The sequence below is a fragment of the Solanum stenotomum genome, chromosome 10 (genome assembly GCF_019186545.1).
Source record: "Solanum stenotomum isolate F172 chromosome 10, ASM1918654v1, whole genome shotgun sequence".
Lineage (NCBI taxonomy): Eukaryota > Viridiplantae > Streptophyta > Magnoliopsida > Solanales > Solanaceae > Solanum > Solanum stenotomum.
This window is the reverse complement of record NC_064291.1, coordinates 36,015,364-36,087,452: the sequence shown is the minus strand read 5'-3', so window position 1 is coordinate 36,087,452 and position 72,089 is coordinate 36,015,364. Positions and strand designations below refer to the sequence as shown.

The window sequence follows — 72,089 nt, the reverse complement described above, 5'->3', positions numbered from 1 at the left end:
ATATCCAAATAAGGTGGTAGTCTCACAACATGCCTAGTGTCAAAATGACATCATTTGGCCAATCATATGCAAATTTGTCCACTCTTACAACTATAAATAGGGATGGACATGAAATTCTAACGACATCAAGAAAACTCTTCAACAAGCATTCTGCAATTGGAGAAAGCTACAACATCAACTACATAGCTCTTCGAAGGAGTGATCAACTAAGTTCTTTCCGGAGATTGACTTGAAACGACGAAGCGCTTTCCGACGTTCCCGGAGATCAAGAACATCTCAAGGAAGTCTACATCATCCAACAATTCGAGAAGTATGCTACCGAAGGCCCTCGAATTTTGAGAATCTTAGGAAAGAAGAATCAAGAGAACAACATAATTGACTCACAACGATTCATCAATAAATATAACATTTTCTTTTATTTATTTTGCTTGAAGTTAATTTTCAACGCATAAGAAAATTTATTGCGAATTATCGCATGGCGGATGCTTTGGCTAACTTGGCAACAACAATGGCACTCGGAGAAAATGAGACAACAAAGGTGCACGTATATCATCGATGGGTTATTCCTAGTTGTATTCATCTTCAAATCAATGAAGGCCACCATATATCCATTCAAGTGGTTGAAAATGAAGATTGGAGAAAACCATTGATTTAGTATCTTGAACATAGAAGGCTGCTTGAGGATCCACGAGTAAGAGTAGACATAAAGAGAAGGGCACCGCAATTCATCTTTCACGAGGGAATACTATTTCGTCGTTCTTATGAAGGACTATTCTTGCGGTGTCTTAATAAAGAAGAAGCTCAACAAACAATGGAAGATGCACATTCTGGCACTGTAGAGCACACCAATCAGGGCCTAAACTTCATTTTTGTATCAAAATGATGGGCTACTATTAGCCAACAATGGTAATGAACTACTTAGAGCATGTAAAGAAGTGTCAAGCGTGATAATTCCATGCTAACCACATCCATTAATACCTAGAGGCTCTGCATCCAACTGTAGCCTCATGGCCTTTCGATGCATAGGGACTTGATGTTGTTGGACCTCTTCTAAAGTCGTCAAAAGGACAAATATATATCTTGGCTGCCACTGACTATTTCTCTAGATAGGCTGAAGTTGTGCCATTAAATAGGTAAAGAAGGAAAATGTTGTTGATTTCATCAAAGCAAACATGATTTTTAGATATGGCATACAAAGATGTATAGTTACTGATAATGGAACACCTTTCAACAATAAACTCATGAGTAGTTTGTGCGAGAAGTGCAATTTTAAGCAACATAAGCCTTCAATGTACAATGCACGTGCCAGTGGTCTTGCTGAAGCTTTTAATAAGACACTTGGTAACCTATTGAAGAAAGTAGTTACAAAGAATAAAAGGGACTGGTATGAGAGAATTGGTGAAGCTTTGTGGGCATATCGTACAACCTTTAGAACAGCTACGCAAGCGACTCTGTTTTTATTGGTGTATGGCGTAGAAGCAGTCCTTCCACTGGAGAAGCAAATTCCATCATTGTGAATAGCAATCCAAGAGGGACTTATAACTGCAAGTAACGCTCAACTTCGTCTAGCAGAGTTGGAAGCATTGGATGAGAAGAGATTGGAAGCACAACAAAGTTTGGAGTGTTATTAAGCTCGACTTGCGAGAACATTCAACAAGAAAGTGCGACCTCGATCATTTCAAGTGGGAGACTTGGTCTTAGCAGTCAGGAGACCCATAATCCTCAACAAACGCATCGGTGACAAGTTTACATCAAAATGGGATAGGGCGTATGTTGTGAAAGACGCAGGGGCGGATCTACGTAGAGCATGCCGGGTGCTCGAGCACCCACCCCGACAAATTTTTTGTATATTTATATAGAAAATCTGCAAAAATGAATATATAATAGATATAAGCACCCATTAAGATTTTGAACAAAAGCACTGATGGGTGCTTTGGCTCTGGGCCCGGTCTTAAAAGTCATGCGTGCGTGGCTGTTGGTCGAGGGATCGATTCTCCCCAGCAGCAACCCATTTTTTTCTCCATAAATTATACATTTTTCATAATTAGATCTCAACTTTTTACAACATTCATAAATGTTCTTCCATAGTCTTTTTTAGCTGGATTTGACCACACTACATAATTTAGGTTGGAAGTTAGATCTCATTCTTGAAAATTAATTAATGAAGCCTTAGTAATCTTTAGAAACATATCTCTCATTCACATCATGTATTTTCTTGTACATAAAATAAATTATTATTTATAATATCATATTAAAATGCATTTCAAATTGATTCATGAGAAATTATATTTGAATGTTTTGAAAAAGACATTTGTAATTTCTCATGAATCAATTTGAATTGCATTATATTAGCCCAAATTTAAATTGGGATGAAATAAACAGATCAAATGAGTCCATATAATAAAATAAGCGGATTATTAACTTATCCAAACATAAATGAATTAGATGAATCATGAATATTGGACTGATTTTGCCCACCCCTATCAAAGACTGATTTGCCTGACTCGTGAGTTAACAGTAGGTGATCAACATTTGATATAACATTTAAAATTTTATTTGCAAATTATGTATCAATATGTATAGATACAAAAACAAAAATAACCTTTAGCGACAATTAATTAACGATAATAGCTTAATTACTGCTAAATGTGTATTTTTAGCGGCAATTAGCAGTTCTTGATGTTACATTTTCATTAATGGTAGATACTTTCCAAGAAAGTCCAAGCGTAAATCTCTTGATGTTATATATTCTCATCATTTGCGTGTTGATATTTGTTATGTCTTTATTAATTTACATCTTCAAGAGCTTAATAACTGTTTTAATGTTGTGAGTAGTGACTTACTTCTTGGTATGACTAACTTGAATTCAGTTAGTTCATTTGGTGGTTTTGATAAGAACAGGATAATGATATTGACCGAATATTATAAAAATGAGTTTGATAGCAATAAGCTTCGAGATCTCAGTTGTTAGAGTGATAATTTTATAGTTTATGCTCGTAATTTTGATAAGAGGTTCTTCAACTTGAAGAGAATTAGTGACTTTGCTAAAGTATTGGTGAAGTCAAATCTGCATCAAACTTGGCTACATGTTTATTTGCTTATCAATTTGACTCTCATTCTTCGTGTTGCTACTGTTTCTGTGGAACGAGCTTTTTCATCCATGAAGTACATCAAAAATGAATTTCGTAATAGTATAGGTGATGAATTTTTTAATGGTTGTGCAATGCTCATTTCCTTAACATAAAAATAAACGAGGAAAGCTTGCAAGAGTAAATTATTAGTTATAGTTGGTAAGAGAAGCTAGGAAAATTTGGACTTCATTTCTTAGTTTTTCTAAGAAATGAAGAGTTTTTAACTATAACGTTTAAATAGTTATACACTTATACAGTTATACAATGCATTTATAATAACTTTATAATAAGAGAAGTGAGCACCCACAAGCCTAAGATCCTGGATCCGCCACTGGAAATACGAATATTCAAGTGACGCTTACAAAATTATAGACCAAGACGGTGTAAGAATTGGTCCAATTAACAACAAGTTTCTGAAGCAATACTTCCCATGAAGGTCGTCTACGCTCCTTAAGGTATGAGCATAAACTACATGTTAATCTTGGCCCGTAAGAGTATAAACTATGTACGGCAAAAAAAACTGAAATAAAATAAATAAAATTCATCATCTTAAACTACGATATGACTTTATCCTCTTCACGGAGGTACGTAGGCGCTTGGAGTAATCACTCTAAGCTCAGTCAAATGAGTAAAAAAAAGAAGGGGGTTTGGTGGCATTACATGATCCTCACACTAGCTCTTCAAAATTATGTAGCTAACACGTGAGTTCAAATGTGTCACTGATGAGCAAAAGAGAAGAGTTGAGCAAGGCATCTTGACTTCAAAGGCGAGTTTGTAAAAATTCATGAAGGTTTTGACCATGATTTTACATATATTGCAGTTCTTGGCGTCTACTTCGCAATGTAAAAATCAGCTTGTGATTTAGACGTTTCTTCGCTAAGTTATGAATTTTCTACCACTGCCACTCAAAGCTAAAAAAATATATCATATTTTGGAGTTGATCTGAGCACTTCAAAGGCCTATTTGTGAAAATTCATAAAGATTTTGATCTTCATTGTTACACACATTGAAGTTCTTGAATTCCTCTCCACAACAAAAGAAGAAACTCGTAATACTGGAACTCCTACATCGAGTTATGGATCTTCTACTATGATCGTTCAAAGTTGCATATCAAACATGCTAGATTTGAAAGTCAACTTCGAGTGGTATTAATCTAATCAATTCAAAATGAATTTTGATTTAAATTTTTTATATGCGATAGATTGATGAATTTCATTGGAATTGGATCAAGCGACTTGCGATTCAACTTGAGTTTTTTTTGCTTGCAATAGAGATAATTTTGTGTAATTCAATGATGCTTAAGTAAGTTACTCAAAATTAGGGGCATCTGTACCTACAACACCAAATTGGAATACCCTTCGGATCAAAGCCCTACTTATGTTGAAATGATGTACCCGCAAAGATCATGACGTGAACACCTCAAGCTCAAGAGACAAGTATTTTTTTTTGTTGTAAAGAGCGAACAAAGTTGAGTCAACTTGAAAAATTTATCCTCATCAATTTGGAATGAATTTTGTTGTAACTTCTATAAATAGTGTTGTTCTTGATGCACTCGTTACAATGAAATAAGAAACTCATAGTTTCACCACTCTTACATCGAATTTTGGATTTCACACCATAGACGCGCTCCTCACAATGAAACAATGATCTCGTAGTTTCAGAATTCAAGCTAACTTTGAAAATATATATGTATTAATCTAGATATCTTTTGGCTGTGATTTTTACATATGTTGTACGTCTATGAGTTATGCTTCCAACGGAACAAGAATCGCATCATTTCAAGGCTCCTACACCAAGTTATTGATTTTCTCCCAATGTTACTCAAAGCTGAAGAATTTAGCGAAGCAGAATTTGAGCTAACTTTGAAAATATATCTCTACTAATCTGGAAAGATTTTGGTCGTGATTTTTTTCATATGTTGTACGTCTCTGAGTTATGCTTCCAATAGAACAAGAATCATATCATTTCGAGGCTCATACGCTGAGTTATTGATTTTCTCCCAAAGTTGCTCAAAGCTAAAGAGTTGAGCAAGGCAGAATTTGAGCTAACTTTGAAAATATATATGTACTAATCTGGAAAGATTTTGGCCGTGATTTTTACATATGTTGTACTTTTATGAGTTATACTTCCAAGATGAACACATGAATCCCATAGTTGCATCAAAGCTAGCAGTGAACCATCATAATGGTTCGCTATGAGTGCACCAGGAACATCTTGACAATATCCAAATTGTCGACTGAATCAGTGAGGCCTATAAGGCTCCACAATCAGTTCATCATCCAGCCTCAAAATTACAAAACTTGAGCAAAGGCCTATAAGAAAATTGCTCCAGGAAGTGGACAATTTTCCATTATCATCAATATGTAGCTCTTTTCCTTGTAGCATGGCTAGATTGTGGAGGTTATGCACATTCACTTGTTGAAATAACTTGCAAGCGTCAACAAGGTCAAAATATTTTGCCATCTTTTCTCCAGAAATCTATCACATTCACACACCTCATTAAGGACGGGTAATACGGTAGTAGGTCTCAAAATACTCACCTATCCATCCATAAACATAATGAATGGGAAGTAATGTGTTGCAAGCACCCAAGTTTGAAGAAGTGGATATATCCCTGAGGCCATGATAAATGCTTGCAAGGATCGAAATCGCCAAAGAAAATATTTCTCCATGAGCCATCAAGCTTGAACCTTTGAAGACACTAGCACGAATAAAATCAACTTTCTTGTTAGGAAGAACAAACTTGCAAAGCCAACATGAAAGAAAAGCTGCCAGATAAGTCTCATCTCTAAATGATTCTTCTACGCCTAGCTCGACAAAAGGAGCATTCTCTTCTTCGGTTCCAGGCAGAAAGCTCATGTCAATATTTTCAGAAGGATCATGATTCATCCTTTGTTTTGTACGATTCTTAGACGTCCTTAGTGAAGGCTCAACATATTTTCTCGATCCCCTAAACCAAAACTTTGTCCATTCTCGTAAGGAGACTTCGTCAATGGCACCTTTGGTAAGTCGGTAGAATGCCGAAATCAAGAAGGAGCAGCTTCTTGGGAGAAAAGACTTCCCTTGATCATCTACTTGTGTCAACTCCTTAGCCGAGGATATAACTTCATCATAAAAGGAACCATGAACTAGAAGACCTCTAATGGTTCTCAAATCCCATAAAGAAATAGATAACTCTCAAACGAAGGTAGAGACCATGCTGGTGGATGGACGCCAATTCTCGCAAAAGGCCTGGAGATCATTTTCGTTATGGTCATATGTGAACATTGAAGCAAAGATAGCATCATAAGTCTTGATGTTATCCAAAGACTCCTTGCAATGGGAAAGCACATCTTCTACCCATTCCCAATAGCCAGACGTATAGCAAGCCTCACCAAACTCGAAAGAAGGAACACGCCAACTGCTAAGATTCTCATCACGACGAGGAGGGATGGCAACAACAACATTTTGATGAGTGGAAGACTTCAAGAGGAGAACTTTTTCAGTTGTGATATTGCCGGAGAAATTGTCTGTGACATCCTTCATTTTTGTTGACGACCACTCTGGGAGATGATGAGATGTGTCCAGCGTCTTTCGAACAAGTGGGAAAGTGCCGATCACCGGAGGATGAACTTTCAAGGTGAGAACTTTGGCGCGTGAATGTTGCTTGTTCTCCATAATCTCAAGGCAAGGGTATGGCGCATCTCAGTCACTAAAGTCCATTGTCGCTACTGGAAATGAAGATTGCACAACGTGACTTTGAAAAAAAAAAGAAAAAGGAGTTACATTAGCGAAAACACAATTGGAGTAATCAAAAGACAAAAAGATCTGACCATTAGAAATAAGTTCAACCTTGAAAATTAAAACTGTAGTAATTGAAGAGTAATTTAGCTACAAATATTTTATATGTTGTAGTTCCATGTTTCTAGTTTCGGAAAAATTAAACGGCTTGCGATTTTGATTTTTCTACAATTAGAAATGAATTTTACACTACGGATGCGCAAATCTGTCAATCAGAAACGGGTTCAACCTTGAAGGTCAAAACTGTAGCAATTGAAGAGGAATTTGGCTACAAATATTTTATATGTCGTAGTGCCATGCTTCTTGTTTTTGAAAAACCAAACGTCTTTGCGATTTCAATTTTTCTACAATTAGAAATGAATTTTACACTACGGATGCACAAATCTGTCAATCAGAAGCAGATTCAACATTGAAGATAAAAACTATAGCAATGGAATAGAAGTTTGGTAGCGATTTTTTTCTATGTTATAGCTCCGTGTTTCTAGTTTTGGAAAAATCAAACGGTTTGCAATTTCAATTTTTCTACAATTAGAAATGAATTTTACACTACAAGTGCGCAAAGCTGAACCATCAAAATGGGTTATTGTTAAACAAGATTCTAAGTTACCTGAGCAAGTAGCAAGAGTACTTTGCTTGAAGTTTCTTTTGAGATATGATGGAGGCTATGTCTCTCGATTTGATAAAAACAAGTGATGTCGCAACTGAACAGTTAAATACACTCGGATAACTTATTTTTTTGCAGCATCTAGAATTTTGTGTGATGAAATTCTTTATGCATTGGAGAGGATTATATAGGGATTCTTGTGAAAGATTTCTAATCCTTCTAAAAGGCATAATAAGGTGAATTTGGAAGAAGAAAATTTGATTTGGGTTGAGATATTCCATGTCCATTTTGAAGTCACACCAATATGGAAGGATGGACCAAAGAGTTAAGGAAAGAAGAATATCTTCATTGACTTGGATACCAAAGGAAAATTAATATTTTTTTTATTTGATTCAAAATCCAATCAATCTTCTTGTTTTTTTTACACCTTGCAAGGAAGATTTCACGGAAAAATAATGTTACTACTCACTAGACCCATCTATTTGAAATCAATATAGAGGGTCCACGTGGTTGTCGAGCAAGAATGTTTTAAAAAAAATTAAGATCACTACAAACAAATAATTTGTAGTGACCTAGTTAGAATGCGACGACAAGAAACAAATACTCTTGAAGTCTCAACAATGCATTCATAAAGACTTCAACTCTCGTCGTCAAATTCGACAAGCCTACACGTAGAGAAGTCTCAAAAAATGAAAATGCATTCATGAAGACTTCAACCCTCGTCGTCAAATTCGGCAAACCTACACGTAGAGAAGTCTCAAAAAATGAATACACATTCATGAAGACTTTAACTTTCGTCGTCAAATTCGGCAAGCCTACACGTCGACAAGTCTCAAAAAATGAAAACACATTCATGAATACTTCAAGTCTTGTCGCCAAACTTCGACAAGCCTACACGTCGACAAGTCTCAAAGTAAGGGGCATTTGTAGACACAAATTGTATTGGGTTAAATTCATATGAAAATTGAATTAAATCCATGTTCGTTTAGGCTGAATGATTAATTTGGGCTTTACAAATAAATAAGTCCATCTTATTAAATCCAAATACAAGGTTCATTTCACCTTGAAGCCCAAAATCATGCCACATGTCACAATGACTAGGCATCCAGGACCAATAAGGTGATGCCACGTATCCAAATGAGGTGGTAGTCTCATTCAAGTGTAAGAACCAATCACAACATGCCAAATGTCAAAATGGCATCCTTTGGCCAATCATATGCAACCTTGTCCACCCCCACAACTATAAATAGGGGATGGACATGACATTCTAACGGCATCAAGAAAACTCTTCAACAAGCATTCTGGAATTGGAGAAAGCTACAACATCAACTACATAGCTATTCGAAGGAGTGATCAACAGAGTTCTTTCGGAGATCGACTTGAACGATGAAGCGCTTTTCGACGTTCCCGGAGATCAACAACATCTAAAGGAAGTCTACATCATCCAACAATTCGAGAAGTACGCTATTGAAGGCCCTCGAATCTTGGAGAAGCTTAGGAGAGAAGATTCAAGAAAACAATAGAATTGTACTCACACCGATTCATCAATAAAAAAAACATTTTCTTTTATTTATTTTGCTTGCAGTTAATTTTTAGCGCATAAGGAAATTTGTTACGAACAATTATTAACCTAGGCGGCCTTTCATTAATGATTAGATTAAAACAACACACTTAATTTAACTAGAAGTCAAATGCATTTAGTTGAATAATAAAAAAATAAAAAGCCAAATAAGCTACATAACTTAAGGACTAAAATTGTCCTTTACCCAAATTAAAATGTTCAGTTTGAAAAAAGAGAAAAGTCTAGGGAGTATTTGCCATAAAATAAATTACACTACACAACAAATTAAGACTATATTTATCTGAAATAGCAATAGTTTTAAAAAATTATAAAATATTGTGATCGTTTAATAGTTAATAGTAGATACACACTAATATGTTTATCATTCGTGCAAATACAATTAAATAGATATATTGTATACGTGTGGATACACTTATCAAATATGAGATACAATATATTTCACTATTATAATGTGTGTTGATATAGTGTATTTCACTATTACTATGTGTATGATTGAAATATATTCCGCTACGTTTTGAAACCAGAATGCTACTACAATTCATAACAAATCAAAATCTCCCTATGTTTCATAATAAGGAACACGAAACTATAGCTATATACAACAATTTCTCAAAAAACTATCATCTCCAAAAGGCATTGTAATAGGAAAAATTACCTAACTACACATTCTTTTTTACCATATTTTCTATTATTCCCTACCATTCTAAAAATTTATAAAAATCCCTCTTTTCTACAATTTCTATCACTTTTCTGGATGCATCACTAAAAACTATCACCTTGCGATTTTTTTCCCTTTTTTCATGCCTAAAATCATTCCATGGTATTACCAATTATCCCCATCACTCTATTTTTGAATTTCAAATCTTTTCTCTTTCCAATTTATCGATTGCAAGTTATTGAAAAGACTATCTCATCCATTTTTTCAACTCTACCACAAATCTTCTTAGATCTCTCCCAAAACCTCTCCCTCTCCTCCTCCTCCACTACACCAATCACTATCCTCTGTCAACCTTCCTCCAGCCTCAACCTCCATTTCCACCCTCACCCATCCATCACCACGTGTTCCGTCTTCATTTGTGACGTTGACATCAAACTCAATACAAACTCAATAAACTTCGCTTTCAACATCTGGAAATCCAACCCAGATCGCTTAATTGGATTCTTCGTCGGATCTCATAACTACGACTTAACCCATAAATCTTGGATATACACAATGGAAACCTAAAAAACTCAATCATGTTAGCAAAATTCACGATCTTAAACATAGAAGGGTTTCTTCATCATTTTTTTGTTTCAACAGATCATATTGTTGATTTTTTCCTGACTTTTTGTTGTTCATCCTTTTCTGATACATACGGGTTCAATTTTTTTAATGTAACTAGGTACTTTTGTTTCTTAAATTAATGCATAATGCTTTCGTTTCATCATTATGATACATTACAATTTTATCAAGAGTTGGTGGTGGCTTTGGTAAGGACTTTGAGTCGAGATCCATGGGACATCGTCATCGTTGTAAGTGAAAAAAGTTACAAGAATTGATACAAAGCAAAGGAGAAAGTGTGGAAGGATTTCTTCATCATTCTTTTTTGCTTTTAGCAGATCAAATTGTTGATTTTTTTTTGAGTTTTTGTTGCTTTATCTTTTAATGTCTAAGTTGGTTTTGATTATTAAATTAATGTATAATTCGTTCATTTTTCATTTAAGATACATTATAATTTTATCTGTACAATATATCTTTTTCAAATATTAGTTTTGATACATAACCCTAATTTATTGAAATACAAATTTGTATGTATCATGTTCATAGTTATGTATTGGATACACAACTATTACAAATTTCATTATATTTTACTATCAGATACATACGCCCAACCTTATTCAACTAGAAGACTATATATATGTAGACACTATCAAATATTACCGTTGATACATTGACACTAATGTTTTATAACAAAATCAGTTTGTATCATATTCATATTCATAGTTGTGATGTATCGCATGTTGTTAAGTATCCGCAACACTGTTTTATAACTAAATCAGTGTATATCATTTTTCATATATTTTTTTAACCATATAAAATTGTCGACCTTTTTTTTTGAATCTGTTACGATTTGGGAGAGACTTGAGAGAAGAAAATTTGAAATTTGAATTGTTTGGACCTATTATTTGGGAGAGATTGACATCAATTTGATTTGTATGATTTGGGGAACTGACATTTAATTTTATATTTAATTTCCTTTTTAATGTCAAAAAAGTAGTTGTATAATGTATCAAATGTGATGTATCCAGAAGAATGGGATGTATCTGGATAGCAACATTTTTAGGGGGGGGGGGNGGGGGGGGAGACATAGATTCCCTCCTAAACTTGTCCCAAAAAGTCAGTTACACGCTTAAACTATCATGGTGACCTATTACACACCTTTACTACTCAAAAGTGGATTTATTACCACCCTGAGACGTGTAGCACCACTCTCACAGTATGTGGTGTATTACACTCGTTGTCACATCAGTGCTGCATCAACTTCATGTCAAAAATTATATATTTTTTGTTTTCTTTTCTTTATTAATTAACTTTTCTTTTGTTAACTATATTTTGCTCTAATTAATTCCTAGTTAATTATTTTAATTCTCTAATAATTATATCTTCTTCATCACTAAATCCACCCATTTCAATTCTCATCTCACCGGAAAATTCATATCCGGCCACCTTCACTATCGATTTGTTGTTCTTCACCACCACTATATCACCTTCAATTCTTCTTCTTCTTTGTCACCCACCATCAAATATCACCACCACCATTATCAATATCGATTTTTTTCTTCTTCACCACCTTCAATTACCTTTTTTAATTTTGGCCACCCGCCACCCATCACCACCCAACCCATAAAGCTGTCATCACCATCAAACCCAAAAATTGATTAACAACCAAAGTTTCTTTAACAAAGTAAAAAGAATAAAATGAAATAATAGAAACAATCAACTAATTATTCACTAATAGATCTATAGGAATCAACCTAATTGTGAATAAAAAAAAATTATGCTTTAAGATTGTGATTAAAAAATAAAGAAGTGTGATAAAAACAAAGAATGAAGAAGAAGACAATGGGTGGGATGTGAAGAAGAAAATGCGTGGGGGTGGGGGTGGGGGTGGAAAAAATGATTCTAATTATTTTTTTTTACTTTAATTTCAAACTGACACGCTTATGTTTTATTTTTGTTTTACATGCCAATTTTAAGGGGTAAAAAAATTCACTTTTGAGTTGTATACGTGTGTAATAGATTACTATAATAGTTTAAGCATGCAAGTGACTTTTTGGAACAAGTTTAAGAAGGAATTTGTAAATTGAAAAATAGTAGGGATATGATGTAAATTTTTTACTCGTTACACTATGAGATTCTTAAGTTTTTTTTTACAGTGTAATATGAAATACTCCCCCAACTGTTTGTCTGTAACAGTCGAACAAGGCCCATAAAGTATTAGGCCCCAATTAGTCCATCATTTCGGCCCATAGATGGAGTGTTAGAAAAATAAATACCCTTAGTAGCGTGAGGGCATAAAATTTAGTGTTGCAAAGAGAAGACCTCTCCTCGCCGCCTCCTTCTCTCTGCACTGTAAGTCCTTTCCTCTCATTTCCATTTCTCGCATGCTTTGATGTGTATAATCTCTGTTCATAGCAATCTTCATCTTCCGTTTTCATGTCCTTGTATGCGTAATAGCTAGTATTGACTCGTAAAAACTCTTTCTTCGTTCTATGTTGTTTACCAGTTATCAGTATCAAGTCATTTTCCTTAGATTATCTATTGAATAACATCACAGTAATCATCTTATTTTCTTTCTTTGTGAATGCTTCTAGCTTTACATCTTGAATTAAAAAGTCAGGTTACAAATAGCTATTAGAACGTTTTAGAATAGAGATCTATGGCTAAAACCTTCGAATAACGAAGACCTGGTGTTAACTAGTAGCAACTAAATCAGTGGCCACTCTTCTGATGATAGATATATTGTTCAAAATAAGATTGTTATGGTATATGTAAGGGTTTTATGAAGGGATATGCATAACCTAAACCTTGAGTGGACATCATATTGCGGATTGCCTTAATCTATTTAAGAATTATGTTTACGCCAGATGATAAATATCGTGAGAGCTTTTAGTATCTGGCTCATTAAATTGTCACTAATATTTCAATCTATTATTTTTGCTCTGGATATAACAGAGCTATAAATGATTAAGTTGCTTGATGTGATAGTTAGATGTCAATTTTTTCCAAGTTATTATTGCTTATTTATTTTCGTTAATTTGGAACATACAGGCATTTACTTGTATATTTGTTCTGCACATATCTTGTTTCACTAGCTTGTATTGTTGCTTTGTGTAATAAGCCTGACATGAAATGGTACTTTGATTTAGTTGTACACTATATTTTGTTTCAGAATTACTCCTTGTTTATAAGTCTAACAATTAGATATCTTTTGAATAAACTTCAACTTGTTAAGGGTGTTTTGGTTGATGTTTAATATTTGTTGGTGTGTCAAATGGCAGGAACAAAAAGTAATTTGTGGTTACATTAACAGCCATTCAAGATGGTGAAGTTCACGGCTGAAGAGCTTAGGAGGATTATGGACTTCAAGCATAACATTCGTAATATGTCTGTTATTGCTCATGTGGACCATGGTAAGCAACTTAACTACTATTGTCAACTCTAAATTCTTACTTGTGATATTGTTATCCATGTCAAATGAGAATGGAACTCTATTGTGATCACATGGAATCAATCTTGACACACCTTACATGCTTTTGGGGTGGTACAATTTGCTTAATATTGTTTCATTAGTTTTCTTCTCCTCTGCTGTTTCCATGGAACAGATACTTTGATAATAGTGTATCATCTATGGTTTAACTATCAGATGATGAGCTGGAGTTTCTAATCCTGCAATATATTCAACTTGACAGGAAAATCTACCCTTACTGATTCTCTGGTGGCGGCTGCTGGTATCATTGCTCAGGAAGTTGCAGGTGATGTCAGGATGACAGATACACGTGCTGATGAGGCTGAGCGTGGTATCACCATCAAGTCCACTGGTATTTCACTTTACTACGAGATGACTGATGAATCCTTGAGGAACTTCAAGGGAGAGAGAAATGGGAACGAGTACCTCATCAACCTCATCGATTCACCTGGGCACGTCGACTTCTCATCTGAAGTGACTGCTGCTCTTCGTATTACTGATGGTGCGCTTGTTGTGGTTGATTGTGTGGAAGGTGTCTGTGTCCAGACAGAGACTGTACTCCGTCAGGCCCTTGGTGAAAGGATTCGTCCTGTCTTGACAGTTAACAAGATGGACAGGTGTTTCCTTGAACTTCAGGTTGATGGAGAGGAGGCCTATCAGACATTCCAAAGAGTTATTGAGAATGCTAATGTTATCATGGCTACATATGAGGATCCCCTTCTTGGTGATGTTCAGGTTTATCCTGAGAAAGGTACCGTTGCTTTCTCCGCTGGGTTGCATGGGTGGGCTTTCACTCTCACCAATTTTGCCAAGATGTATGCTTCCAAATTTGGTGTTGATGAGTCTAAGATGATGGAAAGGCTGTGGGGTGAGAACTTTTTTGACCCTGCCACCAAAAAGTGGACCACCAAAAACTCCGGAACAGCTTCATGCAAGCGTGGGTTTGTTCAATTCTGCTATGAGCCAATCAAGCAGATTATCAACACTTGCATGAATGATCAGAAAGATAAGCTCTGGCCTATGTTGCAGAAGCTTGGTGTAACCATGAAATCTGATGAAAAAGATTTAATGGGCAAGGCACTGATGAAGCGTGTGATGCAGACCTGGCTTCCCGCAAGTACTGCTCTTCTGGAAATGATGATATATCATCTTCCATCTCCTTCCACAGCTCAAAGATACCGTGTGGAAAACCTGTACGAAGGACCCCTTGATGATGCTTATGCCAATGCCATCAGGAACTGTGACCCAGAAGGCCCACTTATGCTTTATGTATCCAAGATGATTCCAGCATCTGACAAGGGTAGGTTCTTTGCTTTTGGTCGTGTCTTTGCTGGGAAGGTTTGTACTGGTATGAAGGTTAGAATCATGGGTCCTAACTATGTTCCTGGTGAAAAGAAGGATCTATATGTTAAGAATATCCAGCGAACTGTTATTTGGATGGGTAAGAGGCAAGAAACTGTTGAGGATGTTCCCTGTGGTAACACTGTTGCCATGGTTGGTTTGGATCAATATATTACCAAGAATGCAACATTGACCAATGAAAAGGAAGTCGATGCCCACCCGATCAGAGCAATGAAGTTTTCTGTCTCACCAGTTGTGCGTGTTGCTGTTCAGTGCAAGGTTGCATCTGACCTTCCCAAGCTTGTTGAAGGGTTGAAACGTCTGGCTAAGTCTGATCCTATGGTTGTTTGTTCTATTGAAGAGTCTGGAGAGCATATTATTGCTGGTGCTGGAGAACTCCACCTTGAAATCTGTCTGAAGGATTTGCAGGATGACTTTATGGGCGGTGCTGAAATTATAAAATCTGATCCTGTTGTGTCATTCCGTGAGACAGTCCTTGAGAAGTCTACTCGAACTGTGATGAGCAAGTCTCCTAACAAGCATAACCGTTTGTACATGGAGGCTAGACCAATGGAGGAAGGGCTTGCTGAGGCTATTGATGATGGACGCATTGGCCCTAGGGATGACCCCAAGGTTCGTTCCAAGATCTTGGCTGAGGAGTTTGGTTGGGACAAAGATCTTGCAAAGAAGATTTGGTGCTTTGGTCCTGAGACAACTGGTCCCAATATGGTGGTGGATATGTGTAAGGGAGTTCAGTACCTGAATGAAATTAAGGATTCTGTTGTTGCTGGTTTCCAGTGGGCTTCCAAGGAAGGTGCATTGGCTGAAGAGAACATGAGAGGTATTTGCTTTGAAGTCTGTGATGTTGTTCTTCATTCTGATGCTATTCACAGGGGTGGTGGCCAAGTTATTCCCACTGCTAGGAGGGTTATCTATGCTTCTCAGCTTACTGCCAAACCCCGTCTGTTGGAGCCTGTTTACCTTGTGGAGATTCAGGCTCCAGAGCAAGCCCTCGGTGGTATCTATAGTGTTCTGAACCAGAAGCGTGGACACGTGTTTGAGGAGATGCAGAGGCCAGGAACCCCTCTTTACAACATCAAGGCTTACCTTCCTGTCGTTGAGTCTTTTGGATTTTCAGGTACCTTGAGAGCTGCTACTTCCGGTCAAGCTTTCCCACAATGTGTGTTTGATCATTGGGAAATGATGTCATCCGACCCATTGGAAGTTGGCTCACAAGCTAATCAACTCGTCCTTGATATCCGCAAGAGGAAGGGTTTGAAGGAACAGATGACCCCTCTATCCGAGTTTGAGGACAAGCTGTAAGACATGTTTGAGATGGCAGCAAATATTTAACCTGCTCAATTGGATCTGCGAAAGTTTTGTTTTGCATTTATCATCATCTGTTTGGATAATTACTTTGATCATTTTGTGTTGTTGATTAGGATACTAGCTCGTAAGTTTGTTGTTGCACAACTTATTATATCTATCTTTTCTTTTCCATGGACAACTGTTTCTGTCGTATTTAATTTGAAGATGTCTTCGTTCAAAAATTAGTTTCTTAACAAGTGCGATTTCAAATATAATGAAATAATTTCACTGTGTAATTAGATTAATTATGCAAGTGATTCATGTTGACAGGTATTAAATTTGCACGATTAATGTGTTTCACTTGTTATGCACGATAATCGCTACTGGTGGAACAAACATCCAATTCCACTTCTTTTTTGTGCTTAATTTTCAACATTAAATCCCGTTTAGCTTTCTCATTCTTTTTTTAAATTTTAAAAGCTATTTTGGCTTAACCAAAGTAAATCTATCTTATACCAATACAGATTCCAAACCAAGCATTCCGTTCATTTCCTTCTAGGATGCACAACAACGAGTATAAATATTTTACGTTGTTTGTTTGATGTTTTTCCTTAGTAAAAATTTCTGGGTATGTGGTATTTCTTTGGTGGCTGAGTTTGATGTTTTTCCTTGATAAAATTTTCTGGATATGTGATATTACTTTGGTGATTGAAAGCTTTTAAAGGTACAATTTTATTCTGAAATCATTAGAATTTTTTTTAAAATAATTAAAAATATGAATATCCTGCCGTTATAAAAATAACTCATGTATACCCTACTTTTACAAAAATGGTTCATATATATCCATTAATCTAACGAGTGATTTTTTTTTTTTAATGTAGGGGTATATATGATCTTTTTCACGAGTTTTTGGCCAAAATCATCCTTAAACTATATCCTAAGCTTAAACTACATCCTTAAAATATCATTTTTAGTAGAAAACATCCTTCAAATATTTAAAAGTGAACAATTTTCATCCTTCTGCTTGAATTTATCAGAAAACTAACAGATTCCACAAAAATCAAGTCATCCCTTCGTAATTATTATTCTAAGATACGCCTAAAATTCTATTGCGAACTTTTTTGGTAATTGAGTTTATCATTATGCAAAAAATTTTAATTTGATGGTTCTTTTTCATTTATTTTTCATGTAATTTGGTATTAAAAATATAATCAGTTGAAATATGCTTCTTCTCAATTGAATATGCTAGAAATAGCGTTTGTTGGAGGCTTCCGCTTCTCCAATGTGTTCTTATCCAGTTTCTTTCCGTTACTAAATGAGAAAAAGAGCAAATCATGTATCCTCACACCTTCAAAACATTTTTGTTTCCGTAAGCAATAGTGTCTAAGATTTTTAATATTTTTTGCAGGAACTATTTTTAGCAAGTAGTGAAATTATGCAGAAAATTTTTTGTTGATAGTCACGTGAACTGCTCATGCTTTTGTAGGTACCCTTAGTTTTTTGACGATATCTAACAGAAGGATGAAAATTGTTCACCTTTAAATACTTGAAGGATGTTTTCTGCTAAGAATAGTACTTTAAGGATGTAGTTTAAGTTTGAGGTATAGTTTAAGGATGTTTTTGGCCAAAAACTCTCTTTTTCACACATGATTATTTTTGACGTCTTTGATTATTATTCTTTTTTTTTTTTTTTCATTTTTTAGTGTAAAAATATGAGAAATAATAATTTAAAAAGTGTGAATGGAAAAAGAGAAAATAAAGTTAAACTAATTTTTTCGGCTATATAGTAATTATTATTTTTTTGAATTTTTTTTTGGGAATATTTGATAAATTATACAAGAAAGTTAGTGAAAAAAATTAATTTGACCAACAAAATAATAAATTCAAATTAATCGTTGAATCAAAGAAGTAAAAATTCATACGTGTGAGAAAGATTAAATTTAATACATCGCTTTTGAGTTCCATAACCCCATTATCCATTGACTCTGCCCTCTTTAACACACCACAATTTAGCATATCCTCAATCCTCGAGCATGTCAGATCACTCATACTTGGTTGGCTGGCTGGGTTTTAGTCTTTTGTGGAGGTACATACAGATTTGAGCTTTGATGATTTGTACCTCTCGTCCATTCTCGCATGGTAACTCTCACGTCACTCTCGATCTCTATATTGACCATCATGATCTCTCCAACCTTGATTCTTTTTCAAAGGAGGCCAAAGACCTTGATTAGTGCCTTGGTACTTCGGTCGAGAACATATTTATTGACTCGTCATATATCTTACCTCTTCATCAAATGAAGAATAAGCAGTCTCTTCTTCATTAGATAACACTGTGTGACCCAATGGCATTCACACTTTTTGTTCCGGTGCCCAACATGTGCTTGACCAAGAGTTTTACTTGTGTCATCATCTTTGCCATTTGTTGATCTTCTCTTTCTTTCTCTTTTCTTCTCATGTCATTCGTTATACTTGTGGCAGCTACACCCAAAGGCTGCTCGGTGTCTCTAGTATTCCATGTCCTATTTGTCTTGATCATTTGACCAAGGAGGACAGTGGCTAAGGCATAAGTGAGGTCCATGATAAAATCTCTATCTAAGTTGTTTGTTATGGACTTGATGACCTCATCCAAAGAAGGGTAAAAATATTTTGTAGCAGAACTTTATTTGATAGCCCATATTTTAGACATAACAAGACCTTTTTCTTGAATCTCAACCACACTTTATGAATTGCTTCTCTCGATGGTTGATGAAAATTGTTAATCTCATCCCTCAACTACAGTATGCGTAAGGGTGGAAAAATTATTTAAGAAAAGAAGTTGTAAGCTCAATCCATGAACTGATTGATCTTTGGGATAGCTCCTCAAGCCAAATAGTGACTTTCCCCATTCAGAGAAAATGGAAACAACCCCAACCTTCTGAATTCTCGAAAGATTTTTTTTATTTTAAGCAGTAAGCAAACGCTAATGAAAATTTGGAGGTGGTTGTTAGCATCCTCGCTCGCCTTTCCACTAAAAAGACCCTCCATCTAAATAAGGTGTAACATATTACTTGTAACATAAAAGACATGATTTGATACAGTAGATCGATGGTATGCGGATGACTCTTGTTACATCATACCCTAAGGGTTCCTCCTCATCGTTTGCAAATTTGACCATACTTTAATTGTCATCAACGTGGATCATCATTTCAGTTGTCTCAACACAACAAAAACAACATTAAAAAAATAATACCGTGCACAAAAATTTGAATAAAAATTCAACTAAAAGAAATCGCTAGCTAGTTCCCGATAGCGACACCACCTTTTAATATCGCTCAACTACACCTCACGATTGTGTTAAAATTTGGTAGAATCTTTTTTACTTTTTCTTTTTAGTCTAAAAATATTTTATAGTATTTAATTTCATTTCAAGTCTAGGGTTTACATTAATTGCAAAATATTTAGTTTTATTTTAGTTTAGTATCTAGAAGGATTCTTCTTTAAGAAGGATTCTCCTTAATTATTTATAAATAGGGATGTACTCTTCTATTTGAATCAATGCATGAATCAATGCAAAGAGCTATCATTCATTCTCTCTTTAATTTCTCTTTCTAGTTTCTTCCATTCTATAACAGATTGATCAGGTATAGGCGATCGTTTGCAAAATCAATATTCAATTTAGAAGTTGGTGTTTAACTACAAGGACCGGTAGAAAGAATTGCATTCTAATTGATTGTCCTTGAGATACTATCACAATGTCTTCAAATGAGATTGCAAAATTGAGAAAAATTTGGAAAACACAATCTTTGATTTGAATTTCAAGTAACAGGATCATGAGGTCAACACAATAAAGGTTTCAACAAGATGAAAACGTCTAAGGGTGTGTGCAATACTGATGGGGTTTCAATCTAATAAGCAATGACTAATCAAATTAATTGATACATAGATAGTCTTTGGTCTATACTATATATAATATTCCCTTGAACCCATGAATATGTATTTCTTTGGTTCTTTCAAATCCCAAGACTAAGCAAACAAAATGCCAAACTTGAGTGGATTGGACTATCCTACCTCTACCCTTAAATGATAAATCAATAAGATTAGACTATCTCTAGCTTTAATCTAATGACCAATTTCTCAAGTCGTCACTAATAACATCTTACCCAACCTTATTTTGCTGTCTTAAGTCAAAACAGAACCAGAGAATTCAACCAATGTTTGCAACCATTGACTTTTAGATTAAAGCTTTAAGACAATAATTGATCCATGTAATACAACTAATTTTAGAACTATTTAATCACTACCCATTGAGATTTATACCAATATCATGCACATACACCACTAGCTAAAAAATTAGCTACTCATAATAGGGAAATATAAGATATACCAACAAAGAAATACTTCATGAAATAAGAGTTGCATTTTATTGGGTGATAAAAGACCTATCTTCATTGTAACTACCACTTTTAAAAACATAAGACCATTGATACAAAGTTCCTCTTCAAAGCGCCGCCGCACCGACATTGACCTAATACCTTCATGTATGGGTGTACAAAACCGAACTGAAAATCGAATCAAACCGTAAACCGAGTCAAACCGAAAAAAAACCCGACTAGTGGTTTGGTTTGACTTGGTTTGGTATTGAAAAAAAAAACCCGACTATATTTGGGTTGGTTTGGTTTTAACTAAAAAAAACCAACCCGAGACTAAACCAACCTGACATTATATATGTAATTTTAAAATTTTATTTTATACATAAAAATTATAATTTTAAAATATTTATTATACTATTTCATAGTTTTTATCTTTTAATATATTTTTCAAGTTTAAAACTTAGAGTTTGGAATGGTCTAATAAATATTATAGTTCATAAATGTTGATAATTATAATAAAACTTAAATCAATATCAAATTAATACTGATGCTAAAAGAAAATCAATTCAACACTAAGAATGACAATAATATTGAATATTTGTTCTTTAGTTTTACATTGATTTAGACAATTAAAATACATAATCTAATTTTAATTTTCCTTGAATATTTAGTAATGTAACTAATACTTATTAAACTTATTTTAGCATGATTTAGTACTTTTAAATTATGATCATTTTCATTATGACTTTGCAATATTTATTTTATATGATGATTTCATTATTATTTTTTATTGAATATTTTTTGTGTCATTAGTACTCATCTCATATTTTGTGGTATTTTTTTAAGAAACACCTTAGATAATTGTATTTTGGTTGGACTAAAGAAATATTTGGAGCACAAGTTAATTATATGTTTGTATGCAAATTTTACCGAAAAAATCCAAAAATCTGCAAAAATTCGAGGTTTATTAGTTTGGTTTGATTTATAAATTAAAAAATTCGACACAATAGTTTGGTTCGGTATTTGAAAAATCCAAACCAACCTGAGGTTGAAAAACCCGAAAAAATTTGAATTTTATTAGTTTGGTTTGGTTTATAAATTTAAATTTTTTACACAAAAGGTTTGGTTTGATATTTGAAAAACCCGAACCAACCCGGTCATGTACACCCCTACCTTCACATATGGCCATTCCGGCCACTGGACGACCTACTCTTGGGCCTGGCCAGTTGAATCTGTTACAAGATAGTTGTTTTCCACCGCTTATACAGAATAACACTGGAAAGATTCTCAATTGAACAATTTGAATTTTCATATCTCGCATGAGTTGTTGACTAATGATAATCGTCCCTTAATTAATAATTATGCTAACGCACTCAAAAATCGTAGCAACAGTCAGGCCCAAAAGGCTTGAATTGAGCCTATCCGATTGAAGTAACTCCAATATAATAATGGGATTTCAAAAATTGTATGGACAGAAGAGGAAGTGGATAGAATGAATATTTTGGAGGACCATCAATACGTCGTGGTGGGAAAATTTTCTTATGGGTGGTCGTAGCTGGAAGTATTCCACACATGTATTCCATGTCAGTGTAATATTAAAGGGGAATGTAGAATAGGCCTATTGAGAAATAAACATGTGCTGATTAGGTTGGATCAACAAGAGGACTTCATAAACCTGATGTCAAAAGGCATATATTATATCCTGGCCAAGGACGGTCACTCATATACCATGAGACCACTTATATATGATGCCAAATTTAAGGTCGAGGAAGAGACGACACAGGTTATTGGGAAACCTCTTCATCTAGATATGACTACAATCAATAAAAGTAGGCCTAGTTGTGCGACGGTCAAGGTGCAAGTGGACCTACTAAGTGAGTTCCCAAAGCTTGTAGAGATGGAGATTATTAACGAAATAAAAAATGAGTCTAGGATGGAAAATGTTAAGATCCAATATGATATGTTACCCAAATATTGCAAACAAGGTCATGAAGATGAATCATGTAGAAAATTACATCCTGAACAGAGGCAGATTGAGGGATACACTAAAAAGGAGACAGAACAAGGGCCAAAAGGTAACAATAATGAGGAGCAGGGCAATGAATTTGCAACAAGAAGGAGAAGAGTTATTCGGAGATATTGGAAACCCATTAACATACAAGAGTCAAGAGACACGGAGGTTGAATAAGAAGCTGGAGTACAAAGAAAGTCAGACAAAAACGTTAATACTGATAATGTTTTTGTTGCACTAGATGAGAATAATGAAGAGAGGTAACCGTTGGAATCTACTGGGGGAATGATATTAATGATAAAACTAGTGAAGTCAAGAGTCAGAGGGAAGCTAACAAGGGTCATCATCACTGATCCATAAAAGAGTGGATAACTAATGCTTTTGCCAATTATCCAGTAAATGGAGGGGCTGACACTAGTAGCTTTAATAGCACCACAGAGCAGGACAATACCAATAATGCAGAAAAAACATAATGGGGAAATAAATGATGAACAGTTGGGACATAATGATTAGCAGTCACAAAGAATGATAGATACAAGGTTTGGACAAGGAGAAAAACAATTGATGATTGTTCTTGCAAAGAAAATTCAGAGGAGCTCAATCTTGATCAGATAAATATAAAAGAATCAGAGGTTGTTGCAGTAGTGAAGGCCACATATAAAGAAGAAGAAGACATGCTACTAATGGAAAAACTAGTTGAGGCAGATTACCAAACTCCCCTTCAAATTGCAGTTCTATTTGTTGGAGAAAGACTTTCTTGTAAAGCAATACTAGATCCAGATATACCAGCAACAACGAAGTATAATAGGTCAACAGTAATGATTTGTAGTGCCAAATCAGCCCCTATGGAGAAACTACACATATTAGTATCACATCAAAGTCAAGAGGATATGATGGTGGAGAGCAAGGATACCGGTGAGTTCATAGAAGATAATGATGAAGTTAATAGTGATCAAAATCTAGTGGTGGTATGTAAAGAGGCTGGACTCTCTCCTTTAGTTTTATCGAAAGCCAAAAAAGGTAAAAATAAAAAGGAGGCTGAAGTTCAACCAACAAGAATACAAGCCAAGATGGTGGTAAAGTCATCAATTAGATGATAATGAAAGCACTAATTTGGAACATAAGGTCTATGCGAACTCAAAATGCATTCCACAGAATTCAAATGCTACACAGACATTATAAATTCTTCTTAATTGCTTTGCTAGAGCCATTTCAAGGTACTAGGAAAATTAAAAAAAAAAAAGCTTTAAGAGGAGATTAGGGATGAATTATGTGAACTACAACTCAAATGGAAAGATATAGATATTTATAAGGGATCATATTCAGGTACGGGTGATCTCAGATATTGATCAACAAATCACTCTTCAGCTCACAATGGAAGATGGACAACAATTGCTTACTACTATGGTATATGCCAAATGTTCAACTGAGGAGATGATAGAAATTTGGAATGACATGTATTACATTAATGATCAATACTCAGAGCCTTGGATGGTAGGGGAGACTTTAATGTAATTCTGGGGGAAGATGAAAAGATAAGAGGTCTTTCTGTTTATATCCAAAAATATGATGACTTTGCTTTTTGTATCAATTCTTGTGGCATGTTTGATATAAATTTCTTTGGCAGCCCATTTACTTGGTGAAATGGAAGATCTGATGAAGAATGTATATTTAAAAGATTGGATAGAGTGTTAATCAATCAGAAGCTACATGATGTACTTGACAACATGGAACTGCAACACCTAGCTAGAACTGGATCTGACCAATCATCGTTATTACTAAAATATGGAAGTCAGAACCAGAATTTTATAAAACCATTAAGGTTTTTAAGATTTTGGACTAACAAGGCAAAATTTAAAGATGTGGTGAAGGCTAGCTGTAATGAAGTTCACTCTGATGTTTATCTACAATGGAAGTTTAGATTAAAAAGCACAAAAATGGCTTTATCCAAATGGAGTAGGGAACAGTTTGGTGATATCTTCAAACAACTATATATCAGAGAAGAAATAGCTAGGATGAAGGAGGATTTATATGAACAAAATCCTGCATCATCTAATAGAGCTATTCTACAACAAACTTATGCTGAATATAAGGTGTACTTACACTATGAGAAGGAGTTTTGGAGGCAGAAGGCAAGTATTCAATGGTATTTAGAGGGAGATAGAAACACAAAGTATTTTCATGGCTTGGTAAGAGGCAGGAGGAAATGATTGAATATTCAGAGAATACTGAAAGTTGATGGTCAGTGGGCTCAATGAGAGGATGAAGTGGCAGTTGAAGCAATAAGTTTTTGGAACCAACGTACAAAGTGACTTTTCCCTCTTACAGAACATTCGTCCTCTGGTGACTATAGAAGAAAATGATCTCCTACAGGCAATACCCGAGGAAAACGAGATTAAAAAAGTGGTCTTTGAGCTTAATGGGGAGAGTACATGTGGTCCAGATGGTTTTACAGGACACTTCTTTCAGGCTTGTTGGGAGATAGTTGGAGCAGAAATTGTGGATATTGTTCAATCATTTTTCCAAGGAAACACCCTTCCTAAATCTATTACTCACACTAATTTGGTTTTATTGCCTAAGAAGGAGATCATTCAAACTTTCTCAGACTTAAGACCAATTAGTCTAAGTAATTTCATAAATAAGGTGATCTCTAGAACATTACATGATAGACTTGAAGGCATATTACCAAGAATAATTTCTGTAAATTAGTCTGGATTTGTGAAGGGTAGAAGCGTCTAAAAAAATGTACTATTAGCACAAGAAATTATCACAGATATCAGAAAAAGAGGTATGCCAGCCAATGTTGTGATGAAGCTAGACATTGCTAAATCTTATGATAGGGTGAATTGGAATTTCCTAGTGAAAGTACTTGAACATATGGGCTTTAACTCAATGGTGGTTGGTATGATTTGGAGATTGATAGCCAACAACTGGTACTCTATTCAAATTAATGGCCAGACACGTGGTTTTTTTCATTCCTCTAGAGGGGTGAAGCAGGGGATCCTCTATCACCTACTTTATTTATTATCACTGCAGAAGTGCTCACCAGAGCACTAAACCAATTGTTTTATAATACTGAATTCAAAGAATATGGGATGCCAAAGTGGAGTGAGAGGTTAAATCATCTTGCTTATGCAAATGCTATAATCATATTTGCTGCCGTTGAGAAGAAATCTATTGATCTTATTATGAATACTTTGAAGGAGTAAGAAAACCAATCAAGGCAAAAGATCAATAAAGATAAGAGCCACTTCTACATGTTTAATAAAGCTGGTAATGCTCTTATACAGAAAGTGGAGGAAACTACTGGATTTGTTAGAGGTAATTTCCCCATAATTTATTTAGGATGACCTATTAGTCATGCAAAGATGAACAAATCTCATTTTAATGAACTGATTAAAAAAGTTTAAAACAAGTTGCAAGTCTGGAAAAGTAACGCATGTCCTTTGGTGGTAAGGCTGTACTGATCAATCATGCGTTGCAAAGTATTTTTGTTTACTTGTTATCAGTGTTAGTGCCCCCAAAATGTGTAGTTAAGAACCTTCATAGAATGTTTGCAAATTTTCTTTGGAACTTCAAAGAAATTGGCAAGGCAAAGCACTGGATAGCCTGGGATGACATTTGTCTACCTAAAAAGGAAGGGGGATGTCACGACCCGATTTATCAAGTCATGATGGCACCTACTATAACCCACCAGCAGGTAAGCCAACCCGTAACTCGGAACAACAAGTAATGGGTCTGAGGGTAGAAATTAAACAAGAGTAGGAAAATAACAATATAAACAGGCGAAAGCAACCCACAACATATATACAAATAAAGATCCCTCCCAGAACCTGGAAGTCACCAGTACAGAGCTACTACAAAATGAGTACAAGTCCTAAAACTGGACAACAGAGACTGGACTGTCTCGAAAGGAAAAAGACAAGTCTATATATACAGATGGAGACTGAAATAGTACAAAACGCAGTGTGCTCACCCCCGTCTCCGGATAAGTCTACTCCAAGCTTGATCAACGTTGGCTACTAGTGCTCGGACCTGCATCACAAAATAGATGCAGAGCGTAGCATGAGTACCAAACCAACAGGTACCCAGTAGGCATCATAGGCCGACTGAGCAAGATAAGCAAAAGTGAACTGAAATGCAAATAAAGGGTCACATCAAGTGCAAAGAGTAGTAAATGGGGGGGGTATGTACACGAGCGTACAGGCAACAAAGACAAGCAATCTAACTAACTCCGCCGGGCTCCCATAAACCCGACGGGTACGCTCGTGCACAATAAAAGAAACCACCTGCACGGACCCCCATAAGCCCGGCAGATGGACTGACAGTTGAAGTAAAATAATGGAGCTAGAAGGTCTATCACAATATTACCAATTTCCGGACTTGTAACTGAACCATTCCCAATCATATTCCAAGATCTCATTACGTCCCGGACTTTAACCGGAATCTCTCCAACCTCCAAAACCTCAACCTACAGATGAGAGTAATCAAGACTAAACTGAAGCTTTAGTGAGGAATTGGGAATACACCACGTGCAAGCTGGACCACGGACTCGAACCGGGTACTATAGCTAATGAGTCAACCTATATGGGCTGGACCACGGACTCGAACCGGGTGCTGTAGCCAAAGGTCGGGCACGGGTGGGCTGGACCACGGACTCGAACCGGGTGCTGTAGCTGAAATCAGATCACAGGTAAGCTGGACCACGGACTCGAACCGGGTACTGTAGCTAAGCCTGGACATAAGTGAGCTGGACCACGGACTCTAACCGGGTGCTGTAGCTAAAACCAGATCACAGGTAAGCTGGACCACGGACTCGAACCGGGTACTGTAGCTAAGCCTGGACATAAATGAGCTGGACCACGGACTCTAACCGGGTACTGTAGCTGAAACCAGATCACAGGTAAGCTGGACCACGGACTCGAACCGGGTACTGTAGCTAAGCCTGGACATAAATGAGCTGGACCACGGACTCTAACCGGGTACTGTAGCTGAAACCAGATCACAGGTAAGCTGGACCACGGACTCGAACCGGGTACTGTAGCTAAGCCTGGACATAAATGAGCTGGACCACGGACTCTAACCGGGTACTGTAGCTGAAACCAGATCACAGGTAAGCTGGACCACGGACTCGAACCGGGTACTGTAGCTAAGCCTGGACATAAATGAGCTGGACCACGGACTCTAACCGGGTACTGTAGCTGAAACCAGATCACAGGTAAGCTGGACCACGGACTCGAACCGGGTACTGTAGCTAAGCCTGGACATAAATGAGCTGGACCACGGACTCTAACCGGGTACTGTAGCTGAAACCAGATCACAGGTAAGCTGGACCACGGACTCGAACCGGGTACTGTAGCTAAGCCTGGACATAAATGAGCTGGACCACGGACTCTAACCGGGTACTGTAGCTGAAACCAGATCACAGGTAAGCTGGACCACGGACTCGAACCGGGTACTGTAGCTAAGCCTGGACATAAATGAGCTGGACCACGGACTCTAACCGGGTACTGTAGCTGAAACCAGATCACAGGTAAGCTGGACCACGGACTCGAACCGGGTACTGTAGCTAAACCTGGAATAAGTAAGCTGGACCACGGACTCTAACCGGGTACTGTAGCTAAGAATCAATATCCAACCATCCGTCGCGGGAAATATCACCAAACCGATTACCATAAATAATCCTTTTAGTCCGACCCTCATATACCCCAAATCGCCGAGGAAGTATCCAATAATGAGTAAGCTAGACCACGGACTTTAACCGGGTATTTGTAGCCGATATAAAAGCAGGGCATTATGGATACAAGGTCATAAGCTGAGTTACCGACTATCAGACTCAAGTCTGCTATATCAGTCTACAAGGAGCTAACCGTCCGAAACGACGTCGGAAAAAGTTCTACTGCCCAACGACATCCGAAATCTCGCAAGTCTATGGCAACACTAGTCTAAGCCTAGACTAAGGCCAAACATACTTCAAATCAATATTATCATATACACCACCAGATATGGCTATTCAATAATATCAAGAGACATGCTGTCATAATCCAACACTTTCCCGAAATAAGGTCTAAGGCAGGAATTATAGAAATTTAGCATGCTCGACACCCGAACCCCTCCATACTCAAGCAAATCAATAAACAATTGCCTAAACATGCTCAATCTCACGAGAGAAAACCATAGCCTACCTGAAAGCCGATCACGCGTGCTCCAACTCACGGTACCGGATCTTTTCCTCTCCGAACGGTCTCCAAATGCTTCCCCACTAACAAAAGGTTAATCACCTCGTCATTACGAATATATTGACACTAAAATTATATTTTTCGGAGACGGACCCAAAATCGGGTCTAAAACGGGATTGTGGGGCCCACACTTAGAATCTCAAAATCGAATCCGTGGAAACGTCCCAACTACCTTACTAAACTAATATCCCAAAATTTTAGCACAAACAGATGCCCACAACACCGCAAATCAGCCACAATAATTAAAAAGGACAGCCCTTTCATCATCAATTTCCGGAAAAACGAGACCCTTTCAACCCAAACAGATTATACCACGACGATCCTTGCGAAAAACTCTACAAGTTAGCCACAAGAATGACTCAAAACGGACTTACGATGATCAAGATCTCACATTTCAAAAATTCAACAACAAAACATCCGAAAATCACACTGGCAGTGGCTAAAAATTGATTTCTTACCTCAACGAAGCCTCCCCTCGCGTTTTCGAGATCACCGCTAGATTCCCCTCGAAATTCTCTTGAAGTTTGCCTTTTGAATCACTTAATTTGGATTAAAAATGAAGGAGCAATCTCAATTTGAAGTTGAACAAAAATTTGGACGAAATTCGTTCTTAAAAATCTGGAAATTTCCACCTCTGCCACGTGTCGTCACGTGGCTCTGCCACGTCACCGCCGCGTCAAAATTCTACAACCCTTCAAACTTAAATTTCGATGTTTCGGACTCGTTCGGAGTCGGAAAAATACAAACCTTATATGGAATCTGATTGGAAACGATATTTCAGACTCAACGGTGAAGGCGGAATTTCCATTTGGAGATCGCTTCGATGAAAAGTGGGTCCCACACCTAGTATCGTTTTGAGCCAGATTCCACAACTGCTATCTAAAGCCTCGGGAAGTGAACAAAGGGTCGTTCTAGACCAAAATCGATATTCCGAAGCTAACCTAGCTGTCAGAATTTTCATCTGAGCACGTCTTCCAAGAAGGTTGACCAAAGTCAACTTTTCAAGTTATAAAATCTCCAAAACAGGGAAACGGGCCTAAAACCCAAACGAACGACCAGGCGACCGAACAGTCAGTGCCAGCAAGTCATAAATGACTTGGGGTCGCTACAGGAATGCTCTATACGAGGGAAAGAATTCTTTAATTTAAAAATGACCTAGAGGGTCATTACAAGGGACTTGGGTTCAGATCTCTGTTTGATGTGTCCAAGGTTGTTTTTGCAAAACTATGGTGGATTTTTAGAACAAAAAAATTACTATGGTCCCAGTTTATATGGAATAAGTATTACAAGAGGTATAGACCCTAAGTGGTGGAATGGAAAGGTGGATCTCAAGTTTGGAAGATGATGTTAATGGCCAGAGATAGTTTTGATCAAGAAATATGGTGGGAACCTAGATGTGGTCATGCTAGCTTATGGTATGATAATTGGACACAACTTGGAGCTTTACACTATATTATGCCTATTGATCATATTATTCCTAAGAACCTGGAAGAAGTTAATCAACTCAGATTGGATGGAAGATGGAATATAAACCTGATGAATGAACTTTTTGATAAAGATATTTGTGATCATGTAAAAGCTATATTGGGCCATACTCAACATGCAGAGGAGATGGACAAGCAGTGGTGGATGCCTAACCGTAAAGGAAACTTCTCATAAAAGAGTGCATGTGATATTATCAGAAGCATGAAGTATCCTCAAAAAGATATATTATTTATAAATGAGAAGGGCTTACCTTTCAAAAGATCGTTTATGATGTGGAGGATATGGTTTAAGAGGATTCCAATAGGAGAAGTCCTAGTTAGGTGTAGGATTGTTAATTCCATTGAATGTTGTTTTTGTAACAGTCAGGAACGTGAATCTTTTAACCACCTATTTATAACATGTCCTTATGCTAATTATTTATGGAAGTTGTTTGCAGCAGCTATGGGCATGCAAGGTCCATTCCGTCAAATTAGACAAACTATCTACAAGTGGTGGACAAAGGACTGTGCAACTAAATTAACACCTATGTGCAGAGCCATGCCATCTTTCATCATTTGACAATGTGGAAAAGGAGAAATATGGTCTTACATGGGAAGTATCACTAGACATGCAATGGTGTTGGAGATCAATAGAAATGTATACTTCATTGCAAGAGCAAGGTACCCTTGGTTGGTACAAATGCCTAACACCTGGCCAGAGATTGTACAATTTTTGGAAAGTTATACACCTCTAATAAGCACCAAGGTGATACGGTGGAAGTGACCTGAGGGAAAGAGATACAAATGCAACTATGATGCTTTTTTTCAAGTCAACCATGGCCTGTGTTCCAAGGCATTTTGCATAAGAGATGGTCAAGGAGATTTGGTTTATGCTAGAGCTAGCAAGTTGGAGTTTTGTTCAGTATTAGGGGCTAAAGTTAAAGGATTTAAATATGGTTTATTGTATTGCTTAAGCCATAATCTTTTACCTCTGATAGTGGAAACAAATTCGTTAATCATTAAGAAGATCTTGGATGGGAATTGAGAAGTTCCATGGCTTATTTCAGCAGACATAAGGGAGATCAAGGAAGCTATGATCAATAAAGAAGTGGCAGTGGGTCATACATTTCGAGAAGGGAATTCACAGGTAGACTTCTTAACTAATTTTACTGTTGATTTTGCAGGTGAAGATATCCAGTTTAATCATACCAATGAACTACCAAATCAGGCAAAAACTTTACTACAGTTGGACAAGCAAGGAACACCAATTCTTAGACTCAAGAAAGGTCAAAGCAATCATTTTAAGCATTCATGATGAAGACAAATGTGCAAAATAAGTACTCAAAGACTGTAAGATTGAATGTGCAACACATGGAATCTCTGAACAAATAACAAGGCATGTTGTTTGAGGGTTATCTCGGTCTAATATCTTGAAGGATTGAGTTGATCTAAACCACGACTTGAGGCAGTGGTATCAGTTCTATGGAGCTCAGCCTGCACAAGTTATGGAAAAGGTTAACACAACTCTCTGAGGTAATTTCTTTGTCATAAGGGAAGGGGAATACCTGATTTGTTGGGTTTGAATCCAAGCTGGGAGTGGAAGAAATCTTTAATGGAGTCGAATTCATGGCAGTAGTGAGACTTGGTATTGCCGAAGTGAATCTCACCCAAGCTTGTGGATACATGCTTCGAAGCCGGCAAAAAGGGTAAGGCAAACTGAAGCTTCACTGAATTGAATTTGAAGATGAAAGGCGTGAGGATCTTGGTTCTTCTCTAGAGACTTCCCTTTTCTTTAGATCTGTTGTTTTCTTTGTCTGGAATTTGCTATTCTTTTTTGTTCGTTTGGGGCTGTCTGAACCAAGCTTGTATTTTTCTCCTTTATTAATAAATGGACCATTGGTCCAAGTTGAACAAAAAAAGAAGAAATACTTCATTTCATTCATCAATGATCACCAAATTCAGATCCAAGCTTGGAGAAGTACAATATTGATTTTGTTTTTGAGCAAGCAAATGCTCTCCAATGTCTATTTTCTATCTTCTACTTTGCAATAATTAATAATTCTTAGATTTATCCCAATTGGGTAGAAATAATAATACACAATTATACAACTCTCAATTTTGTCATTAAAACCTTCCAAAGGAAGTATCTTCAACATCAAGTTTGTTTTTGCCCTTAAACTTTCGTATTTCACTTGCATTGCATCAGTGGAATGCCGATGCAGAAACGTCCAGTGTTAATTGGGGTGTTGCTTCATCTTTTTCTATTACAATGATGTCTGCATTTGGATCGGTAGATCATCGAAGACACTGATGTTTCTAGACAATTTCTCCTTTTCTAGTCGGTGTTGAGCTAGCGGAACGCCTATGCATTTTTTTGGACGTCAATTCCTCACCGATGTATTTTAATAATGTTTTGTGTCAAATCATTCATTCTTCATTTTCCAAGAAATTCTTTCACACAACAAAACAATGACCTAAAATTTTCTTCATTAGCGATAAAACATAACACTAATTCATGAATAAGAGTCTAATATTGATAAAATACCAACTCATCACATGTTAGCGGACTTTTTTCTAACCCAATTTTCAATTTTGTAGGTACTCAAAGATTACCATATACTAATTCTATACAAGAGATCCCAAATGAAGGAAAAACTATAATAATCTCATGGACTAGAATCAAATTTCAGTCATACAGATGTAGTGAATTTGAACCATGCGAAATCCTCTCTTTGACCCTAGCCTAGCCACCTCTAATATCCACTGATATGGCCAGTCAGGCCACTGGTCAGCCCACTCTGGCGACTGGCCAGTTATACCTCTCGATCACCCTAGAGAACTTTCCTTCACTACCACTTAAGCCTTCAACAACCATGGAGAGTCTGCCTAAGAGTCGAGCTACATCACAACAAGGGACGTACGCAAACTTGTTGAAACCTTTGAATCTTAATACCACTAGGGAGAATACTAAACCCAATGTTGAACCCATCCCATTCAAGTCAGTCACTTACATTGATAGAATCCCAAGGGTTAAATGGCTAGAAGAAGTGGTAGATCGGATAAATATAATTGAGGATTTGACCTATGCTGTAGTAGGTAAATTCTGATATGGATGGCCAGATTTAGAAGATCTACAGATTCAAATACCAAAACAACTCAATGTGAAGGGTGATGTAAAGATTGGGTTATTACAGAATAGACATATTCTCATGAGATTTAATTTGATGGAGGATTTTGTTAATATTACCTCCAAAAATGTCTACTACATCACGGCTGAGGATGGGTATTCATACCAAATGCGACCTCTAATCTATGATGCAAGATTTAAGGCTGAAGAGGAGACAACCCAAGCAATGGCCTGGATTTCATTTATGAATCTAAAACCTACCTTTTCTGTTAAAGAATCCTTATTTTCATTAGCTACGGCGGTGGAAACCTATTCATCTTGACGGGGATACAGTAAATAAGACGAGACTTAGTTGCGCAAGGGTTAAGGTGCAAGTAGACTTATGTGCTAATCTGCCATCATATGTTGAAATGGAGATTGTCAATGAAGGAACTAATAAGTCATGGGTAGAGAAAGTGAAGGTTCAGTATGATGTCTTACCCAAATACTGTGTGGAATGCAAGCTACAAGGGCATAATGCTATGGAGTGTAGGGTGTTGCATCTAGAATTGCAGCAATTGTACATGGAGAACAGAGACAAAGAGATGAATAAGAGAGAAGATAAGGAGGAAGAGGAATTATATTATACAACAACAAGGGGTAGATGAGATCGAATGGGGTTCCCTCGACAAAATTGGAACCCAACAAATAGAAGGTTTATCAAGGAACCTAATAAAATTCAAACGCAAGTGACTGTTTTAGCAGAGAAAACTCTTTGTGCTAGAAACCAATTTGATATATTGGTAAGGGCGGAAGAAGGGGAAGAGCATAAAGATGAAGATTCAAACATTATTCCAACAATGGTGAATAATGAGGGCGAAAAAAAAGAAGATATCAACGAAGGACTGTATATCTAAGTCTTTTCCTCGACTTTCGGATGATGGTACGCATCGAGTCATATGGTGGAAACGAGTCCTGCAAAACACATACAAGAGGGACTGAATGTAAAGACACATGAACCTAATGCGAAAATGAACGAGAAGGATGCAACAATAGAGAAGGTTGTTACCTTGGCACAAGAGAATTCCAGAAATGCAAAAACTGATCATGCGACGCCTACTAAACAAGCGCAGTACAGGAATCAAGACCAGAACAATATGCTTCAACTAACTGTATATGCAGAAAATGTAGAAGAAACAGATGATAACATGTCGGAAGTGACACAAGTAAAAGGAATGCAAAAAGGCGAGCAGGATGCTATATACATTGTTCAAAGTCCTATATTGATGCAAACTGATGAAACACAATTGTGGCTAGGAAATACAGAGGATCCTAATACAGTATTGCACAATATTGTATCACATAATATTGAAGATGAGATTGAAAAGCAGGGCCTAATTGAGAAGGGTGAAAATGAGATTAGAGCAGGAGAGCAGTTACAAGATGATGGAGATTTATCTCCAAGAGTGCTCAAGTCTCTAAAGTCTGCTAAAAAGGGGAAGAAGCAAAACAAAAACAATCTTCCTGTAAGAATTCAACCAAAGAGGAGTGTGAGTGTGGGATCTCTGCAAAATAAATCATGATTAAAGCTCTTATCTGGAACATAAGATCTGTGAAGTCTCAAAGGGCTTTTCAAAGGGTTTAGATGCTTAACCATTTTCATAAAGTTGGTTTTATTGCTCTCCTTGAACCATTCCAACAAGTCAGGACAATTAATAAATACAGAAGGAGATTGAGTGCTCCAGAAGCCTTTCATAATAGAAATGGAAAAATTTGGGTGTTTGTAAATAATGGCTTTAATGCCACAGTTGTCAGCAATTCAGATCAACAATTGTCATTAATGGTACATAATCTAAATATGCATTTAAAGTTCATTGTCACCATTGTTTATGCCAAATGTGATAAGGGGCAGAGGAGGAATTTCTAGGATAATCTATACTCTTTATCCACTGGCATGACTACACCTTGGATAGTTGGAGGAGATTTTACTGTGGTGCTTAATGGGGAAGAAAAGATTGGAGGTACACCAGTGACTGCTGCAGATATTGAAGACTTTCGAAACTATATAGTGTTGACACCAAATTTTGATCCTCCCCGATAATAATTAATTTTTGAGCTTCTTGATTTTTCAAACGATTTAGAATAATTAGTTTTATATAATTCAAATTGGTTTCAAGGTTATTTTGAGTAACTTCACTCGATCTTTACAATATTTTGAATAATAACTATACTTCATGTAATTATATATGTATTTAGTATATCTTACAAATATTTTGAAAATCGTAGCAAAAGAGTTCTACATTTATTAAATTAAGCATTCTAAATTAGTTTGTATTTAAATCAATTATGTTATAAGTTAATTATTTTATTTCGTTAAGATTGAGAAGTTCGTTAGCTAATTATAGTGATTCGTCTTATTTAAATTACTAGCCGAATTTATCCCAATTGATTCGATTTGGCTACATCTTTAATCTCCGATAGGCTATAATTTAAATCATATGGTCAAAGCCTAATTTAATTCTCATAAATTTAATTTGCCTTCACCCTTGACCCATCTTAAAAGACCATTTTGGGTTGAATTCAAACTTCCAGCAACACCATTCCATTTTTTAGCCCACTACTCTTATTTCTCAATCAACCCAACACCTTTCCAATCCAGCAGCCCACCACCTCGACCCATTTCTCCCCAACCCGGCCCTATCTTGCTCAAACGAAACCCAGAACCCTTCCAACGTTCATACCAGTCAAAACAGCAACACACAACAGTGTTGTTCCGGTCCTGAGCTTCTGCAAAAATCGTCCTTGCAGCTGCGGGATCATGCCACGTCGAGCAGCAAGGAAGAGGGAGTCGATCCTAGCTGCCCATGTCCCCTTTCCTTTTTCGGAATGGGGAGACATCTAAGAAATGTTTGTCTCCCTTTAATGGTGAAAAGGTATTTGGAGTTTTGAATTTCGAATTGAGCCCTAGAATCAGACTTTTGATCCCTTTCCCCTAAAGTTCAGAACCCTAGCATCCATCTATATAACCCACTACTATTTCGGTATGAAGAGGGGACATATTTTTTTCAATTGCAAATTTTTGAGTCAAGGAAATAAAATTATACGGTGAAAAAACATAGAACTCTTTGAGAAAAAGTAGACTCCAGGATCAGAAAGTACTATAAAGAGTATTCAATTTCATCTTCTCCATTTCGAACGCGACTCTCCCGCTGCTCGTCAGAACTTTCGAAGCTTATGTATGGTGGTGGAAAAGCTCGTCTCTGCTTGTCGCTGCCCCAGTTTAGCAGCATGGAAGAAGGTACTGTCCCCTTTTCTGTAATACTCTCCTAGCCTATTCTTCTATTTTCAAAATAAAAAAAAAATGATTGTGTTCTGATGTCAAAAAGGTTTTGTTATGTGACTGCTTGTTGTTAGTCGTAGTCATTTTTGAGATGTTTCGAATTTAGTTTAATAACTCGTTTGTCGTGGCTAATATCTTAAATATTGCTCGTACTATGTTCTCGATTTGTTAGATGAATGTGGTTTGCTCTGCTGTTTGCTTTATGGTATCACTTATGCCTTTCACAACATGAATTCGTTCAAAGTCTTTTTCTGTTAGCATTTGGAAGGTCGGTACTTTTGTTTGTTTGATCTGCATCACTGGTTGTTAAAGTTTTCTTCAAGAAAGTGTATCTTTGATCTTTTCTGAAATTTGAGCCGGAGTCATATTTTGGCAACTTGAATGGATTTGTCTGTATTTGAAGATTAAATATCGTTATGACCCACTTGTTCATCCTAGTTAATAAAGCTTCTTACTAGCATGAAGATGGTCCCATAAGAGTGGCGATGTTCTTGTTATATTAGTCCGAGTTTTATGTCATGTTTCCGACTTGGAAGTAGTATGGATGTCCCCTGTTTTGTAGAGTATTAATTTAGCATGAGATTTCTTCAAATATGGTGCCTTTATTTGTTCCATCTTGTATCCTCGAGCGATAATATTTGTTTATAATCATCATGGCCACCTCCGAAATTTCTATAGTATTCGTATATTTGTCCTCCTGCTCTCTATTTGCAAAGTTATGAGAAGCATGTTTATTCCATTGGCTTTTTGTTAGTCATCACTAATATTTGGTCTTTGATGTTTATTTTGGCTCATTTTTGGTCTAAATCAGAGGGTCCATAAACAAATTTTATCATATCCTTTAGTTGTTAGAAAAAGGATTTTAAGTGGGGCACGCGTTCTTTTTTTTGGTAGCGTTGAATGGTCAAATTTAACAAACGGCTTGACCGACCGCTTCCTTCATTTGAGTTTGATTTCTATTTTTTTATTTATCCTAAGCTTGGTGATTGTTTATTTTGAATGTTTTGAGTTGAGTCTGTTATTAGTATTACTTTGTTCATATATGCTTTAACTTAGTTGGATGATAGCTTCATTCATTTTATTTTGGTTCGATATACCAATTTATTACTTGCTCAAGGTCCTTTTCCTTGATTAACTTGTTTTCTTTTTCTTGGTATCATGTGAGCTTGATTTGAGTCCATAGCAGACTTTTGCCCCCATCGCATTCCGAGAGGGAGCCATAAAGGCTCAAACCCTTTCTGTTGAGTCAATCGAGCCAACAAAATGGTGTACAGGTTGAGAGCGGCAGAATAATATCGGAAATTAAATTTTCGTGTTCTGGAAAAGCCGAAATTCGGCTAAAACGCAGCTGATACACAGTGATATACATGTTGCATGCGTCGACATACAACCAGAAAATATCATACACAGGGCAAAAACGAGAAAGTACATGTGGAAAATGTGAAAATACATAGTTGAACTAAAATCACAGGTTTGGGAGTCCGAGAATTAGCGGTATACATGGCGTATTCATCAAATATACACTTTGTCTATATCATGATTAGTGAGGATGGAAAAAGGGCCAAAAGCCCAATGGGTTATATTTTTGCAGATTTCGCAGATTTGGAAATTTGGGCCAAAGGCCAAAATTCAATATGTCTTCCCTTTGCCCCTATCTATTTGTTGTTGTATTTGACTAACACTTTGATTATTTTATGGTTTAATTTAATTAAATTTCGGAGAATGGTCATTTCATTTTATTTTTCAAATTAAGGTATATATTTTATAACTTACTTCTTATTTTATAACTTAATTTATTTCCCTTTAGGAAAACCCCCCTTAGTCCTATTCCACTAAGATAATTATAAATAAATAAATAAAAATAGTAAATAAATGTCCGCAAGTTAGAGGACATTCCGAGGGCCTAACACCTTCACGGAATGTACATTAAACTCGAACCCTTTTTTTTCAATCGATTTTACCTGTTTAAATCTTTTGAAAACCTTAAACTTTTTCTTGATTTTTTACTAAAAATTAAGTGATGACTCTGTTCTTTTGGAAATTCGATTTCTCTTAAACCATAAATTTAATAGATTTTTTGAGAACTCATTCATTTTTCTTTTATTTATATTTTTTGAGTAAAACACAAATGACGACTCTGTTGGAGACTTATTAAGTTCTAACCATAAGATTTGACTTATTTGACTGATTATTATTAATTGATGATTGTTTATTTGCGCTAAACGTATTTAAATTGATATAACTGTCATTGCATTCATGGCATTTCCTATCGTATGTATAATATATTAAGGACGGTTTCTGCATAATCGCGGCCGGACTTTTTATACTCAACCCTTTTCTGAAAAGATCAGTAATTTATTGGTACGTCATGCGTCCAATTGTTGTCGTGAATTCTAGCCTAAGTTGTCCACTTGGGTTCCCGGTCTTTCAAAACCACTCTTAGTCAACTAGCGTAGAACGAAACCAAATCCTTATTTTAGCGCATTTTGAACTAGGTTGACCCAACACCCAAGGCGTGTTGGGCCCATTAAAAGCCCACCTTGTGTCTATTTGGCCCATTTGCCAATAAAAAGACATTCATGCTTACATGTTTAATTGAAGGTTGTATATGTCGATTTAAACATATCAATTATTTATGGGGGTGGGGGTAACTTACCTTGTCTATTTTTCTTGAAGGATGAATCTGACATGTGAGCCGTTGAGGACCCTAATGGTGACCATACCCCATCCTTACATCCAAGTTTGGTGGAAGTTCATGAATGCGGAAGACAAGAAGAAAGTTCAAAGACACGTAGGCCATCTCCCGTCATTAATGGAAATGGTGGCTTATCCCGACTTGATTGGAACGATGGTGAAATTTTGGGACAGCGACAACATGGTATTTTAGTTTGAGAAAGTAGAGTTGACTCCGACTATTGATGAAGTTCTTGCAAGTTACGAGAGTGTCGGCATGTGCAACATGAGGAAACGCCAACCCGATACTGATCTTCTCTTTCCAAAGGTATGAGATTTTGCCGAAATTAAAGAAAAATTGTCATTAGTCAAAGCTGAATGGATGGACAGGCTTCCCGGGTCAAATATTCCACTTCGAAAGTTGTATTATCGATTTGGACGTGCAAGAGCTTACGAGAAGTTCAAAGAAGAGTTTGTTTCGGAAGAAAAGTGGAAGGAAACACGCCCTCTCGCTTTCGCGATATGCCTACTTGGGACAATGGTGTTTCCCCAAGGACCAAACTACACCATCCATCCAAGTGTAGTAATGGTCACTCATGTTATTTTTAATGGAGTAGGCTACAGATCTGCAAGAAAGTACTACAATTTGGCTCCTATGATCCTTGCTGACATTTACAGGGCATTGGATAGATGTAAAAGTGGCACACATTTCTTTCAAGGGTGCAACCTAATATTTCAATGGTGGATAATGAGACACTTGATCAAAGCTCATGATCCAACAAAATCAAATCCCTTGGAAAGACCGAACAGTCTCGAAAGTTACAATTGGTGGGTGCAAGTTTGAGAGAGGAAAATGTGCAGTGGTCGATACAATGCTTGGTAGTAACAAAACAACTGGTGATCCGAAGTGAAAAGGCCCCCTACTTGATATTTATTGGGTTGAGAGGAACTCGGCCATATGCTCCTTCTCGAGTACTTAGATAACTAGGAAGGAAACAAGAGCTTCCTCAAATCGAAGACATGACAAGATTTATGACGGAGCATGAAAATGGTGAAGTCACTTTTACTAAAAAGATGCTTCAATTATGGAAAACTCAAAAGGTATTGGGTGAGCCAGTGCCAAATAGGTTTCGTCCTGAATGTTCTAAGGATTACAAGGAATGGTTAAAGAGTCTCACCGGAACTATCGAACCCGATCCAAATGTTCCCCAGATTATTATAAATGTTGGAGCCAAACATCAAATTCGACTTTATCAACTCCAAGAGAAGTTTGATAGGAATGAGTTGGAGCATTAACGTCGGCATTTAGAAGACGCTAGGGTCATAGCCCAGTTGAAGCAAGAGTTACGAAAGGCAAGGCAATGCATGTCAGAATTGGATGATAGCGTGGAACAACAGATCTAGTCAGAGAGAGGTTCAGACACCAAGAAAGGGCTCGGTTGGCTAAAGATCACCTATGGGCAAACAAATATGCTATGTGGGAAGAGATCAGCATCGCCAAGAGAACCAGACTTGGTGAAAGTTCAGGAGGAGTTTGAAGTCTATTATCATCCCCTGCGTGGGACTGCTTTCATTTGTACTTTGTTTTGTTATTATTTCCTTTTTGAACTCTTTTCCCCATTCATATGTTGTCAAACATTATTTTGAATGATATTAATGAAATGTTTTTGGGATAATGAATTGGCTTAAAAAGACATATACATCCTTCAATTCGCTAGGTCTACCATTGGCACAAAAGGGTCACATGCATGTTTAGGACGCGATATTTGTTTGTTTTCTTGTGTGCTTTAACTGTTTATGTGATACGATGCTTTGAATGAGGATATTTTTAGCCCACTCCTTGTCAAAATTTTCTGAAAAAAATCTCTACAATACTGAATACAAGTCACTACCCCAAAATGTTTGACCAGAATTTCCTGAAGCTTGAGTTTCTCAGCCAAAAATAAAATCTAACTACCAAATCCTAAAACATTACTCTCTGATCTCAGGAAAGGTGAAATTGCTGCTAAGATGGAAAAATGCAAGAATGTCAAGGTGGAGACGACTGAGGAGAATTTAAGGATGAAACTGTGCCGATTCAAACAAGAGATTCGAGAAATAAGAGAAAGAAAAATAAAAGTGGAACTAGCCACCGCAGCTGTGCAAGCCAAAAGTACAGCACTAGACGTGGAGTTAGCGGCTAAGATGGCAAGATATGTTATCATAAACGAGGAGACGGTTGCTAGGCGGAAGAAACATGATGTCTTCAACAGTGATATAACCATGAGGCTTCAGAAAATACGCGAAAAATGCTCTTTCTTCAATCAAGAAGCCAACAGTGGTCCTGCAGACACTCACCCTGGAGCTACTGAAGAAGATACCGATGAGGAAATCATCTATATGCCTCCCTACCTGGGATGTCTGAAAGGAGGAGACAAAAATATCACTCTCCTAGCTTATGAGCGGACACATAGCGTGGGGTAAGAGTCGTGCCATGTGCTCTCATTTACGAGCACCTTAGGGCTTCACACACGTTGAAGCCTCTCGAAGGAACCACTTTTGGGTTTGGGCATGAAAGCTCTCAAAAGACGTGTACCTACCACCCGAACCAAAGAGGACACACTATAGAAGAATGTGCGGAGCTTAAGGCAGTAATCCGCAACCTGCTCAACGTTGGAGAGATTCCGTATATATGGGGTGAGAACACCGTCCTTACCTGTGACCAACCGGAGCCCAATATGCCGGTCACTTAGCACACTTTATTTTATTGTCACTACTTTACGCCTTTCAAGAAAACATTGTTAGAGATCTGCAGTCAATTGGTTCAAAAAGAGGTCTTGGCCTCTATCAGAAAGGATAACGAGGCAATCGATCCTGTTGGAATTGAAATCTGGAAACCCTGCCCTTATCACAGATCACAACATTGGAAGGTGCCTCGGGTTTCGCTATGACGTGGAATCCCTTATCAACATGGAAAAGATTCAAGTTGAGTTTGCCCTCCGTGGTTAATACGGTAATCAGAAGAAAAAGCTTTGATAAAGGCATCATCTATCTTTTAGGAGCTTTATTGCATGTTTTCTTTTCACTTTCCTTGTAATCAATCAAATGAATGAATGAAAATGAGAATTTCCTTTTGTATTTGAACTATGTAGGGCCTGAATTCTCCTTGGGAGATACGTAGGCAGCCTTTCAAGGCCCGACCCCTATCTTTTAAATAATTTTCTTTTCCCCCCTTCATCCTACAAGGAAATGTCGAGCTCAGATCAACAGATACAGAAGATGCAGTAAGAAGACCTTAGGTCAATGCATTTTAACCTTTCCGAGTCAATAGCCCTAAAATAAAATGAGCAAATTCCTGCTTGTTCAAAACATCCGTGCCTATTATTCGTGGGTTAATGAATCCTCAAACGAATCAACTTTTATGTGTTTACATGATTTCTATGTGATATTTTGCATTATTTGTCCTGAATCAAAACTAACATATTTGCCTTTGAGTTGTTTTCTTCTACAGGTAGTTAGAACTGATATGTATTGATAAGCTGGCTGAACAACCCTATTTAACAAGATCAAAAGGCCCTATAGATTTCTTCCCCAGTCAAAGTTCTCGGAAGGGAAAAGTAGCAATGAGTGATAACAATGAAGAGATTGACCTCACCGATGTTGTCGTGGCTCAGCCTGTCATTGCTGATCAGAACGAGCTAATCATGCAGTTGATGCAACAGATCGCTAAGATGCAGGTCGAAATGCAGAAAAGGCAAGATTTGCCTAATCCAACTTTTGCTTTCAATGCTCCAGCAGATGTGAGGCCTCCACTTCACTTTCTTCCTTCAAGTGCGGAACAGGCTCAAAACCCACCCTCCAGTCCTGCTCAGAATCCCTCAATCATCGACTTAACCACCCAAAATCCCCATTATGCCTCCGCTTCTTACCAGACACCACCCTCTTCTCAAAATACCAACCTTCAAGTGCAACTGCCTCCCCAAAATGCCAACCTCCAAATTGGTCCACCCCCTCAAAACCAAAATGTTAACAACCTGCAAACTCCCCTCCGTTACCAAAATCAGCATACCAACCCCCAGACTTTCCCTCAAAACTACCAAGCCACCCAAAATGCCCAAAGTCCCTCCATTGCTCCACCCCTACCCCAGAAAGCCACTTTCTAAATCCCAGTCCCCAATGAGCATGACGCCAATGGTTCTGAGCTCGACCACTATGAGGAGCGAGAGAGAGAGTGGAGGTCAAATGAAGAGATTTGAAAAGCCATGAAAGAATTGCAGTATATTCCTAAAGTCGCCGGTTTGAGTTATGAGGATTTATGCATTCATCCGAATTTGGACCTCCCGGAAGGGTTCAAGGTGCCAAAATTTGATGTTTTCGGAGGAATAGGGAACCCCTTAGCGCACCTGAGGGCCTACTATGATCAGCTTGTGGGAGTTGGAAGAGATGAAGCTTTACTGATGTGGCTTTTTAGCTGAAGTCTGAGTGTAGAGGCTTTAGAATGGTTTACATCGCATGAAATAACATAGTGGCCTAGCTGGAATGCTCTGGCTAAGGACTTCACCGAACGATTCGCCTACAATGTAGAGATTGTTTCTGATCGTTATTCCTTCGAAAAAGTGAAGCAGAAATCAAATGAAAGTTACAGAGAATTTGAATACAGATGGAGAAATGAGGCAGCTAGAGTTCGGCCTCCTATGTCTGAGAAGGATATTGCCAAAGTATTTGTACGGGTTCAAGAGCCCAAATATTATGATAGAATCATGTTGCTCGTAGGAGCAAAGTTTGCTGAGATAGTCAAATTAGGTGAGACTATCGAATATGGATTAAGAACCGAGAAGATTGCCCGTGTTGTCGTCTCGCCCGGATCCTCGGGTTTGTTGAAGAAGAAAAGAGAAGATGTGTCTTCTATCTCTTATGAGGGGAAGAAGACCCCAAGGAAATCCTCATCATACCAAGGTCGTTCTCGACCTTCACAGAGTTCGTACCCGGCTCTTTATGCACTAATGATTACCAAAGTACCCCTCCACCTAGTTATCAAAATACCCCTCCTCCCAATTATCAAAATACTCCCCATCCTAGCTACCAAACTCCCCCTACTATCTACCAAACTCCACCTCATCACTACCGGAACGTCGCCCCTAATTGTGCCAACGTTCAGACAAATTACCAAATGTCTCCCCCAATGTACCAAACTCTAGCTCCACAATCAAATTACCAAACCAACTAATACCCCAGATATCAAGCCCCCTGTCCAAATGCTCCAAATTATCGTTAAATGCCTCCTCCGCAACAAGGTAATTACGATCCCCCCATCCTAGATTTGAGAAGAAGCCTGCTAGATTTCTCACTCTGCTTATTGAAAGCCTAAGAAAGCTATTCGAGCGATTAACTACGGCATGATATACTCATCCAGTGGGGCCCAAGCTGGTTGACACTAGCTCAAAGTTTTACAGACCTGATCAGAGGTGTGCGTATCACTCCAACAATATTGGACATGATACCGAGGACTGTATCAACCTGAAGCATAAGATCCAAGACCTGATTGACCAGAACGTGGTCTCTCTTCAGAGAGTCGTGCCCAATGTCAACAGTAATCCTTTGCCAAATCATGGAAGCGTCACTATCAATACGATAAAGACAGATGATGATTGGTGCGTGACAAAGGCAATAGTTCTGATTGCTCCTGATGAGCTCGAAAGGGCTATAGCCTCGTTGAGCATTAGAGAGAAGAAAAAGCTTGTGATTCTGACACCCGAGAAGGCTGTTGCCTTGGTGCCACAAGAAACTCTTGCCCGACCAAAGTTTGTGATTGAAACGGTTGTTACCCAGGGTATGACCAGATCTGGCAGGTGCTACACTCCAGAAGAGCTGACCCAGGGTGTGCAGAAGAAGGACCAAACAAAAAGGCCGGTCAATGCAGCCAAGGCCAAGGAGTTCTGGAGAAAAATGCTGCCGAAAGATTATTCAATTGTGAAGCATTTGGAGAAGACCCCAACTCAGATTTTCGTGTGGGCCCTGCTGATGAGTTCACAGTTGTATAGGCAAGCTTTGATGAAAGCTTTGGATGACACTTACATACCTATGGGTACTAACAGTGATAATCTGGCAGCCATGATAAACCAAGTTGTACGAGGACACCGAATCAGCTTTTATGACGAAAAACTGCCCTTTGAAAGCAAGATGCACACCAAAGCTCTGCACGTCACTATTATCTGTCGAGACAAGATAATTAATCGTGTCTTGGTCGATGATGGATCCATTATTAATATTTGCCCACTTTCGACTCTGAGGCAGCTGAAATTTGACTTGGGAAAGCTTCACCAGAACCAAGTCAATCTGAGGGCTTTTGATGGAATGCAAAGAGATACATTGGGTGCGATAAACTTGGATATTCAGGTGGGTCCTGCAGAATTTAGCGTGGCACCAGTTACAATTTGCTTCTAGGAAGACCGTTTATCCATATAGCTGGAGCTGTGCCGTCTACCCTTCACCAACTAATGAAATTTGTTTGGAAGGACCAGGAATTGGTCATTTATGGTGAAGAGAGCCATTTCAATAGGTATGCACCGATTGTTGATGATGTCTCTCGAGGTTGTGATTTCTACACAGTGGAGCTAGTAAATGCCACCGGTGATGACTTGGCTCTACAACCTTTTATGCCTTCTGTGTACAAGATGATTGCTACTGTTATGCTCCGGAGCGATTTCGAACCAGGTTTCGGATTGGGGAAACACTTTCAAGGAATTGTCGAGCCTATCTAAATTACCGCCAAAAGAGTAAAGTTTGGTTTGGGGTATATCCCCACAGATGATGAAGCAGAGATGAAGAACAACAGTGTTGATCAAGAATTGGCCAGGCCAATTCCTCATATCTACCAGTCGTTCCTGGTGAGAGGATGTGTTAATGATGATAGTCTCGAGAAGGGTATCTGGGGCCTTTTTTAGGAGATTGATATGGTCATCGAGGAAGAGTCTGGGACATCGGGCATCCGTGATGCAGATCTTGAGGAGCATTTACAAAATTGGACCTCCAAACCGCTCCTGATTCACGTACAACTTGGTAGAAAAGATATGTGTCTTTGTTTGTTTTTAAAATCGGTGGTAGTCCAAAAGAGGCCCGAGACCCACCATTTATGCAATTTTTACTCGTTTGAAGTTTTTAAATTCCCTTGTGATGTTTAAAAAGGCAAAATGGCCCTTGGCCGTGGCCAAAGTTTGTTCTGGCTTTTTCAATTTAAATGAAAGCCTCTTTTATCAAAATTTGTTTACTTATTTGTTTATATTTTACTTTCCTAACTTTGTTTGTTGATGATTTCAGTAATATTAATTTAAAACCCGCTAATGTCATGTCATGTCATGAACCGAATGAACGAAATGAGGCAGGTGATGACGAGTGCGAGGAATACGAAAAAGAAAATGAGGTACCTGAACACGTTGCTGAAGAGTTTCGACAATTTGAGAATCAACACAAGCGAAATTTAGAAGAAACTGAAACTGTGAATCTCAAATATGATGAATGTGTTAAAGAAGTAAGAATTAGTGTCCATCTGACGGAAGCTCAAAGAAGAAACCTGATTCGCTTGCTCAGAGAATACATCGACGTATTTGCTTGGTCTTACAGGGATATGCCAGGGCTAAGTATGAATATGGTGTCCTACAAGTTGCCGATTAATCCAGATTTCAGTCCAGTAAAATAAAAGACTCAGAAGTTCAAGCTTGAGTTGAGTTTAAAGATCAAATAGGAGATTACTAAGCAGATCGATTCTCAAGTAGTGGAAGTGGCGCAATATCCGACTTGGTTAGCCAATGTTGTTCTGGTTGCCAAGAAAGACGGAAATATCAGAATTTGCGTTAACTATAGAGATCACAACAAAAGAAGCCCAAAAGATAATTTTCCATTATCAAACATCCACATTCTCATTGATAATTGTGCTAAGCATGAGATGCAGTCATTTGTGGATTGTTATGCGGGTTACCACCAGATCCTAATGGATGAAGAGGATGCAGAAAACATAGCTTTCATTACGCATTGGGGTGTATATCATTAACGAGTAATGTCGTTCGATCTCAATAATGCTGGTGTTACTTATATGAGGGCTATGACAACCATCTTTCATGATATGATTCACAAAGAGATCGAAGTATATGTAGACGATGTCATAATCAAGTCCCGCGAAAGTTCGGATCACTTGACTCACTTGAGAAAATTCTTTGATCGTCTACGCCGATACAATTTGAAGTTAAATCCCGCCAAATGTACTTTTGGAGTGCCAGCTGGTAAGTTGTTGGGATTTATAGTCAACAGGAGGGGTATTAAGCTTGACCCTTCCAAGATCAAAACGATTCAAGAGTTACCATCTCCGAAGACCAAGAAGGAGGTGATGATCTTTCTAGGAAGGTTGAACTATATCAATAGGTTCATAGCTCAATCCACTGTGGTGTGTGAGCCCATCTTCAAGTTGTTGAAAAAAGATGCCCTGACCAAGTGGACTGGAGAATGTTAAACTGTTTTTGATGCCATCAAGAATTATTTGTCCAATCCGTCGGTGTTGGTTCCTCCTCGAGAAGGAAGTCCTTTGTTACTATATCTATCTGTCTCGGATAATGCATTGGGATGCGTGCTTGGTCAACATGATGAGACTAGGAAGAAGGAGCGAGCAATTTATTGCTTGAGCAAAAAGTTCACTCCATATGAGGCTCGTTACACTCTTTTGAAGAGAACATGTTGTGCTTTGACTTGGATCGCTCAAAAGTTGAGACATTATTTGTCTTTTTATACCACATACCTTATTTCCAGGATGGACCCGTTGAAGTACATTTTCCAGAAAGCAATGCCGAACTGGAAGCTGGCTAAATGACAAATGCTTTTGAGTGAGTTTGACATTATATATGTGACATAAAAGGCGATAAAAGCACAAGCCTTGGCTGATCATCTTGCGGAGAATCCAATCGACGAGGAGTACGAACAGCGCAAGACTTATTTTCTCGACGAGGAAGTTTCATTTGTGGGTAAAGATATTTCTGAAGCGTACCCTGGTTGGAGAGTGTTTTTTGACAGAGTGGAGAATCATCAAGGGAAAGGTATCGGAGCAGTCTTAGTGTCGAAATCTGGTCAGCATTATCCTATGGCGGCTAAACTCCGATTTGATTGCACAAACAACATGGCTGAGTATGAAGCTTGCATCATCGGTCTGAAGATGACAATTGATATGAACGTTCATGAGCATTTAGTTATTGGAGACTCAGACTTGCTGATTCATCAAGTTCAAAGAGAATGGGCCGTAACATGAATGGACTTACTTTGGCGAGCAAAAATCCTTCGAGTCGATTATTTTTGGATGACTATGGAACATGATTGTTACAAGTTTGTGCAAAAATGTCATAAATGTCAGGTGCATGGATATTTGATTCGAGTCCCACCTCATGAACTCAATGCTACGAGTTCACCTTGGTCGTTTGTAGCTTGGAACATGGATGTCATCGATCCAATAGAGCTAGCCGCCTCTAACGGACATAGATTCATTTTGGTTGACATTGACTACTTCACCAAGTGAGTGGAAGAAGCTTCATATAAGTCAATGACTAAGAAGGTTATAGCTGATTTTGTTCGTAACAATTTGGTATGTAGGTTTGGAGTACCAGAGTCCATCATTACTGATAATGGAACAAATCTCAACAGTCACTTGATGAGAGAGAATATGTGAATAATTCAAGATTACCCACCAAAACTCAACCGCTTATCGTCCTCAAATGAATGGAGCCGTAGAAACTGCCAACAAGAACATAAAGAAGATTTTGAAGAAAGTGATTGATAAATGCAGAGGTTGGCACGAGATGTTGTCATATGCTTTGTTGGGTTACCAAATGACTATCAAAAACTCAGTTGGAGCTACTCCATATTTGCTAGTAGAAGGAACAGAAGCAGTTATACCTGCAGAGGTTGAAATACCTTCATTGAGAATCATCCAAGAAGCTGAATTGAGTGATACTGAATGGGTTCGCAAGCGGATTGATCAGTTGACATTGATTGATGAGAAAATAATGGTTGTTATTTGTCATGGACAACTGTATCGACAGAGAATGATTCGTGCTTTCCACAAGAGAGTAAGAGCCAGAATGTTCAAAATTGGTCAGTTGGTTCTCAAATGCATTTTCCCTCACTAGTATGAATATAAAGGGAAATTTGCACCAAATTGACAAGGACCCTACATGGTTCGCAAATTATTATCTGGAGGTACCTTGGTCCTGTCGGAGATGGATGGCACCGAATGGCCAAAACCGATTAACTCAAATGTTGTCAAGAGATACTATATATGAAAATTTAGTTTGTATTTCTATTATTTTCTTGTAATCAATCTATTCGCTTGTAATCGCTTTGTTTAAAATTTTATCCCTCTTGTAATGAACTACGTCTGACCTGAATTCTCAAGAATAAGATACGTAGGCGGCCTATGTCGGCCTCGGTCACCCCTTTATCCCTTTTTAATATTTTCTTTGCATTTGAACTACTTTCGACCTGAATTCTCAAGTCCATTCTTTGTAATTTTCTTATTTTGTTAATTCTCGAAAGAGGAAACTACGTTTGACTTGATTCCTGCGTCAACAGGATACGTAGGCGCCACAACGACTCGGTCATATCTCCCGTAAGATTTCTATTTTTTCTTTATAATAGAAATTGGGACAGAATTTTTTAGAGGGACTCAAAAATTCTCAAGAAGAAAATCTCTCCAACAAAGTCGAGACTAGAGTCACTTTGAAATTTGCAATTGGGACAAAATTTTTGAGAAGATCTCAAAAATTCCCTGATTGATTCATCAATAGTTCAAGATACGCCAAGACGATCAACTGGGACAAATTTTTTTGAGGATGGCCTTAAAATTTCAGCAGGGTTTATCGGCAATTTAGAGAAACTTTGAATACCTCCCAACAAGTAATCAGATAGATCTCGAAACATCAACTCCAAATGACGTTCATTAAGCTTGACGTGAATGACACTTGGCAGTGACCTTTTCCAAACATTATTTTTTAAAATCTATTTTTACTTAAAAACTTTTCCCTCATCTTTCAATTATTTTTGCATAAAAATGTTTTGTCTTATCTATCAAGAAGTTCGGTGAACCATTATCTTTGTTTGGTACCAGGGATGACATCATAGCAAGAGAACGAAATCATGCATTGCAAAAGAAGGAAATCATGCATTGCAAGAGAAAGAAGTCATGCGTAGCAAGAGAAAGAAGTCATGCGTAGCAATAGAAAGAAGTCATACATAGTAGGAAAAGTCATGCATCGCGGGAAATAAAGTCATGCATCGCGGGAAAAAATCCATGCATTGCAGGAAAAAAATCCATGCATCGCGGGAAAGAAAGTCATGCATCGTGGAAAAAATCCATGCATCGCGAAGAAAAAATCCATGCATCGCGGGAAAAAGATTCATGTATCGCGAGAAAGATTCACCCATCAAAAGAAGATCAACATCGGCTGCATCATTTTCTTAGCAAAAACGACATCAAGAGAACTATCAACATAATACATCAGCCTATTTTATTACTTCGACATCAAAGGAAGAGTACATTGAAGATTATATCTACAAGTTTTATTTGCTTTACGTTAGACTGGAGGAAGCCGATGTCAAACGTCCAAGGAAGACAATTAAGTGTTAACACGGTAAAAGACACTATCTCCCCAGTTGGATTGCATTTTATACTAATGCGTTTTATATCAGTCTTTTTGAGAGCATCCCAAGAGGATGAATTCTCAAAGCAAACCACAGGTGCGGACGACATAAAAAATGATGCAACACAATGTGGACTTTTTCTTAGCAGCGAACTGGGGCATAGTCCAAAGAGAAGTGCCAAACTCTTAGGACGTGAGCTGAGGAGCGACTTCCACCACAATCAAACCACACCCCTATCAGAAGGCATGTGGGTTTTTCTTTAGGTTTATCGGTTTTAGATTTTGCATTCAGAAATTTTTTGTCTCTACCAGAAGTAACTTTCCAATCTGAGTGACAATGCACCAAGAGCTTTGGAAATTATGTCCGTGTAAGTTCTTAATTATGGGTGTGAAGTGCACCGCATTCATGACTAAGAGGTTGCAAGCCTCTTTTTCATACTCGACTTATTTTGTCACTCTTCCTAACCAAAGGTTATCTTAGCATAAGAGATTTCCTTTTCAACCGATTGAGTCGAACTTCAAGCAGCCTGATTCCCTAAGTTGAGGGATATGTAGGTGGGATCAATGTTGAAAACTCGGTTATATTCCAATATTCACTCTCAAATCTTATTCCTGAGCATTCTGGTGCCTTCGTAATCCGATATCGGGATGACTTTTGAATTCTTTTAGAATCATGCATGAAATCAAGCGTATCAAACTACAGGTGGCCTGAATTCTCATGTAGCCTGAGATATGTAGGAGACCCAATTCTAGGGTTCGGCCACAGTTCCTAAAGTCCGTACCAAAATCCTTTTCCTAAAGATGAAGATGTGGTCGGTCAAAATTGGATTCGTCAATTTCATTTTCCTCGGATTTCTTGCATCAATCCAAGTAAAATGAGGGATAGTTGTTGACACCCAATTTTGACTCTCCCCCGATAATAATTAATTTTCGAGCTTCTTGATTTTTCGAACGATTTAGAATAATTAGCTTTATATAATTCAAATTGGTTTCAAGGTTATTTTGAGTAACTTCAATCGATCTTTACAGTATTTTGAATAATAACTATACTTCATGTAATTATATATATATTTAGCATATCTTACAAATATTTTGAAAATCATAGCAAAAATTTATTAAATTAAGCATTCTAAATTAGTTTGTATTTAAATCAATTATGTTATAAATAACTTAATTATTTTATTTCGTTAAGATTGAGAAGTTCGTTAGCTAATTATAGTGATTCGTCTTATTTAAATTACTAGTCGAATTTATCCCAATTGATTCGTTTTGGCTACATCTTTAATCTCCGATAGGCTATAATTTAAATCATATGGTCAAAGCCCAATCTAATTCTCACAAATTTAATTTCCCTTTACCCTTGACCCATCTTAAAGACCATTTTGGGTTGAATTCAAACTTCCAGCAGCCCCATTCCATTTTCCAGCCCACTATTCTTATTTCTCAATCAACCCAACACTTTTCCAATCCAACAGCACACCACCTCGACCCATCTCTCCCCCGACCCGGCCCAATCTTGCTCAAAAGAAACCCAGAACCCTCCAACGTTCATAGCAGTCAAAACAGCAACACACAGCAGACGAACAGCAGTGTTGTTCCAGTCCTGAGCTTCTGTAAGAATCATCCTTACAGCTGCGGGATCATGCCACGTCGAGCAGCAAGGACAAGGGAGTCGATCCCAGCTGCCCATCTCCCCTATCCTCTTCCGGAATGGGGAGAAATCTCAGAAAAGTTTATCTCCCTTTAATGGTGAAAAGGTATTTGGAGTTTTGAATTTTGAATTGGGCCCTAGAATCCGACTTTTGATCCCTTTCCCCCCAAGTTCGGAACCCTAGCATCCATCTATATAACCCACTACTATTTCGGTATGGGGGGGGGGGGGGGNGGGGGGGGGGGGGGGGGGCATATTGTTTTCGATTGAATATTGTTTAGTCAAGGAAATAAAATTATACGGTGAAAATACATAGAACTCTTTGAGAAAAAGTAGACTCCAGGATCAGAAAATATTATAAAGAGTATTCAGTTTCAGCTTCTCCCTTCCGAACGCGACTCTCCCGCTGCTCGTCAGAACTTTCGAAGCTTGTGTGTGGTGGTGGAAAAGCTCGCCTTTGTTTGTCGCTGCCCCAGTTTAGCAGCACGGAATAAGGTACTGTCCCCTTCTCTGTAATACTCTCCTAGCCTATTCTTTTGTTTTCAAAATAAAAAAAAAATGATTGTGTTCTGATGTCAAAAAGGTTTTGTTATGTGACTGTTGTTAGTAGTAGTCATTTTTGAGATGCTTCGGATTTAGTTTAGTTTAATGACTCGTTTGTCGTGGCTAATATCTCAAATATTGCTCGTACTATGTTCTAGATTTTTTAGATGAATGTGGTTTGCTCTGCTATTTGCTTTATGGTATCACTTATGCCTTTCACAACATGATTTCGTTCAAAGTGTTTTTCTGTTAGCATTTGGATGATCGGTACTTTCGTTTGTTTGATCTGCATCACTGGTTATTAAAGTTTTCTTCAAGAAAGTGTATCTTTGTTCTTTTCTGAAATTTGAGTCGGGGTCATATTTTGGCAACTTGAATGGATTTGTCTGTATTTGATGATTAAATATTGTTATGACCCACTTGTTCATCCTAGTTAATAAAGCTTCTTACTAGCATGAAGATGGTCCCATAAGAGTGGCGATGTTCTTGTTATATTAGTCCGAGTTTTATGTTATGTTTCCGACTTGGAAGTAGTATAGTTGTCCCCTGTTTGGTAGAGTATTAATTTAGCATGAGCTTTCTTCAAATATGGTGCCTTTATTTGTTCCATCTTGTATCCTCGAGCGATAATATTTGTTTATAATCATCATGGCCACCTCCAGAATTTCTATCGTATTCGTATATTTGTCCTCTTGCTCGCTATTTGCAAAGTTATGAGAAGCATGTTTATTCCATTGGCTTTCTGTTAGTCATCACTAATATTTGGTCTTTGATGTTTATTTTGGCTCATTTTTTGTCTAAATCAGAGGGTCCATAAACAAATTTTATCATATCTTTTAGTTGTTAGAAAAGGATTTTAAGTGGGGCATGTGTTCTTTTTTTTTTGGTAGCGTTGAATGGTCACATTTAACAAACGGCTTGACCGACCGCTTCCTTCATTTGAGTTTGATTTCTATTTTTTTAAATTTATCCTAAGCATGATGATTGTTTATTTTGAATGTTTTGAGTGGAGTCTATTATGAGTATACTTTGTTCACATATGCATTTGTTTTGGTCAATTAAGTTAGTTGGATGATAGCTTCATTCATTTTATTTTGGTTTGATATACCAATTTATTACTTGCTCAAGGTCCTTTTTCTTGGTTAACTTGTTTTCTTTTTCTTGATATCATGTGAGCTTGATTTGAGTCCATAGTAGACTTTTCCCCCCATCACATTCCGAGAGGGAGCCATAAAGGCTCAAACCCATTCTGTTGAGTCAATTGGGTCAGCAAAATGGTGTACAGGTTGAGAGCGGCAAAATAATATCAAAAATTAAATTTTTGTGTTCTGAAAAAGCCGAAAACCGACTAAAACGCAACTGATATACAGTGATATACATGTTGTAAACGTCGACATACAGTCAGAAAATATCATACACAGGGCAAAAACGAGAAAGTAAAGGTGGAAAATGCAAAAAATACATAGTTGAACTAAAATCACAGGTTTGGGAGTCCAAGAATTAGCGGTATACATGGCGTATACATCAAATATGCACTTGGTGTATATCATGATCAGTGAGGATGGAAAAAGGGCCAAAAGCTCAATGAGTTATATTTTTGCAGATTTCGCAGATTTGGAAATTTGGGCCAAAGGCCAAAATTCAATATGTCTTCCCTTTGCCCCTATCTATTTGTTGTTGTATTTGACTAACACTTTGATTATTTTATGGTTTAATTTAATTAAATTTCGGAGAATGGTCATTTCATTTTATTTTTCAAAGTAAGGTATATATTTTATTACTTAGTTCTTATTTTAATATTAGTCTTGTCAACACTTAATTTATTTCCCTTTAGGAAAATCCCCCTTAGTCCTATTCCACTAAGATAATTATAAATAAATAAATAAAAATAGTAAATAAATAAAAAGTGAATTTCTTTTTACTTAGTTGTTATTTTCTCAAAATTAGTCAAAGTCATTTTAGTCAAATCGCCGGTCAACCGCAAGTTAGCGGACATTCCGAGGGCCTAACACCTTCTCGGAATGTACATTGAACTCGAACCCTTTTTTTTCAATCGATTTTACATGTTTAAATCTTTTGAAAACACTTAGACTTTTTCTTGACTTTTTACTAAAAATTAAGTGGCGACTCTGTTCTTTTGGAAATTTGATTTCTCTTAAACCATAAGTTTAATCGATTTTTTGAAAACTCAGTCATTCTTCTTTTATTTATATTTTTTGGGTAAAACATATAGAATCTTCTGATCTATCACAAATCTCTTTCAAAGGGTGTCCATTTACTTGGTGGGATGTGAGAGCTGGAGATGACTATATATTTGAGAGGTTGGACAGAATATTACAAAATGTAGAATTTCAAAATTTCTTCTCTCACACTGTGGTGGAGCACCTTCCAAGGACTGGCTCAGATCACGCACCTATGTTACTTTGTTGTGATAAAAAAGTTAATAAAGTCAAGAAGCCTTTCAAATTTTTGATTTTGGGTGGAGCATAAGTTGTTTCTGGATGTAGTATGGAGGAACTGGGACTTAGTTTATTCTGATAATCCTTTTCTAGACTTCAAGAGAAAGAGAAAATGTTAAGAAGGCTCTGTCTATGTGGAGCAAAGAAACCTTCGGAGATATATTCAAGCAGTTAAGAGAAGAGGTCGTTAGAATTAAGGAGAAGCACTTTGAAGAATCACCTAATCATGAGAATAGAGCAGTGATGCAAAAGACAAGGGCAGAGTATACTAAGTATCTTCGGTTAGAGGAAAAGTATTGGCAACAAAAGGCTGGGTATGATTGGTTTGAAAGTGGGGATAGAAATACTAGATTTTTTCATAGTCTAGTAAAAGGAAGGAGAAATAAGTTGAAGGTGAGTAAGATAATGAATAAACATGAATGTTGGTTGGATCAAGAGGTTGAAATTACTGAGGAGACTATTAAGTTCTATCAGAAACAGTTCACTCATGAGAGGGATTCTACTGACTTTTCACTACTAAGTCACATTCCAATAATGATTACAGAAGAAGAAACGGCTTGCTGGGGGAAATACCAGGAGAAGAGGAAGTGAAAAAAATTATTTTTAATCTAAATGGTGATAGCGCATGTGGGCCAGATGGTCTTTCGGGGATCTATTATCAAACATGTTAGGAGATAATCAAGAGGGATGTGGTAAGGATAGTTCAATCCTTCTTTGAAGGTAGTACCCTCCCAAAATCTATCACTCATGCTAATCTAGTGCTTATTCCTAAGAAAGAAAATATTCAATCTTTCTCAGATATGAGACCTATCAGCCTGAGTAATTTTATCAATTATATTCTTTCTAGAATTCTTCATGACAAATTAAGGGATATTTTACCAAGGGTGGTATCTATTAATCAATCAGGCTTTGTTCAAGGCAGAAACAGAATAGAAAATGTTTTGTTAACTCAGGAGATTGTTTCAGAGCATTAAATCAATTGTTTGAGGATGAGTTATTTGTTGGTTATGGATTACCTAAGTGGAGTACTAAGTTGAATCATCTTGCATATGCTGACGACACCATTATTTTTTCCTCTTCTAATGAATATTCTCTAAGGAAAATTATGCAGGTCCTACAACAATATGAATCACAATCAGAACAGAAGGTGAATAAAGAAAAAAGCTTTTTCTGCATGCATCAAAATACTTCTAGGTCTATCACAGAAAAGGTAGGTGAAATCACTGGCATGATCAGGGGTGTTTTTCCTTTTAAATACCTGGAGTGCCCTGTATCTCATTCAAGAAAAAGAAAGGAGCATTTTGTTTAATTAATTGAGAGAGTAAGGAGCAAAATTCAAGCTTGGAAAGGGAGGATGTTGTCATTTAGAGGAAAAGAGGTGTTATTGACCAGTGTATTACAAAGTATCCCTATTTATATTTTATCAGCCATTTTTCCTCCACAGTATGTCATTAAAGAGGTTCATAGATTGATGCCTAGATTTTTTTGGAACTCTAAGGTAGTAGGAATGAGAAAACATTGGTCAACATGGGAAAAAATGTGTACGCCCAAACAAGGTGGTTTAGGGTTTAGGTCTTTGTTTGACTTTTCAAATGCTATGTGTACAAAGTTGTAGTGGAAATTTAGAACACAAAACTCTTTGTGGTCTAACTTTCTTTGGAATAAATATTGTAAAAAATAGATCCCAACCTTAGTTCAATGGAGAGGTAGGTCTCAACAGTGGAAAGTTATGTTGATGCAAAAGGAAAAAGTGGAACAACACTTGTGGTGGGAACCTAAGGGTGGTACATCTACCATTTGGTATGATAACTGGACCAAGTTGGGACCGTTGTTCTGTAGGCCTTCAGTGTAGTATCTTGTCATCCTTTAAAAGATATTTCTGAATTTTTAAATGAAGATGGATGGAATCTGATAGTAATGAAGGATATGTTGCCCCATTATGTGGTGGATCATGTAGAAAAAGAGATGAGGTATGTCATTGAGAAAATACTGGGGACTTCCCTTGGTGGATGAAAACCAGTAATGGAAAGTTTTCACTAACAAGTGCTTGGGAACTATTGAGACAAGAACATGTGGTGGATGAAGATTTACAAAGTATTTGGGTAAGAGGCCTACCTTTTAAAATCTCCTTTCTGAACTGGAGAATTTGGTTGGGTAAAATTCCAGTTGCATCAATTATAAATACTTGAAATCGACACATCTCTCAAGATTGTGGATGTTGTCAAGTACCAAAGAGAGAAACGATTGAGCATTTGTTTTGAAAGGGGATGTAGCAAATAAGGTGTGGAGTTATTATTGTACGGTTGATGGATTGATAGACAATGGATTGAACTTAAAGCAAAGTATAAGATTATGGAGGGATATGGAAGGCAATAGTAGATCAAAGATGATATTTCATATTATTCCATTTGTTGTGATATGGGGTATTTGGAAAAGAAGGAATATTGTGCTTTACGGAGGTCAATATCATGTTGGAAAATATTCTGGGAAATAGATACCATCTTGAGCAGGTTCATGAAAGTGAAGTGGAAAATGGAGACTTTAGGGAAAAAATGGTCAGAGTTGATAGATTTGTTACAAAGCTATGAAGTGGAGTACTTTTCAAAAGTGGTCAGGTGGTTCCCTCCCCTATCAGATGGTTAAAATGTAATACTGATGGGGCATCGAAAGGAAATCCTGGATTAAGCTCAGTTGCATTCTGTATAAGAGATCATACCGGTGATTTGGTGGTGGCTATTGGAAAAAGAACTCAGGATGTTCCTAGCTTGAAGGCTGAAGCATTAGCTATTAAGGAATGTCTGGAATACTGTCATAGAATGAACTACAAGAAGATTATTTTAGAGGCTGATTCGTGGAGTTTGGTTCAGATTTTACAAGGGACCTGGGAGAGTCCTTGGAATGTGATTTTGGAGATTAAATCGATTAGATCTCTTTTTAGAGGTTTAATAGTAAGAGTAGTGCACTCCCTTAGCGAGGGCAATACTCTTGCTGATTTTTTAACTAACTTAGCTTTTGATTTTGCAGGGGAAATTAATTTCAACAATGCAGACGAGCTACCAGAAAAAATGAGATATATTCTAAACTTGGACAAATTAGGGAGTCCTAAGATCAGAAGAATTGTGAGAACGTAATAGCCTACATCTACTGTATAATAAGTTCAGTCTCAACAACAATCAGTCAAACCAAAATAGATGCTAATCAACTATAATAGAAAAGGAAAGCTTGTATGAAGCTATTTCATGGGTTTTTTTTGGATTTATCACCTGGTGAAAGCTTAGGCTGAGATAGAATCCAAATTCCGCTCAAGTTTCCCTCAACTCATGTGGTCTTGATTAACGTATGATTTGCTTAGATTGGTAGCCTGAAACAGTTAATCGCAGTTAGAGATTCACAAACAAATCTGATTTTCATTCATTTAGACCTGATAGTGGTATTAACTTCTTGCAAGTTCAACCCATTGATCTAGAGTAATGAGAAAAAAAATTTGTAAGATGAGAGCTTAAAGGTACTTAACTTAAGAGAATGTTGATGGTTAGTTCGTGCCAGGGGGAGTAACAATTGGTTTGGTCAACAAACACCAAATTTGTACTCGCAAGAGTGCACATGCTTCTCTTTGGCTGCTCCTACATTGGAAATAGATAGTTCAAAGTTGTAGTTAGTTGTTTTAATTGTATGTTCATCTTTAATCTAGAGATTCAGATGGTGGTGTTAACCTTGGAAGTTCAACCCATCGAAAATTAGAGAAGAGGATTACCGTGCAATTAATTAGCTAGCTACAGGTTACTTAGCATATGTTGGCAGACAACTGGACAGAGTCGAAGGGCGTAAGGTAGGTGGAGGTGGAGATTAATCAAAGTTATCTAGGCTTCGACGAATCCAATTTTTCACGCTACCAATTCATGTCATTATCAAAGATCTACAACTACAACTATTAATGATGGGACAAAACAAAGACTTCTCCTCTCTTTTATCTACGAGGAACACAAGATTTATCATAGCAAAATAAAGAGTTAACATCATATCTTTGATTTGAGATACAATTTGGGCTCAAGAAACATACCTAGTAAAGATCCAAAAATTGATTCTTACATTCAGATGATTCAGCAGAGTTTCACAAAGGAAAGGAACATGCTAGATGATCTCGCCGAAGAAGAGTAGACTCAACTTCCAACTTTCCTCTTTCCATTTGCTTCCAGTTTCCTTTTTCTTTTTTGGTTGTTTTAGATTTGATTGGCTTTTTGTGGGTTTAGCATTTTGGGCTAAGCCCAATTTTGTAAGTAACATTTTTATTTAATAAAAATCTTGACCCTTTGGGTCCTTTTAACCAAAAAATAAAAATCAAATTTCAGTATTAGGATAACAAAATGTCAAAACAGGAACTCGAGGATGCTTCAATAACATTATCATATATTTTATGTTTACTAAACTATAAAAATTATCTAATAAGTACATAAAAGAGGTTCAATAATTAAAAGAAGTTTGCTGGAAGCAGATGACACTTAGAGCCCATTTGGATTGGCTTAAAAAGAGTAACTTTTCAAAGTGCTGAAACTTATTTTTAAAATAAGTAGTTATGTGTTTGGATAAAAGTGCTGCAGTTGAAAAAAAGGTTGATGTGTTTGGCAAAGAAGTGCTGGTAAACACTTTTTTTTAATCAAAATGTCTGAAATACCTTTAAAGTTGTTAACATGATAAAAAGTTGATTAATTTAAGGTTTTTATTCTTAAAAAAATTAAAACAAAATTAATTTATATTTTACATCCATAAGTAATAATATTTTCCTATCATTCACATATTTCTTTATCATCACAACTTATTTATAAGAGGAATATAAATTTATTATTTAAGTTAATTTTATATGTGCAACTATTTTAAAAATATATAATTTGAATAGATCACAGAAAATACACAAAACAGGATCAGCGACAGAAGAAACAAAAAAAATACATAATAAAAAAACAAAAATCGAAAGATAATCAAGAAAAAACTTAAAACTATTCATTATTTTCCTACATTTGATACCATTGCTATCAATCGAGAGAAAAGGAAGAACGCTTCACACTTCCAACTGCACAAAGAAATGTTAGGGTTTTAAGGGCAATTTGGAAATTGTATAAAAGAATTAAGGGCAAAAAGGTAATATACTTGGTCAACATAAAATGACTTTTAAGTTAAAAAAAAAAAAAGTAGCCCTCACCCTACTTTTAACTTTTGACTTAAAATAAGCCAAAGCTGACTTATTTTAAGTCACTTTGATAATTGCCAAACAGTCTAATAAGTCAAAAACAGACTTTTAAGTCAGTTTGACCAACTTAAAAGCCCATCCAAACGGGCACTTACTATGTTAAGTGTGAAAATTAAATTTGGATTTGGATATGGATATGAATTTTTTTCTTTTCTTTAGTAGTGGTATTAGCTCCCTGTGATCTCAACCCGTTGAAAAAGAAATTTACGTAGAAAATAATTCAATTTACATCGTTTATCATTAAAAAAAAGGAAAAATATGTTTTTTCTTTATGAGTATATAAAGAACATGTCTGATATAATAGAGTTGAAGAAGTCTTCTTTTGATTGGATTTCATGGTGTTTGTGAAACTTGGTGAACGTCTTTGTATGAAATCATCCAAAATTCAATCCAAGACAATTTTTTCGTTCCTGTAAACACAACGATATATTCAAATATTTTTACTTCTCTCTCAGCCTCTCGATCTCTGTCAACATTGAGCTGCTAAGTTTAGAAGATAAAGAACAAGAATTTTCCTTGGTGAAGTAATAATGCAAAATCTACTCAGTATCAGAAGCATAGATTACCTGAGCTCCTTGTTGATCCACTGCTTCAAATCAGGACTCCTATGACTCATCTGACGTCTGTATGTATGTGGTGGTGAAAGGAGATTACGCTCTCCTCAGTTTTCCTTGTAATCTCTATATCTTTCCAATCCCCCCCCCCCCAACCTCCCCCTACTTTTTAGTTAATTGGGTATTTCTAAGGTCGAGCCAAACTTAAGGGCCACTCCCACACATATCTTAAAACACCTTAATACTTTATTAAATAATTATCACCTATACTTAATTAAAATAACTTAAATCACTATAATTTAATTTTTAAATTTTTTCATCCCCTAAACAAAAAGCAAGTGGATAAATAATTATACTAGCCACTCAATTATATTTTATATAAAATATTGTAGTCATATTATGAAAGAGTAAGTGGAGGATGACAATAAAGTGTTAAAACGTATCTCCTCTATTTTTCTCTCTTTTGTTTATATCAATTCACTAAAGGCCCATTGTAAATAGTACTCTGGCCCATTTTAGGCTGGCTGCGGCCCATGAACAGGGGTATATACCTTCGCACAATGCTCAACCTCAGCTTATCATAGCGGCAGAATTGTAAGGTCTCACAATACTCGCCGCCTACTTCTCTATTCTCAGTAAGTGACCATTTCTTCTCTCTCGTCTCTCTGCGTTCATATTTTCTACCCTCCGATTCTGAGTTTCTACCATTTGATCTATGCTGTGATTTGATTTTCTCGGGTAAAAGTTCATCTGAAATGAATATTTTTATGAAATGTGAAGTTTTTTATTAGGTGATTTTTATCTAGATCTAGTCCAGATCTGCTGTTTGTTTGTAGTTATGTTTGTTAATGGAAATATGATATTATTCATGTGATGAAATATTTTAGTCTAAGTCAAATCTTGTTGATTCATTTGATGTTGCGTTTGAGAATGTTAAGAGGTTTTTGATGTTTTGGTTAGGATATATATATGTGTTTTTAGTTCATGTTAATACTTCGGAAGCTCTTTGCTCTTCATCTGTTTAAACTGTTTCATTTCTGATGATTTCCTTGTAGAAACAATATATCTGTGTTTGTGAGACCGCGTGTATACATGTGCTTGTATATATGTGTGTGTGTCTGTATATGTATTCTTTGTGTATGTCCGTCTTAAATTAAGATGTTCATAATACGGAGATATGCGCTAATAGATACCACTCTGCAAGTATAATTGTGGACTAGTGGTTGTAATCGGTCTAAAATTTGAACATCAGACCTTCTGTTTCTGCTGTGTGGTTCTAGAAGCTTAATATCTTGTTTATCAGTGATTTTGTGTTTATTTGTGGAGTCTTGACTTACATGAAATTATCACAGTTTAGTTATTGGCCTTCTAATTTTTAACCATATCTCCTTCTATTGTGTGTGCTATATTCAATTAGGTAGGAGTAACTGTTCTGTAAGTTTCAGAGTCATATGATATGATTTGTATGGATCTCTTGATTAGCTTTTTTTTTAGTTGGTGACTTGGTCATATGGATTTTCACTCTGGGAGAATAAAGTGTGTTTTGGTTGATGTTTAACATTTGTTGTGCTTTTAAATGGCAGGAAAAGAAAGTAATTCTTAGTAACCACAACAAACATTCAAGATGGTGAAGTTCACAGCTGAAGAACTTCGAAGGATTATGGACTTCAAGCATAACATTCGTAATATGTCTGTTATTGCTCATGTGGACCATGGTAAGCAACTATACAAATATTATTACATTGGTAGTCTAAATTCGTTGTTGTAAAATTGTTATCTATGTCAAATAGAAGGAAACTTAAATTATGATCCCTTGTGATCACCTGGAATCAATCTGGGCGCTGAAACCACCTTATATATTTTTTGGGGTGGTACTGTTTGCTTAATATTGTTTCTTTGGTTTTCTTCTTTTCTTTGGTAATAGGGTACCATCTATGGTTGACTTATCAGATGATTTGGAGTTTCTAATTTCCATGATATATTTAATCTGACAGGAAAATCTACCCTTACTGATTCTCTGGTGGCGGCTGCTGGTATCATTGCTCAGGAAGTTGCAGGTGATGTCAGAATGACAGATACACGTGCAGATGAGGCTGAGCGTGGTATCACCATCAAGTCCACTGGTATTTCACTTTACTACGAGATGACTGATGAATCCTTGAGGAACTTCAAGGGAGAGAGAAATGGGAACGAGTACCTCATCAACCTCATCGATTCACCTGGGCACGTCGACTTCTCATCTGAAGTGACTGCTGCTCTTCGTATTACTGATGGTGCGCTTGTTGTGGTTGATTGTGTGGAAGGTGTCTGTGTGCAGACAGAGACTGTGCTCCGTCAGGCCCTTGGTGAAAGGATTCGTCCTGTCTTGACAGTTAACAAGATGGACAGGTGTTTCCTTGAACTTCAGGTTGATGGAGAGGAGGCCTATCAGACGTTCCAAAGAGTTATTGAGAATGCTAATGTTATCATGGCTACATATGAGGATCCCCTTCTTGGTGATGTTCAGGTTTATCCTGAGAAAGGTACCGTTGCTTTCTCCGCTGGGTTGCATGGGTGGGCTTTCACTCTCACCAATTTTGCCAAGATGTATGCTTCCAAATTTGGTGTTGATGAGTCTAAGATGATGGAAAGGCTGTGGGGTGAGAACTTTTTTGACCCTGCCACCAAAAAGTGGACCACCAAAAACTCCGGAACAGCTTCATGCAAGCGTGGGTTTGTTCAATTCTGCTATGAGCCAATCAAGCAGATTATCAACACTTGCATGAATGATCAGAAAGATAAGCTCTGGCCTATGTTGCAGAAGCTTGGTGTAACCATGAAATCTGATGAAAAAGATTTAATGGGCAAGGCACTGATGAAGCGTGTGATGCAGACCTGGCTTCCCGCAAGTACTGCTCTTCTGGAAATGATGATATATCATCTTCCATCTCCTTCCACAGCTCAAAGATACCGTGTGGAAAACCTGTACGAAGGACCCCTTGATGATGCTTATGCCAATGCCATCAGGAACTGTGACCCAGAAGGCCCACTTATGCTTTATGTATCCAAGATGATTCCAGCATCTGACAAGGGTAGGTTCTTTGCTTTTGGTCGTGTCTTTGCTGGGAAGGTTTGTACTGGTATGAAGGTTAGAATCATGGGTCCTAACTATGTTCCTGGTGAAAAGAAGGATCTATATGTTAAGAATATCCAGCGAACTGTTATTTGGATGGGTAAGAGGCAAGAAACTGTTGAGGATGTTCCCTGTGGTAACACTGTTGCCATGGTTGGTTTGGATCAATATATTACCAAGAATGCAACATTGACCAATGAAAAGGAAGTCGATGCCCACCCGATCAGAGCAATGAAGTTTTCTGTCTCACCAGTTGTGCGTGTTGCTGTTCAGTGCAAGGTTGCATCTGACCTTCCCAAGCTTGTTGAAGGGTTGAAACGTCTGGCTAAGTCTGATCCTATGGTTGTTTGTTCTATTGAAGAGTCTGGAGAGCATATTATTGCTGGTGCTGGAGAACTCCACCTTGAAATCTGTCTGAAGGATTTGCAGGATGACTTTATGGGCGGTGCTGAAATTATAAAATCTGATCCTGTTGTGTCATTCCGTGAGACAGTCCTTGAGAAGTCTACTCGAACTGTGATGAGCAAGTCTCCTAACAAGCATAACCGTTTGTACATGGAGGCTAGACCAATGGAGGAAGGGCTTGCTGAGGCTATTGATGATGGACGCATTGGCCCTAGGGATGACCCCAAGGTTCGTTCCAAGATCTTGGCTGAGGAGTTTGGTTGGGACAAAGATCTTGCAAAGAAGATTTGGTGCTTTGGTCCTGAGACAACTGGTCCCAATATGGTGGTGGATATGTGTAAGGGAGTTCAGTACCTGAATGAAATTAAGGATTCTGTTGTTGCTGGTTTCCAGTGGGCTTCCAAGGAAGGTGCATTGGCTGAAGAGAACATGAGAGGTATTTGCTTTGAAGTCTGTGATGTTGTTCTTCATTCTGATGCTATTCACAGGGGTGGTGGCCAAGTTATTCCCACTGCTAGGAGGGTTATCTATGCTTCTCAGCTTACTGCCAAACCCCGCCTGTTGGAACCTGTTTACCTTGTGGAAATTCAGGCTCCGGAGCAAGCCCTTGGTGGTATCTATAGTGTTCTGAACCAGAAGCGTGGACACGTGTTTGAGGAGATGCAGAGGCCAGGAACTCCTCTTTACAACATCAAGGCTTACCTTCCTGTTGTTGAGTCCTTTGGCTTTTCAGGTACCTTGAGAGCTGCTACTTCCGGTCAAGCTTTCCCACAATGTGTGTTTGATCATTGGGAAATGATGTCATCCGACCCATTGGAAGTTGGCTCACAAGCTAATCAACTCGTCCTTGATATCCGCAAGAGGAAGGGTTTGAAGGAACAGATGACCCCTCTATCTGAGTTTGAGGACAAGCTGTAAGCTTGTGGAAGTTTCAACTAGGCAGAGGTTTTTGATGGACACTTTTGCTTAATCGGATCTGCATAAGTTTTGTTTTACATTTATCTGTGTTTTGGCAGTATGTTTTACCATTTTCTATGTAGGAGTTTGAACCGTAAGTGGGCTATTTTGTTACTTCTTTTGTGTTATTTACAGAGACAAAAATCTTGCCCTTTGTGTTTTCAAAAGTGCTTTTTTAGTTCTCTTAACAATTCCTTTTGTGGTTTTGTCCCATCCCCAACCCCACAAATGTTTCCAACTTTGCATGTGTAGTCTTAAGTGTGTTGATGTCGCATTATCTGTAATTGTTTGTTTCCCCAATACACTGCAACTTTGAACTGTGGTTAGCATCTTATAGGAGTTGCCTGTGTGCTCAATTATGGCTGTTGTGATTCTATGTGTTGTGACAACAGACTTGTTGCTTGCTAGTTGCTACCCAGATTAAATGTATAAGAAACAACCGTGGTGGACAGGGTTTACACCGTAGTTGACAGCACTTACAAGATTGGTTGGGCCAATGCTTTGAATTCCAGCTCTTAGCTTACAAGATTATGCTATCTTCTCGAGTAATTGGACGAAAGTCGTTAGATAATGTGGCAGAAGATTTTGATGGACTTAATTCGTTGCCAAAAAGAGATCCTTGGGTGGGGTTGAAAGTTGTTGTCATCATGAATTCTGTGTGGGTAGTACATCCAAGGAAGAGAACTTTGTACTTGTGTTAATTCTGAAGATTTTGATGTCGACCCGAACTAACTTTTACTCTTCAAAATCATAAGATTTACTATGGAGAACGATTGTCTAAACCATATAAAATGCAAAAAATCTATTTAATCCATATATGGAATCAATTTTATTTTGATTTATTAATATTGGGTTGATAGGTTAAGAGTTTTGAATAGTTTCATAAATCTTTTTGTGGTACTATTTTGATTCTGTTGTTGATTTTTAGGTTTAGGAATAGGTAAATCTATAATTCAATTAGATCATATCAACCTTATTTTTTAAATCCTGAATATATAAAAATGGGTTAAGAGGTTCTACTCTATTCTTATTTTCTAAATTTACTGTTCTTTTGGACGAGGAATCAAATATTTGAAATAGCAACTTTGATTGCAATTTTACATTATAGTTTGTTTGTAAGGATATGTTTGAGAGAATGCCATCGTTTATTTGCAAGTTTTTTCATTTCGATGGAGGAAGAGTACTTAAATTTTTTATTTTTAACGTTAATACGATAATTGAAAGACTACAGATCACTAACAATGTACACTCTTCTCACTAAATAATTTTTGGAGCAAAGTATTTATCTTACCTTAAAGTAGCTTGAAAGAGATGGATATGAAATGTAGGGATTATTTGTGGGGAAGCCAAGAGAATAAACGAAAAGTAGCGCTAATGCCATGGTAGAAAATCTGTATGCCAAAAAAGAATGAAGATCTGAACATCAAGAGCTGCAAACAGTGGAATATAGCCTCAATTGGAAAGTTGATACGGCAGTTGGCTTGCAATGCAGATTCACTATGGATAAGATAAGTGCATGAAATCTATAAGATTTTTGGGCACATATACCATATAAGGACAGTAGCTGGTATTGGAGAAAACTTATCCCCATCAAATCAATCATGCGAGGGTGGTGTACTAATGATGCCTATAAGTGTGTCAATGCCCAATGGATCATATAATGTGAGTTGTAGCTACAATCAATTGCTTGGAACACAGTTGAAATTGCATGAAGCAGACTTAGTATGAAACTCACTCGTGGCATAAACATAGATTTATTGTATGACTAGCAAATCAAGGAAAGCTGCTAACGATGCGTAAGTTGTAAATACCAGTTGAAGATGATAAATATTGCCTATGTGGAGCTAATAAGATGGAAACTCCAGTGCATCTATTTTTAGACTCTGCTTAGACAACGAAAGTGAAGACAAAACTGGTTAGGTATTAGAGTCCACATAAGAGAGGTAACACAATGCCTGACATGAATAAAGGGGCGACACTGGAGACAACACAAAAAGGAACTACCAACAACTATCTGGGGGGCTAGAATCTGCCACACTCGAAGAGCAAGGAATTGGAAAATATTTAAAGAGACAATGATGAATACAGAGGATACAACTGCACAAATAAAAAAAGAGATAGTTAAAAGTGTGACTTACTTGGAAGACAACAGGAAAGTGAACAGATGTAGAGACTTAGTTCAGAATATTTTTGACTGAAAAAGGGTAAATATACCCCGAATTATGGTAAATGGTATGCAGATACCCTCCGTCATACTTTGTGCCCCTGCCGTCCAAAAACTAGAACATATATACCCTTTATATTAACAGACATACACGTGTCATAATCTTATCTACCGACTGGACATTTATTAAATATCGGATCGATGGATAAGATTGCGTCACGTGTCCCTATTTAGTCTTCCGTTAGAGTGAAGGGCATATATGCTCTAGTTTTTTTATGGCAAGGGCACCAATGTCCCAAACGTATGACGGAGGATATCTGCATACCATTTACGATAGTTTGAGGGTATATTTGTCTTTTTTTTCTTTTTTTAATTAGACTTTCTTTGCTTGAGGCTTTGGGTAGAGAGTACCCTTCCTAGAAGATGACTCATCATCCTAAAATGCTTTCTAGGGGTAAATATTTGGTTGTTAATGATAATTTTTCACAGTTTATCAAAAAGATAACTGGAAGTATATGAATTCACGTCTTTGAAATACAATTTTTCACAAATCATTTAATATACTTTTATTAATAGTTCTGCTTAGATAAATAATTTTTTATTCCTTGACCTCATATTTTATTAGTTCATGACATTTGTTTTAGCAATAAAAGAAGTATGAACAAACAAAAGAAAGGTAAAAAAAAATGTTAAAGGAATATTTTTTATTGGTTAAAATGAAAAAAAGAAAACTCATGCTTGATGTGAAGAAATTGTTGGTATCATATGAGAGAATTATATATCAAAGAATAGCAAGTTATTACTATTATTGAGTGGAAAAAACTCATAAACACCTCTAACCTATGAGAAATATATCCACGTCAAATTTAACTCTTTAAAAAACCACATGATATTATTTGATTGGTGCCACGTTTTAATTCAAAAAAATCAAAACCCACCCAAATTTTAAGACGCAAACCTCTGACCTATCTGTTTTCACCCAAAATATTAAGCAATCCACGTAGTGTCTACAAATTCAATAAATCGAACTCTTATAAGGAGCTTGTTTTCCTAAAGAAAAGGCTTAAGTCATCAATGACCACTTAAAGTTGTCCGCATATTTCACTTGAACATCGCATATGTGGACAACTTTAAGTGGTTCTCGATGACCTAGAGAAAAGAACGAACAAACGCTAAAGAAGGGGGTGGGATCTCTCCTAAAAGAAAGAATTGACCTCGAGCCTGTCCTACTCATTCTCCCTTTCCCGTTCTTGACCCTCACCCTCAAGTCACGACCTAATGTAAGTTCTTTCAGTCATGTTTTCCAAGATCAACTAAACATAGAGAAATTAAAAAATATTATTTTGTAAAAACATTTTTCACAAATTATTTGTTTTCCTCCATTCAAAACTCACCCTATAATTTAGATGATAATGTATTAGTAAAGATATATTTAAGAGTATAGCACACGAAAATCGGTAAAATCTGGTTTTACCTGCTTTGGGGCTCCTTTGAACTTGAAAATGCGTCAGTTTACCCCTCGGGACCAACTGGCTCCATTACTAAGGTTTTAAAGGACGTCCATGAAAAATTTCGGCCAAAACAAGTCGAAATCCCGAATCACCAAAAATCCATGGACTATAGTGCACGGTAAAATTTGGTTTTACCTGCTTTGGGAATTGTTTGAACTTAAAAATGCATTTGTTTTCCCTTAGGGACCAACTGACTCCATTACTAAGGTCTTAACGAACGTGGATGAAAAATTTCGGCCAAAACAAACCGGTATCCCGATTCACCAAAAATTCATTGATTATAACACACGAAAATCGATAAAATTTGATTTTACCCCATTTGAGGTTCGTTTGAATTTGCAAATGCGTCCGTTTTCCCCTCAGGATCAACTGACTCCATTATTAAGGTCTTAACGAACGACCATGAAAAAGTTCAGCCAAGAACAAGCTGGTATCCTGATTCACTAAAAATCCATTCACAATAGCACACGAAAATTGGTATAATCTAATTTTACCTCATTTGAACTTGAAAATACGCCCGTTTGCCCCTCGGGACAAACTGGCTCCATTACTAAGGTCTTAACGGACGTCCATGAAAATTTTTGGCAAAAAATAATCTGAAATGCCGAATCACAAAAAAATCATGGACTATCACACAAAAATCGGTAAAATCCGATTTGACCTGCTTTGGGCTCATTTAACTTGAAAATGCGCCCGTTTGCCCAAGGGACCAATTGGCTCCATTACTAAGGTCTTAAAAGACGTCCATGAAAAATTTCAAACAAACACAAGTCGAAATCTTGAATCACCAAAAAATTCATGGACTATAGCACATAAAAATTGGTAAAATCTAGTTTTATGTGCTTTGGGGGCTCGTTTGAACCTGTAAATGCACCCGTTTGCCCCTTGGGACCAACTGACTCGATTACTAAGGTCTTAACGGACGTCCATGGAAAATTTCAATATATAACAAGCCTCAATCTCGAATCACCAAAAATCCATGGACTATAGCACACAAAATCGATAAAATATGGTTTTACTTGCTTTGGGGCTCATTTGAACTTGAAAATACGCTCGTATGCCGCTCGGGACCAATTGGCTCCATTACTAAGATTTTAACGAACGTCCATGAAAAATTTCATCCAAAAACAAGCCGAAATCCTGAATCTCCAAAAATCTTTGGATTATAGCACACGAAAATTGGTAAAATCTGATTTTAGCTATTTTGGGGTTTGTTTGAACTTGAAAATGCGTCTTTTTGCCCCTCGAACCAACTGGCTCCATTATTAAGGTCTTAAAGGACATCCATGAAAAATTTTGGCCAAAAACAAGCCTGAATTCTGAATCACAAAAAATTCATGGACTATAGCACACGAATATCGATAAAATCTGGTTTTACCTTCTTTGAGGCTTGTTTGAACTTGAAAATTAGGGGTTTGCCCTTCGGGACCAACTGACTCAATTACTCAGGTCTTAACGGACGTCCATGAAAAATTTCAGCAAAAAACAAGTCGAAATCATGAATTACCAAGAATTCATGGACTATAGCACACGAAAACCGGTAAAATATGGTTTTACTTGCTTTGGGGATCGTTTTAACTTGATAATGAGGCTATTTACCCCTCGGGACCAGCTGACTCCATTACTAAGGTCTTAACAGACGTCCATGCAAATTTCGACAAAAAACAAGTCGAAATCCAGAATCACCAAAAATCCATGGACTATAGCACACGAAAATTGGTAAATCTAGTTTTACCTACTTTGGGGCTCGTTTGAACTTGAAAATGCTCCCGTTTGCCCCTAGGGACAAATTGGCTCTATTACTATGGTCTTAACGGACGTCCATGAAAAATTTGGACAAAAAACAAGTCGAAATTCGGAATCACCAAAAATTCATGGACTATAGCACACGAAAATCGGTAAAATCTAGTTTTACCTGCTTTGGGGATCGTTTGAACTTGAAAATACGTCCATTTACCCCTTGGGACTTGCTGGCTTTATTACTAAGGTCTTAACGGAAATCCATGAAAAATTTCAGCCAAAAACAAGCTAGAATCCCGAATCACTAAAAATTCATGGACTTATAGCACACGAAAATCGGTAAAATCTTGTTTTAACTGCTTTGGGGCTCATTTGAACTTGAAAATGCACCCGTTTCCCCCTCGAGACCAACTTGCTCCATACTAAGGTCTTAACGGACG

General features: G+C 37.1%; 3 protein-coding genes and 1 long non-coding RNA gene across 4 annotated transcripts; 3 read left to right on the top strand and 1 right to left on the bottom strand.

The window, feature by feature from the left end:
- Positions 1-475: 475 nt before the first annotated feature.
- Positions 476-1,517, top strand: LOC125842940 (uncharacterized). The gene is made up of 2 exons (XM_049522213.1): positions 476-538; positions 1,134-1,517. Exons 1-2 carry the CDS (start codon positions 476-478, stop codon positions 1,515-1,517), a joined length of 447 nt encoding a protein of 148 aa, XP_049378170.1.
- An 11,161-nt stretch (positions 1,518-12,678) lies between these two features.
- LOC125878529 (elongation factor 2) lies at positions 12,679-16,708 on the top strand. The gene is made up of 3 exons (XM_049559805.1): positions 12,679-12,710; positions 13,640-13,771; positions 14,051-16,708. Exons 2-3 carry the CDS (start codon positions 13,681-13,683, stop codon positions 16,489-16,491), a joined length of 2,532 nt encoding a protein of 843 aa, XP_049415762.1. The 5' UTR covers positions 12,679-12,710; positions 13,640-13,680; the 3' UTR covers positions 16,492-16,708.
- Positions 16,709-31,954: 15,246 nt separating this feature from the next.
- On the bottom strand, positions 31,955-60,136 carry LOC125841145 (uncharacterized). The gene is made up of 3 exons (XR_007443780.1): positions 60,022-60,136; positions 59,225-59,584; positions 31,955-32,032 (listed from the first exon to the last, which is right to left on the bottom strand). It is a non-coding gene; the product is annotated as an uncharacterized LOC125841145 (long non-coding RNA).
- A 2,135-nt stretch (positions 60,137-62,271) lies between these two features.
- Positions 62,272-66,335, top strand: LOC125878528 (elongation factor 2). The gene is made up of 3 exons (XM_049559803.1): positions 62,272-62,395; positions 63,344-63,475; positions 63,755-66,335. Exons 2-3 carry the CDS (start codon positions 63,385-63,387, stop codon positions 66,193-66,195), a joined length of 2,532 nt encoding a protein of 843 aa, XP_049415760.1. The 5' UTR covers positions 62,272-62,395; positions 63,344-63,384; the 3' UTR covers positions 66,196-66,335.
- The last annotated feature ends 5,754 nt before the right edge of the window (positions 66,336-72,089 follow it).

Excerpts from the sequence above, each read along its gene's own strand:
- LOC125842940 (XM_049522213.1), top strand. The coding sequence starts at position 476 with ATGGCGGATGCTTTGGCTAACTTGGCAACAACAATGGCACTCGGAGAA. Across the intron at positions 539-1,133 it reads GAGAAAATGAGACAACAAAG|GTAAAGAAGGAAAATGTTGT; the intron begins GTGCACGTATAT and ends GCCATTAAATAG.
- LOC125878529 (XM_049559805.1), top strand. The coding sequence starts at position 13,681 with ATGGTGAAGTTCACGGCTGAAGAGCTTAGGAGGATTATGGACTTCAAG. Across the intron at positions 13,772-14,050 it reads TATTGCTCATGTGGACCATG|GAAAATCTACCCTTACTGAT; the intron begins GTAAGCAACTTA and ends TCAACTTGACAG.
- LOC125878528 (XM_049559803.1), top strand. The coding sequence starts at position 63,385 with ATGGTGAAGTTCACAGCTGAAGAACTTCGAAGGATTATGGACTTCAAG. Across the intron at positions 63,476-63,754 it reads TATTGCTCATGTGGACCATG|GAAAATCTACCCTTACTGAT; the intron begins GTAAGCAACTAT and ends TTAATCTGACAG.